Consider the following 72,089-nt stretch of genomic DNA (forward strand, 5'->3'; position numbering starts at 1 on the left):
GACCCCCTGACAGTGCGACGCTCAGAGACCCCCTGACAGTGCGACGCTCAGAGACCCCCTGACAGTGCGACGCTCAGAGACCCCCTGATAGTGCCAGACTGGAGTACCTGAGTTCCACCAAAGGAAAATTCTTTCTTGGGCCAGAGCTTCATCATCACACATGTACACAGCTGATGTTCAACCGATTTAATGGCTGCACAAACGATTTATTGCATATTATCGATTTCACACATCACTATCATGTACACTGACGGTCCGGTCACACATCACTATCATGTACACTGACGGTCCGGTCACACATCACTATCATGTACACTAGTGACATCTCACCACTATCATCTCTTACACACAGGTTTCTGCCTTATAAGAAGACATCTGTATTATGAATGGGAGGTTGCTGATTTGTGGCCCTTCTGTGGCCCCTTTGGTCGGCCCTCTCCTCCAGCTGACACCTCTTGTTCTGTTAATTATGGCACATGAATTCAGCAACAAACAGCTTTGTATGGAAGAACAATGGCTGATCCCTGGGACAATGTGGAGGTCAGCAGAAAAGCAGCGGCTGAGTGACCAGCGACGTCCAGGGGCTTCTCCTCACTGTCAGCAATGTCATTGTCTATATAAAGGAGAACCCTCCACTCCCCTGTGTAACACAACCCACGTATTTCACTCCACAGCCGACCGGTGATGGCTGCAGGACAGTGAGGTGAGTCCTGGGATACATGGTGACATAGGGTACAGGTGTGCGGTCAGTATAGGGTTACTACATGGTCAGTGTGGGGTTACTATATGGTCAGTATAGGGTTACTATATGGTCAGTATAGGGTTACTATATGGTCAGTATAGGGTTACTACATGGTCAGTATAGGGGTTACTATATGGTCAGTATAGGGTTACTACATGGTCAGTATAGGGGTTACTATATGGTCAGTATAGGGTTACTACATGGTCAGTGTGGGGTTACTGTATGGTCAGTGTGGGGTTACTGTATGGTCAGTGTGGGGTTACTATATGGTCAGTGTGGGGTTACTATATGGTCAGTGTGGGGTTACTATATGGTCAGTGTGGGGTTACTATATGGTCAGTGTGGGGTTACTGTATGGTCAGTGTGGGGTTACTATATGGTCAGTATAGGGTTACTATATGGTCAGTATAGGGTTACTATATGGTCAGTATAGGGTTACTACATGGTCAGTGTGGGGGTTACTATATGGTCAGTATAGGGTTACTATATGGTCAGTATAGGGTTACTATATGGTCAGTATAGGGTTACTACATGGTCAGTGTGGGGTTACTATATGGTCAGTATAGGGTTACTGTATGGTCAGTGTGGGGGTTACTATATGGTCAGTATAGGGTTACTATATGGTCAGTATAGGGTTACTATATGGTCAGTATAGGGTTACTACATGGTCAGTGTGGGGTTACTATATGGTCAGTATAGGGTTACTACATGGTCAGTGTGGGGTTACTATATGGTCAGTGTGGGGTTACTACATGGTCAGTATAGGGTTACTATATGGTCAGTGTGGGGGTTACTATATGGTCAGTATAGGGTTACTATATGGTCAGTATAGGGTTACTATATGGTCAGTATAGGGTTACTATACAGTTAGTATGGGCTTAGTATATGGATAGTATAGGGTTAGTGTATAGATAGTATAGGGTTAGTATGGGGTTAGTATATGGATAGCATAGGGTTAGTATATGGATAGTATAGGGTTAGTATATGGATAGTATATAGATAGTATAGGGTTAGTATATGGATAGTATATAGATAGTATAGGGTTAGTATATGGATAGCATAGGGTTAGTATGGGGTTAGTATATGGATAGTATAGGGTTAGTATATGGATAGTATAGGGTTAGTACGGGGTTAGTATAGGGTTAGTATCGGGTTAGTATATCGATAGTATGGGGTTAGTATAGGGTTAGTATGGGGTTTGTATGGGGTTAGTATATGGATAGTATAGGGTTAGTATAGGGTTAGTATATGGATAGTATAGGGTTAGTATATGGATAGTATAGGGTTAGTATAGGGTTAGTATGGGGTTAGTATATCGATAGTATGGGGTTAGTATAGGGTTTGTATAGGGTTAGTATATGGATAGTATAGGGTTAGTATATGGATAGTATAGGGTTAGTATATGGATAGTATAGGGTTAGTATGGGGTTAGTTTATGGATAGTATATGGATAGTATAGGGTTAGTATATAGATAGTATGGGGTTAGTATATGGATAGTATAGGGTTAGTATGGGGTTAGTATATGGATAGTATAGGGTTAGTATGGGGTTAGTATATGGATAGTATAGGGTTAGTATATGGATAGTATAGGGTTAGTATATGGTTAGTATATGGATAGTATAGGGTTAGTATATGGATAGTATATGGATAGTATGGGGTTAGTATATGGATAGTATAGGGATAGTATAGGGTTAGTATATGGATAGTATAGGGTTAGTACGGGGTTAGTATATGGATAGTATAGGGATAGTATAGGGTTAGTATATGGATAGTATAGGGTTAGTACGGGGTTAGTATATGGATAGTATAGGGTTAGTATAGGGTTAGTATATGGATAGTATAGGGTTAGTATATGGATAGTATAGGGTTAGTATATGGATAGTATAGGGTTAGTATATGGATAGTATAGGGTTAGTACGGGGTTAGTATATGGATAGTATAGGGATAGTATAGGGTTAGTATATGGATAGTATAGGGTTAGTACGGGGTTAGTATATGGATAGTATAGGGTTAGTATATGGTTAGTATATGGATAGTATAGGGTTAGTATATGGATAGTATAGGGTTAGTATATGGATAGTATAGGGTTAGTGTATGGATAGTATATGGATAGTATAGGGTTAGTATGGGGTTAGTATATGGATAGTATATGGATAGTATAGGGTTAGTATGGGGTTAGTGTATGGATAGTATATGGATAGTATAGGGTTAGTTTATAGATAGTATGGGGTTAGTATATGGATAGTATGGGGTTAGTATATGGATAGTATAGGGTTAGTATGGGGTTAGTATATGGATAGTATAGGGTTAGTATATGGTTAGTATATGGATAGTATAGGGTTAGTATATGGTTAGTATAGGGTTAGTATGGGGTTAGTATATGGATAGTATAGGGTTAGTATATGGATAGTATAGGGTTAGTATATGGATAGTATAGGGTTAGTATATGGATAGTATAGGGTTAGTATGGGGTTAGTATATGGATAGTATAGGGTTAGTATAGGGATAGTATAGGGTTAGTATAGGGATAGTATAGGGATAGTATAGGGTTAGTATAGGGATAGTATAGGGATAGTATATGGATAGTATAGGTTTAGTATTGGTTTAGTATATGGATAGTTTATGGTTAGTACGGGGTTAGTATAGGGTTAGTATATAGATAGTATAGGGTTAGTATATGGATAGTATAGGGTTAGTATAGGGTTAGTATATGGATAGTATAGGGATAGTATATGGGTAGTATGGGGTTAGTATATGGATAGTATAGGGTTAGTATATGGATAGTATAGGGTTAGTATATGGGTAGTATAGGGTTAGTATGGGGTTAGTATATGGATAGTATAGGGTTAGTATATGGATAGTACAGGGTTAGTATATGGATAGTATAGGGTTAGTATATGGATAGTATAGGGTTAGTATGGGGTTAGTATATGAATAGTATATGGATAGTATGGGATTAGTATATGGATAGTATAGGGTTTGTATGGGGATAGTATAGGGTTAGTATGGGGTTAGTATATGGATAGTATGGGGTTAGTATATGGATAGTATAGGGTTAGTATGGGGATAGTATAGGGTTAGTATGGGGATAGTATAGGGTTAGTATGGGGATAGTATAGGGTTAGTATGGGGATAGTATAGGGTTAGTATGGGGATAGTATAGGGTTAGTATGGGGATAGTATATGGATAGTATAGGGTTAGTATATGGATAGTATAGGGTTAGTATAGGGATAGTATAGGGTTATTATATGGATAGTATAGGGTTAGTATGGGGATAGTATAGGGTTAGTATAGGGATAGTATAGGGTTATTATATGGATAGTATAGGGTTAGTATATGGATAGTACAGGGTTAGTATATGGATAGTATAGGGTTAGTATATGGATAGTATAGGGTTAGTATGGGGTTAGTATATGAATAGTATATGGATAGTATGGGATTAGTATATGGATAGTATGGGGTTAGTATATGGATAGTATGGGGTTAGTATGGGGATAGTATAGGGTTAGTATGGGGATAGTATAGGGTTAGTATGGGGATAGTATATGGATAGTATAGGGTTAGTATATGGATAGTATAGGGTTAGTATATGGATAGTATATGGATATTATAGGGTTAGTATATGGATAGTATAGGGATAGTATAGGGTTATTATATGGATAGTATAGGGTTAGTATGGGGATAGTATATGGATAGTATAGGGTTAGTATATGGATAGTATAGGGTTAGTATATGGATAGTATAGGGTTAGTATATGGATAGTATATGGATAGTATAGGGATAGTATAGGGTTAGTATATGGATAGTATAGGGTTAGTATGGGGATAGTATATGGATAGTATAGGGTTAGTATATGGATAGTATAGGGTTAGTATATGGATAGTATATGGATAGTATAGGGTTAGTATATGGATAGTATAGGGTTAGTGTATGGATAGTATATGGATATTATAGGGTTAGTATATGGATAGTATAGGGATAGTATAGGGTTATTATATGGATAGTATAGGGTTAGTATGGGGTTAGGGTGCGGATAGGTTATTGTCAGTAGTTACTCTTAGCAGGTGTGTAACGTTATTCCTCTCTCCTCATGAAGGACGGACGCTCAGACACCCCCATCTTCCGGAGATGTACACCTTAATGGGTGGCGGTCTGCTCTGTGCAGTCTCTGGCTTGGTTCTTCTCATCGTGGCAACAGCGACCGACTTCTGGATGCAGTATCGCTACTCTGGGAATCTCAGTAACCAGGGGTTGTGGAGGTTCTGCGTGGCAGGGAAATGTCATGCCCACACCATCACTGTCGGTAAGAGCGAGCGCCTAACCTAGACAAGAGGGGAGGCCATGCCGGAAGGAGGGAGGTGGTCGGGTAACTGGTATGATGGTCAACTGGTTATTAGGGTGAAGATGGTAATATCTAGGCATAGTAGAGTTACAGTATAGGGATTAGGGGTAAGGGTTAATAGTATGGGATTAGGTCAGTATAAAGGGTAATTTTTTACTTACCGTAAATTATCTTTCCTATAGTCCTAAGCAGCAGCACGGACTATTCGTGCTGCTGCTTAGGACGTAAGGGAAATGATATTAGGGTTACAGTATAGGGATTAGGGGTAATAGTATGGGATTATGTGTAGTGATGACGGACCTGTGGATAGGGATTAGGGGTATTAGTATGGGATTATGTGTAGTGATGACAGACCTGTGGATAGGGATTAGGGGTATTAGTATGTGATTAGGTGTAGTAATGGACGGACCTGTGGATAGGGATTAGGGGTATTAGTATGGGATTAGGTGTAGTAATGGACGGACCTGTGGATAGGGATTAGGGGCATTAGTTTGGGATAAGGTGTAGTGATGACGGACCTGTGGATAGGGATTAGGGGTATTAGTATGGGATTAGGTGTAGTGATGACGGACCTGTGGATAGGGATTAGGGGTATTAGTATGGGATTAGGTGTAGTGATGACGGACCTGTGGATAGGGATTAGGGGTATTAGTATAGGATTAGGTGTAGTAATGGACGGACCTGTGGATAGGGATTAGGGGTATTAGTATGGGATTAGGTGTAGTGATGACGGACCTGTGGATAGGGATTAGGGGTATTAGTATGGGATTAGGTGTAGTGATGGACGGACCTGTGGACAGGGATTAGGGGTATTAGTATAGGATTAGGTGTAGTAATGGACGGACCTGTGGATAGGGATTAGGGGTATTAGTATGGGATTAGGTGTAGTAATGGACGGACCTGTGGATAGGGATTAGGGGCATTAGTTTGGGATAAGGTGTAGTGATGACGGGCCTGTGGATAGGGATTAGGGGTATTAGTATGGGATTAGGTGTAGTGATGACGGACCTGTGGATAGGGATTAGGGGTATTAGTATGGGATTAGGTGAAGTAATGGAAGGACCTGTGGATAGGGATTAGGGGTAATAGTATGGGATTAGGTGTAGTGATGAAGGACCTGTGGATAGGGATTAGGGGTATTAGTATGGGATTAGGTGTAGTGATGGACGGACCTGTGGATAGGGATTAGGGGTATTAGTATGGGATTAGGTGTAGTGATGATGGACCTGTGGATAGGGATTGGGGTATTAGTATGGGATTAGGTGTAGTGATGAAGGACCTGTGGATAGGGATTAGGGGTATTAGTATGTGATTAGGTGTAGTAATGGACGGACCTGTGGATAGGGATTAGGGGTATTAGTATGGGATTAGGTGTAGTGATGACGGACCTGTGGATAGGGATTAGGGGTATTAGTATGGGATTAGGTGTAGTAATGGACGGACCTGTGGATAGGGATTAGGGGCATTAGTTTGGGATAAGGTCTAGTGATGGACGGACCTGTGGATAAGGATTAGGGGTATTAGTATGGGATTAGGTGTAGTAATGGACGGACCTGTGGATAGGGATTAGGGGTATTAGTATGGGATTAGGTGTAGTAATGGACGGACCTGTGGATAGGGATTAGGGGTATTAGTATGGGATTAGGTCTAGTGATGGACGGACCTGTGGATAGGGATTAGGGGTATTAGTATGGGATTAGGTGTAGTAATGGACGGACCTGTGGATAGGGATTAGGGGCATTAGTTTGGGATAAGGTCTAGTGATGGACGGACCTGTGGATAAGGATTAGGGGTATTAGTATGGGATTAGGTGTAGTAATGGACGGACCTGTGGATAGGGATTAGGGGTATTAGTATGGGATTAGGTGTAGTAATGGACGGACCTGTGGATAGGGATTAGGGGTATTAGTATGGGATTAGGTCTAGTGATGGACGGACCTGTGGATATTCAGGTCTTAACTGTTCATTTAAACCTGACTTTTAACAGAAATTTTGCTGGAAGCCAAACCCCATTGAAGTAAATAGGGACCGGCACTTCGGGTTGCCCCATTGTGTTACGACTCAAGTCACAGAGGGATGCAGGAGAGACACAGACAGTGTATGTACCCTAAGATCAGCCCCGCCCACTGTGCCCCCTTAGGCTATGTTCACACTACGTAAAACAACGGTCGTAGTCTTCGCCGTAAAACTACGGCCGTTGTGTTGAGGTTCCCCTTTATGACTGCTATACTATGCAAATGACCTGTTTCAGCCCACTTAGAAACATGCTGGGAAGCAAAATTAAACAACGGCCGTAGTTTCACGACTAGCCCGTATGCTCTTATTTCTATGACCGTAGTTTCAGGCGTATGTGTCCGGCCGGGGGAAAACAACGGCCGTTATTTTACACTGTGTGAACATGGCCTTATAGTAATAATGTCCTCTGCTGTGCCTCAATGTCGTTATAATGTCCCCTGCTGTGCCCCCATATAGGAATAATGTCCCCTGCTGTGCCCTACATATAGTAATAATGTCTCCTGCTGTGCCCCCATATAGCAATAATGTCCCCTGCTGTGCCCTCCATATAGTAATAATGTCCCCTGCTGTGCCCCCATATAGGAATAATGTCCCCTGCTGTGCCCTACATATAGTAATAATGTCTCCTGCTGTGCCCCCATATAGGAATAATGTCCCCTGCTGTGCCCTACATATAGTAATAATGCCCCCTGCTGTGCCCCCATATAGGAATAATGTCCCCTGCTGTGCCCTCCATATAGTAATAATGTCCCCTGCTGTGCCCCCATATGGTAATAATGTTGGCCGCTGTGCCCTCGCAGAGGTATAATGTTTTCTGCTGTTCCTCCATATAGTAATAATGTCCCCTGCTGTGCCCCATATAGTAATGTCTCTTGCTGTGCCTCCATATATAATGTCTCTTGCTGTGCCCTCCATATAGGAATAATGTCCCATGCTGTGCTCTATGTAGTAAAAATGTCTCCTGCTGTGCCTCCATATAGTAATAATGCTTTCTGCCAAGCCTTCATATAGTAATAATCTCCCTGCTGTGCCTCCAAAAAGTAATAATGTCTTTCTGTGCCTCCATATAATAATAATGTCCCCTGCTGTGCCTCCATATAGTAATAATGTCCTCTGCTTTGCTCCCACATTTTAATAATATCTCCTGCTGTTCCTCTATATAATAATAATGTCCTCTGCTGTGCCCCCATATAGTGATAATGTCCCCTGCTGTGCCTCCATTATAGTAGTAATGTCTCCTGCTGTGCCTCCATATGTCAGGGAGTCCTGGGGTCCGGGAAGCTGGCAGTCCCTTCTCTCGACCCGCAACCCCTGTCCCTACCTGCTTGCCCCCCTAGGCTACACCCTAGGGCAGCAACTGGGCGACAGTTCCTAACTTACCTAGGGATACAGGAGGTAGACAGTACACACAGACAGGTATATACAGACAGGTCAGGCAGTCCGAGTCGGCAACAGGAGGTAACATCAAAGTCCAAATCAGCAAGCAATGGGTTAACAGAGTCCAGTCCAAGGTCGAGCACAGGAGGTAACGCAGTACAGAGGATGAGGCAGAGGCGAAGTCTAAGTCCGAGTCCAAATCACAATACAGGTAATACAGGAGACACGCTGGTGTAGCTGGAGACCAAACATACACTGGCAACTACGGGGTGTAAATCACCAGCTAAAATGCTACCAGAGCTCCCGCCCCGGCCCCTGATAGGAGGAAGGAGTCTGACAGCAGTGATGGAGACCAATAGCAGCCAGGGAGCCGCCCCTGATAGGAGCAAGGAGTCTGACAGCAGTGATGGAGACCAATAGCAGCCAGGGAGCCGCCCCTGATAGGAGCAAGGAGTCTGACAGCAGTGATGGAGACCAATAGCAGCCAGGGAGCCGCCCCTGATAGGAGCAAGGAGTCTGACAGCAGTGATGGAGACCAATAGCAGCCAGGGAGCCGCCCCTGATAGGAGCAAGGAGTCTGACAGCAGCATGGAGACCAATAGCAGCCAGGGAGCCGCCCCTGATAGGAGCAAGGAGTCTGACAGCATGGAGACCGATAGCAGCCAGGGAGCCGCCCCTGATAGGAGCAAGGAGTCTGACAGCATGAAGACCAATAGCAGCCAGGGAGCCGCCCCTGATAGGAGCAAGGAGTCTGACAGCATGGAGACCAATAGCAGCCAGGGAGCCGCCCCTGATAGGAGCAAGGAGTCTGACAGCATGGAGACCAATAGCAGCCAGGGAGCCGCCCCTGATAGGAGCAGGAGTCTGACAGCAGCATGGAGACCAATAGCAGCCAGGGAGCCGCCCTGATAGGAGCAAGGAGTCTGACAGCAGTGATGGAGACCAATAGCAGCCAGGGAGCCGCCCCTGATAGGAGCAAGGAGTCTGACAGCAGTGATGGAGACCAATAGCAGCCAGGGAGCCGCCCCTGATAGGAATAAGGAGTCTGACAGCAGTGATGGAGACCAATAGCAGCCGGGGAGCCGCCCCTGATAGGAGCAAGGAGTCTGACAGCAGCATGGAGACCAATAGCAGCCAGGGAGCCGCCCCTGATAGGAGCAAGGAGTCTGACAGCAGTGATGGAGACCAATAGCAGCCAGGGAGCCGCCCCTGATAGGAGCAAGGAGTCTGACAGCAGCATGGAGACCAATAGCAGCCGGGGAGCCGCCCCTGATAGGAGCAAGGAGTCTGACAGCAGAATGGAGACCAATAGCAGCCAGGGAGCCGCCCCTGATAGGAGCAAGGAGTCTGACAGCAGTGATGGAGACCAATAGCAGCCAGGGAGCCGCCCCTGATAGGAGCAAGGAGTCTGACAGCATGGAGACCAATAGCAGCCAGGGAGCCGCCCCTGATAGGAGCAAGGAGTCTGACAGCAGTGATGGAGACCAATAGCAGCCAGGGAGCCGCCCCTGATAGGAGCAAGGAGTCTGACAGCAGCATGGAGACCAATAGCAGCCGGGAGCCGCCCCTGATAGGAGCAAGGAGTCTGACAGCAGCATGGAGACCAATAGCAGCCAGGGAGCCGCCCCTGATAGGAGCAAGGAGTCTGACAGCATGGAGACCAATAGCAGCCAGGGAGCCGCCCCTGATAGGAGCAAGGAGTCTGACAGCAGTGATGGAGACCAATAGCAGCCAGGGAGCCGCCCTGATAGGAGGAGGGAGTCTGACAGCATGGAGGACCAATAGCAGCCAGGGAGCCGCCCCTGATAGGAGCAAGGAGTCTGACAGCAGTGATGGAGACCAATAGCAGCCAGGGAGCCGCCCCTGATAGGAGCAAGGAGTCTGACAGCAGTGATGGAGACCAATAGCAGCCAGGGAGCCGCCCCTGATAGGAGCAAGGAGTCTGACAGCAGTGATGGAGACCAATAGCAGCCAGGGAGCCGCCCCTGATAGGAGCAAGGAGTCTGACAGCAGTGATGGAGACCAATAGCAGCCAGGGAGCCGCCCCTGATAGGAGCAAGGAGTCTGACAGCAGTGATGGAGACCAATAGCAGCCAGGGAGCCGCCCCTGATAGGAGCAAGGAGTCTGACAGCATGGAGACCAATAGCAGCCAGGGAGCCGCCCCTGATAGGAGCAAGGAGTCTGACAGCATGGAGACCAATAGCAGCCAGGGAGCCGCCCCTGATAGGAGCAAGGAGTCTGACAGCAGTGATGGAGACCAATAGCAGCCAGGGAGCCGCCCCTGATAGGAGCAAGGAGTCTGACAGCATGGAGACCAATAGCAGCCAGGGAGCCGCCCCTGATAGGAGCAAGGAGTCTGACAGCAGCATGAGACACCAATAGCAGCCAGGGAGCCGCCCCTGATAGGAGCAAGGAGTCTGACAGCATGGAGACCAATAGCAGCCGGGGAGCCGCCCCTGATAGGAGCAAGGAGTCTGACAGCAGTGATGGAGACCAATAGCAGCCAGGGAGCCGCCCCTGATAGGAGCAGGAGTCTGACAGCAGCATGGAGACCAATAGCCAGCCAGGGAGCCGCCCCTGATAGGAGCAAGGAGTCTGACAGCAGCATGGAGACCAAATAGCAGCCAGGGAGCCGCCCCTGAATAGGAGCAAGGAGTCTGATAGCATGGAGACCAATAGCAGCCAGGGAGCCGCCCCTGATAGGAGCAAGGAAGTCTGACAGCAGTGATGGAGACCAATAGCAGCCAGGGGAGCCGCCCTGATAGGAGCAAGGAGTCTGACAGCAGTGATGGAGACCAATAGCAGCCAGGGAGCCGCCCCTGATAGGAGCAAGGAGTCTGACAGCAGTGATGGAGACCAATAGCAGCCAGGGAGCCGCCCCTGATAGGAGCAAGGAGTCTGACAGCAGCATGGAGACCAATAGCAGCCAGGGAGCCGCCCCTGATAGGAGCAAGGAGTCTGACAGCAGTGATGGAGACCAATAGCAGCCAGGGAGCCGCCCCTGATAGGAGCAAGGAGTCTGACAGCATGGAGACTAATAGCAGCCAGGGAGCCGCCCCTGATAGGAGCAAGGAGTCTGACAGCATGGAGACCAATAGCAGCCAGGGAGCCGCCCCTGATAGGAGCAAGGAGTCTGACAGCAGCATGGAGACCAATAGCAGCCAGGGAGCCGCCCCTGATAGGAATAAGGAGTCTGACAGCAGTGATGGAGACCAATAGCAGCCAGGGAGCCGCCCCTGATAGGAGCAAGGAGTCTGACAGCAGCATGGAGACCAATAGCAGCCAGGGAGCCGCCCCTGATAGGAGCAAGGAGTCTGACAGCAGCATGGAGACCAATAGCAGCCAGGGAGCCGCCCCTGATAGGAGCAAGGAGTCTGACAGCAGTGATGGAGACCAATAGCAGCCAGGGAGCCGCCCCTGATAGGAGCAAGGAGTCTGACAGCAGCATGGAGACCAATAGCAGCCAGGGAGCCGCCCCTGATAGGAGCAAGGAGTCTGACAGCATGGAGACCAATAGCAGCCAGGGAGCCGCCCCTGATAGGAGCAAGGAGTCTAACAGCAGCATGGAGACCAATAGCAGCCAGGGAGCCGCCCCTAAGAGGAGCAAGGAGTCTGACAGCAGCATGGAGACCAATAGCAGCCGGGGAGCCGCCCCTGATAGGAGCAAGGAGTCTGACAGCAGCATGGAGACCAATAGCAGCCAGGGAGCCGCCCCTGATAGGAGCAAGGAGTCTGACAGCAGCATGGAGACCAATAGCAGCCGGGGAGCCGCCCCTGATAGGAGCAAGGAGTCTGACAGCAGCATGGAGACCAATAGCAGCCAGGGAGCCGCCCCTGATAGGAGCAAGGAGTCTGACAGCAGTGATGGAGACCAATAGCAGCCAGGGAGCCGCCCCTGATAGGAGCAAGGAGTCTGACAGCAGTGATGGAGACCAATAGCAGCCAGGGAGCCGCCCCTGATAGGAGCAAGGAGTCTGACAGCAGTGATGGAGACCAATAGCAGCCAGGGAGCCGCCCCTGATAGGAGCAAGGAGTCTGACAGCAGTGATGGAGACCAATAGCAGCCAGGGAGCCGCCCCTGATAGGAGCAAGGAGTCTGACAGCATGGAGACCAATAGCAGCCAGGGAGCCGCCCCTGATAGGAGCAAGGAGTCTGACAGCAGTGATGGAGACCAATAGCAGCCAGGGAGCCGCCCCTGATAGGAGCAAGGAGTCTGACAACATGGAGACCAATAGCAGCCAGGGAGCCGCCCCTGATAGGAGCAAGGGAGTCTGACAGCAGTGATGGAGACCAATAGCAGCCAGGGAGCCGCCCCTGATAGGAGCAAGGAGTCTGACAGCAGTGATGGAGACCAATAGCAGCCAGGGAGCCGCCCCTGATAGGAGCAAGGAGTCTGACAGCAGTGATGGAGACCAATAGCAGCCAGGGAGCCGCCCCTGATAGGAGCAAGGAGTCTGACAGCAGTGATGGAGACCAATAGCAGCCAGGGAGCCGCCCCTGATAGGAGCAAGGAGTCTGACAGCAGTGATGGAGACCAATAGCAGCCAGGGAGCCGCCCCTGATAGGAGCAAGGAGTCTGACAGCAGCATGGAGACCAATAGCAGCCAGGGAGCCGCCCCTGATAGGAGCAAGGAGTCTGACAGCATGGAGACCAATAGCAGCCAGGGAGCCGCCCCTGATAGGAGCAAGGAGTCTGACAGCAGCATGGAGACCAATAGCAGCCAGGGAGCCGCCCCTAAGAGGAGCAAGGAGTCTGACAGCATGGAGACCAATAGCAGCCAGGGAGCCGCCCCTGATAGGAGCAAGAAGTCTGATAGCATGGAGACCAATAGCAGCCAGGGAGCCGCCCCTGATAGGAGCAAGGAGTCTGACAGCAGTGATGGAGACCAATAGCAGCCAGGGAGCCGCCCCTGATAGGAGCAAGGAGTCTGACAGCAGTGATGGAGACCAATAGCAGCCAGGGAGCCGCCCCTGATAGGAGCAAGGAGTCTGACAACATGGAGACCAATAGCAGCCAGGGAGCCGCCCCTGATAGGAGCAAGAAGTCTGATAGCATGGAGACCAATAGCAGCCAGGGAGCCGCCCCTGATAGGAGCAAGGAGTCTGACAGCAGTGATGGAGACCAATAGCAGCCAGGGAGCCGCCCCTGATAGGAGCAAGGAGTCTGACAGCAGTGATGGAGACCAATAGCAGCCAGGGAGCCGCCCCTGATAGGAGCAAGGAGTCTGACAGCATGGAGACCAATAGCAGCCAGGGAGCCGCCCCTGATAGGAGCAAGCCTCAAGAGCAATTACAACACCTGAAGGCTTAACCCCACGAGCACCAGAGAGGGGTCAGGAGAAGCATGAAGCCGGGTGTCCCTGGCAGCATAGTATGAAGTGTGTGAATCAGGTCAGAGAGAAAGGGCGTCAGCTGATTCTTCCAGCCGAATTAACACACAGGGAACAAACTCTAACACCATATAATAATAATGCTCCCTGCTGTGCCCCTATAAAGAAGTAATGTCTCCTGCTTTGCCTCCATGTAGTTATATCTCCTGCTGTGCCTCCATATAGTAATAACGTCCTTGCTGAGTCCCTATATAGTTATGTTTCCTGCTGTGCCCCCATTCAGTAGTAATATCCCTTGCTGTGCCTCCATATCGTAATAATGTCCCTTGCTGTGCCCCCATATATTAATAATGTCTCCTGCTGTGCCATCATATAGTAATAATGCTCCCTGCTGTGCCCTCAAAGTAATGTCTTCTACTGTGCCCCATAAAGTAATAATGCCTCCTGCTGTGCCCCATATAGTAATGCCCCTGCTGTGCCTCCATATAGTATTAATGTCCCCTGCTGTGCCTCCACAGTGGCTCAGTGGTTAGCCCTGTAGCCTTGTAGCGCTGGATTGTGGGGTACAAATTCCACCAAGGGTAACATGTGCAAAGACTTTGTATGTTCTCTCCATGTTTGCATGGGTTTCCTCTGGGTACTCCGGTATCCCCCCCACACCCAAAATAAACATACAGATAGCTGAAGTGCTACGGAATCTGTGTGTGCTATACAAATAAAAGCATTATAATGTTCCCTGCTGTGCCCCTATATAGTAATAATCTCCCTGCTGTGCCCCCATAAAGTATAGTGTCTCTTGCTGTGCCCACATATAGTAATGTCCCTGTTGTGACTTAATATGGTAATAATGTCTCCTGCTGTACTCTGATATAGTAATAGTGTCTCCTGCTGTGCCCTCCATATAGTAATAATGTCTCTGTTGTGCCTTCATATAGTAATAATGCCGCCTGCTGTGCCCCCATATAGAAATAATGCCTCCTACTGTGTCCCCATATACTAATAATGCCTCCTGCTGTGCCCTCATGTAGTAATTATGCTTCCTGCTGTGCCCTCATGTAGTAATAATGCCTCCTGCTGTGCCCTCATATGGAAATAATGCCTCCTACTGTGTCCCCATATACTAATAATGCCTCCTGCTGTGTCCCCATATACTAATAATGCCTCCTGCTGTGCCCTCATGTAGTAATAATGCCTCCTGCTGTTCCCTCATATAGTAATAATGCCTCCTGCTGTGCCCTCATATAGTAATAATGCCTCCTGCTGTGCCCTCCATAGAAAACTTAACCCATTACCTTCCGCTGTGCTTGAGAAATGCTTATAAAGAACAGTGACACCTAGTGGGGAATCTGCATACTTCATCCATCACTTAAAGGGGTTATCCAGTGCTACAAAAACATGGCCACTTTCTTCCAGAGACAGCCCTAATCTTGTCTCCAGCTTGGGCGGGGTTTTGCTGCTCAGTTCCGTTGATGTGAATGGAGCTTAATTGCAAACTGCACCTGAACTGGATACAAGAGTCATGTTGTCTCTGAAAGAAAGTGGCCATGTTTTTGTAGCGCTGGATAACCCCTTTAACAGTGTGAACTTTTGGACAGGTGCATAAAAGAACACTAGTAGTGGGACACCACATAAGGCTCCTTTCACCAGTATAAGGCTCCTTTCACCAGTATAAGGCTCTTTTCACCAGTATAAGGCTCTTTTCACCAGTATAGGGCTCTTTTCACCAGTATAAGGCTCTTTTCACCAGTATAGGGCTCCTTTCACCAGTATAAGGCTCCTTTCACCAGTATAAGGCTCCTTTCACCAGTATAAGGCTCCTTTCACCAGTATAAGGCTCTTTTCACCAGTATAAGGCTCCTTTCACCAGTATAAGGCTCCTTTCACCAGTATAAGGCTCCTTTCACCAGTATAAGGCTCTTTTCACCAGTATAAGGCTCTTTTCACCAGTATAAGGCTCTTTTCACCAGTATAAGGCTCTTTTCACCAGTATAAGGCTCTTTTCACCAGTATAGGGCTCCTTTCACCAGTATAGGGCTCCTTTCACCAGTATAGGGCTGCCTCCCCCGGTATAAGGCTCCTTTCCCTGAAGGCTCCCCCCTCCCCCATTGTAAGGCTCCTTTCACCAGTATAAGGGTATAAACCCACACACCGTATAAGCAGCGTATTTACTACTGCGATATGCAGCAAATACGCAGCAAATACGCAGCAAATACGCAACAAATAGATCTAAATAACTGAACACACCATCAAATCTGCTGCGTATTTGTTGCGTATCTGCTGCGTATATGGTGTGTGGGTTTGTACCCTAAGGCTCCTTTCACCAGTATATGGCTCTTTTCACCAGTATAAAGCTCCATTCACTAGTACTAGGCTGCCTCCCCCGGTATAAAGCTGCTTTCACTGAAGGCTCCCCCCTCCCCCGTTGTAAGGCTCCTTTCACCAGTAGGGGGCAATGCACCTAGGACTTCACTGCATTGAGCGCTTTCATTAGCAGCCGGCGGTGTTGTCATTTGGCTGGTCTCCCTGAGTTCAGCAATCTGTTTCTCTTATGGCTCTACTAGGCATTGCTCCCACCTAGCCAGAATCCTGCTCCACACTGATGAGGGGCAACACCCCGAAACAGCTGTATGTGGATGGTTACTTAGCCTTGGTTTATCCCTTGTCATTACATTGACTTATAGGGCCACTTAATATGGTGGATTTGGTAGTTTCCTAACAGGAGCTGCCCCTTGGTTGGGTCCTTCCCGGAGGGATATCTGGCTAGTCCTGTGTTTTGAGACTCTTCAATGAGGCTCCATGGACTCCTCTTTTGCATATTCACCAGTATAAGGCTCCTTTCACCAGTATAAGGCTCCTTTCACCAGTATAAGGCTCCTTTCACCAGTATAAGGCTCCTTTCACCAGTATATGGCTCCTTTCACCAGTATAAGGCTCCTTTCACCAGTATAAGGCTCCTTTCACCAGTATAAGGCTCCTTTCACCAGTATAAGGCTCCAATCACTAGTACTAGGCTGCCTCCCCCGGTATAAGGCTCCTTTCCCTGATGGCTCCCCCCTCCCCCGATATAAAGAGCACATCACAAAGATTTGTTAATTTTGTAGAGAATTTGGTGGCAGAAACAATTCTTATCAAGCACCCCCGACCCTATGGAAACCTCGAGGCCATTTCCGTGGGATCCATCATTCGATTTGGTAGTTATGGCTCCGTTCCTAACACGAGGCATTAGTGTAGCTAAGGCGGCCGCACAGGTAGCAGTGGTAGCAGGGCCCGTCTGCTCTTTGAGTCTTTCTGCATGGCACATAACAGGGTGTGGCCCTTGTTACACAGCTTACATTAGGGCCCAGTGTCTTGGCATCAGCTCTGAGCAGGGGGCCCCTGTGTGTATTGCCACCCTTCTGCGCATACACATAGATGAATGACAGCCCGGGTATCTGGGACATGTGTCCTGGATTCCCTGGAGGTCCCTACAGCACAGTCATCAGGGGGCACTGGGGAGTCTCTGGGGGTCCTGATGTCTGTGCTGCAGTCTGAGGGGGTCCCAGTGTGGAACTGATACTGAAGACACACAAAGAACCAGGGACCCCATCTGTATCTGTCACCACAACTTCACCAGCTCTCAGGGAATGCTGGGACTTGTAGTACAAAAGGACAGACAATTCAATGGGTTGTCCCTTCAGGAACTACAACTCCCAGCATATCTTAAAGGGTTCTGGGTATCAGTAAATGCTGAGAGTTGTAGTATTTGTGTGGTGGTTGGTCAGTGGTATAGTACAGCTCAGCCAATGATGCCAGTGCGTGGGGTGGTAGATTGTGGCTGTACACCCCTAAAATGGTCAGCGACCTTAGTGTGTGAAGAACAGGGACAGGTAAGAGAAGAGAGAGACCAGGTGTTACCGAAACAGTAACCCCTTAGTAACTACAGCTGTGCAACGTATAACGGTACATAAAAGGAACACTGACAGCCAGAGGTGAAACTAGAGAATGCTATCTGAAGGGGTAACTGCGACAGGTGCCACATAAGGAACACGTGTGGTGGGACACCACATGTGCAGGAGCTGCCCCCCCCACACACACACACACACACACACACACATATCCGGCCCTGACACTGCAGTCTGCCGCAGCCCCACAGTGACCCCCCCCCCCCCCCCTACACACATATCCGGCCCTGACACTGCAGTCTGCCGCAGCCCCACAGTGACCCCCCCCCCCCCCTACACACACACATATCCGGCCCTGACACTGCAGTCTGCCGCAGCCCCACAGTGCCCCCCCCCACACACACACACACACATATCCGGCCCTGATACTGCAGTCTGCCGCAGCCCCACAGTGCCCCCCCCCCTACACACACACCGGCCCTGACACTGCAGTCTGCCGCAGCCCCACAGTGACCCCCCCCCCCCCCTACACACATATCCGGCCCTGACACTGCAGTCTGCCGCAGCCCCACAGTGCCCCCCCCACACACACACACACACATATCCGGCCCTGATACTGCAGTCTGCCGCAGCCCCACAGTGACCCCCCCCCCCCCCTACACACATATCCGGCCCTGACACTGCAGTCTGCCGCAGCCCCACAGTGACCCCCCCCCCCCCCCTACACACACCCCGGCCCTGACACTGCAGTCTGCCGCAGCTCCACAGTGACCCCCCCCCCCCCCCTACACACATATCCGGCCCTGACACTGCAGTCTGCCGCAGCCCCACAGTGACCCCCCCCCCCTACACACATATCCCGGCCCTGACACTGCAGTCTGCCGCAGCTCCACAGTGACCCCCCCCCCCCCCCCCCCTACACACATATCCGGCCCTGACACTGCAGTCTGCCGCAGCCCCACAGTGACCCCCCCCCCCCTACACACATATCCGGCCCTGACACTGCAGTCTGCCGCAGCCCCACAGTGACCCCCCCCCCCCCCTACACACATATCCGGCCCTGACACAGCAGTCTGCCGCAGCCCCACAGTGACCCCCCCCCCTACACACATATCCGGCCCTGACACTGCAGTCTGCCGCAGCCCCACAGTGACCCCCCCCCCCCCCTACACACACACCGGCACTGACACTGCAGTCTGCCGCAGCCCCACAGTGACCCCCCCCCCCTACACACATATCCGGCCCTGACACTGCAGTCTGCCGCAGCCCCACAGTGACCCCCCCCCCCTACACACACATATCCGGCCCTGACACTGCAGTCTGCCGCAGCCCCACAGTGACCCCCCCCCCCCCCTACACACATATCCCGGCCCTGACACTGCAGTCTGCCGCAGCCCCACAGTGACCCCCCCCCCCCCCCCCTACACACACCCCGGCCCTGACACTGCAGTCTGCCGCAGCCCCACAGTGACCCCCCCCCCCCCTACACACATATCCGGCCCTGACACTGCAGTCTGCCGCAGCCCCACAGTGACCCCCCCCCCCCCCCCCCCTACACACACCCCGGCCCTGACACTGCAGTCTGCCGCAGCTCCACAGTGACCCCCCCCCCCCCCTACACACACACCGGCCCTGACACTGCAGTCTACCGCAGCCCCACAGTGACCCCCCCCCCCCTACACACACACCGGCCCTGACACTGCAGTCTGCCGCAGCCCCACAGTGACCCCCCCCTACAACACATATCCGGCCCTGACACTGCAGTCTGCCGCAGCCCCACAGTGACCCCCCCCCCCCCTACACACATATCCGGCCCTGACACTGCAGTCTGCCGCAGCCCCACAGTGACCCCCCCCCCCCTACACACACATATCCGGCCCTGACACTGCAGTCTGCCGCAGCCCCACAGTGACCCCCCCCCCTACACACATATCCGGCCCTGACACTGCAGTCTGCCGCAGCCCACAGTGACCCCCCCCCCTACACACATACATATCCGGCCCTGACACTGCAGTCTGCCGCAGCCCCACAGTGACCCCCCCCCCCCTACACACACATATCCGGCCCTGACACTGCAGTCTGCTGCAGCCCCACAGTGACCCCCCCCCCCCCCTACACACATATCCGGCCCTGACACTGCAGTCTGCCGCAGCTCCACAGTGACCCCCCCCCTACACACATATCCGGCCCTGATACTGCAGTCTGCCGCAGCCCCACAGTGACCCCCCCCCCCCTACACACATACATATCCGGCCCTGACACTGCAGTCTGCCGCAGCCCCACAGTGACCCCCCCCCCCTACACACATACATATCCGGCCCTGACACTGCAGTCTGCCGCAGCCCCACAGTGACCCCCCCCCCCCCCCTACACACATATCCGGCCCTGACACTGCAGTCTGCCGCAGCTCCACAGTGACCCCCCCCCCCCCCCCTACACACATACCCGGCCCTTACACTGCAGTCTGCCGCAGCCCCACAGTGACCCCCCCCCCCTACACACATATCCCGGCCCTGACACTGCAGTCTGCCGCAGCCCCACAGTGACCCCCCCCTACACACACATATCCGGCCCTGACACCGCAGTCTGCCGCAGCCCCACAGTGACCCCCCCCCCCCCCTACACACACCCCGGCCCTGACACTGCAGTCTGCCGCAGCCCCACAGTGACCCCCCCCCCCCTACACACACCCCGGCCCTGACACTGCAGTCTGCCGCAGCCCCACAGTGACCCCCCCCCCCCCCCCCTACACACATATCCGGCCCTGACACTGCAGTCTGCCGCAGCCCCACAGTGACCCCCCCCCCCCCCCTACACACATATCCGGCCCTGACACTGCAGTCTGCCGCAGCCCCACAGTGACCCCCCCCCCCCTACACACACACCGGCCCTGACACTGCAGTCTGCCGCAGCCCCACAGTGACCCCCCCCCCTCCCTACACACATATCCGGCCCTGACACTGCAGTCTGCTGCAGCCCCACAGTGACCCCCCCCCCCCCCTACACACATATCCGGCCCTGACACTGCAGTCTGCCGCAGCCCCACAGTGACCCCCCCCCCCTACACACATATCCGGCCCTGACACTGCAGTCTGCCGCAGCCCCACAGTGACACCCCCCCCCCCTACACACATATCCGGCCCTGACACTGCAGTCTGCCGCAGCCCCACAGTGACCCCCCCCACACACACATATCCGGCCCTGACACTGCAGTCTGCCGCAGCCCCACAGTGACCCCCCCCCCCCCTACACACATATCCGGCCCTGACACTACAGTCTGCCGCAGCTCCACAGTGAACCCCCCCCCCTACACACATATCCGGCCCTGACACTGCAGTCTGCTGCAGCCCCACAGTGACCTCCCCCCCCTACACACACATATCCGGCCCTGACACTGCAGTCTGCCGCAGCCCCACAGTGACCCCCCCCCCCCTACACACATATCCGGCCCTGACACTGCAGTCTGCCGCAGCCCCACAGTGACCCCCCCCCTACACACATATCCGGCCCTGACACTGCAGTCTGCCGCAGCCCCACAGTGACCCCCCCCCCCCCCCCCCCTACACACATATCCGGCCCTGACACTGCAGTCTGCCGCAGCCCCACAGTGACCCCCCCCTACACACATATCCGGCCCTGACACTGCAGTCTGCCGCAAGCCCCACAGTGACCCCCCCCCCCCCCCCCCTACACACATATCTGGCCCTGACACTGCAGTCTGCCGCAGCCCCACAGTGACCCCCCCCCCCTACACACACACCGGCCCTGACACTGCAGTCTGCCGCAGCCCCACAATGACCCCCCCCCTACACACATATCCGGCCCTGACACTGCAGTCTGCCGCAGCCCCACAGTGACCCCCCCCCCCCCCCCTACACACATATCCGGCCCTGACACTGCAGTCTGCCGCAGCCCCACAGTGACCCCCCCCCCCCCTACACACACATATCCGGCCCTGACACTGCAGTCTGCCGCAGCCCCACAGTGACCCCCCCCCCCCCCCCTACACACATATCCGGCCCTGACACTGCAGTCTGCCGCAGCCCCACAGTGACCCCCCCCCACATACATATATCCGGCCCTGACACTGCAGTCTGCCGCAGCCCCACAGTGACCCCCCCCCCCCCCCCCCCCTACACACACACACCGGCACTGACACTGCAGTCTGCCGCAGCCCCACAGTGACCCCCCCCCCACATACATATATCCGGCCCTGACACTGCAGTCTGCCGCAGCCCCACAGTGACCCCCCCCCCCCTACACACATATCCGGCCCTGACACTGCAGTCTGCCGCAGCCCCACAGTGACCCCCCCCCCCCTACACACATATCCGGCCCTGACACTGCAGTCTGCCGCAGCCCCACAGTGACCCCCCCCCCCCTACACACACACCGGCCCTGACACTGCAGTCTGCCGCAGCCCCACAGTGACCCCCCCCCCCCCCCCTACACACATATCCGGCCCTGACACTGCAGTCTGCCGCAGCCCCACAGTGACCCCCCCCCCCCTACACACATATCCGGCCCTGACACTGCAGTCTGCCGCAGCCCCACAGTGACCCCCCCCCCCACATACATATCCGGCGCTGACACTGCAGTCTGCCGCAGCCCCACAGTGACCCCCCCCCCCCCTACACACATATCCGGCCCTGACACTGCAGTCTGCCGCAGCCCCACAGTGACCCCCCCCCCCCCCCCTACACACATATCCGGCCCTGACACTGCAGTCTGCCGCAGCCCCACAGTGACTCCCCCCCCAACACACATATCCGGCCCTGACACTGCAGTCTGCCGCAGCCCCACAGTGACCCCCCCCCCCCCCTACACACATATCCGGCCCTGACACTGCAGTCTGCCGCAGCCCCACAGTGACCCCCCCCCCCCCCCCCCCATACATATCCGGCCCTGACACTGCAGTCTGCCGCAGCTCCACAGTGACCCCCCCCCCCCTACACACATATCCAGCCCTGACACTGCAGTCTGCCGCAGCCCCACAGTGACCCCCCCCCCCCCCCCCCCTACACACATATCCGGCCCTGACACTGCAGTCTGCCGCAGCCCCACAGTGACCCCCCCCCCCCTACACACATATCCGGCCCTGACACTGCAGTCTGCCGCAGCCCCACAGTGACCCCCCCCCCCTACACACATATCCGGCCCTGACACTGCAGTCTGCCGCAGCCCCACAGTGACCCCCCCCCCCCCCCTACACACGTATCCGGCCCTGACACTGCAGTCTGCCGCAGCCCCACAGTGACCCCCCCCCCCCTACACACATATCCGGCCCTGACACTGCAGTCTGCCGCAGCCCCACAGTGACCCCCCCCACACACACATATCCGGCCCTGACACTGCAGTCTGCCGCAGCCCCACAGTGACCCCCCCCCCCCCTACACACATATCCGGCCCTGACACTGCAGTCTGCCGCAGCCCCACAGTGACCCCCCCCCCCCTACACACATATCCGGCCCTGACACTGCAGTCTGCCGCAGCCCCACCGTGACCCCCCCCCCCCCTACACACATATCCGGCCCTGACACTGCAGTCTGCCGCCGCCCCACAGTGACCCCCCCCCCCCCTACACACATATCCGGCCCTGACACTGCAGTCTGCCGCAGCCCCACAGTGACCTTCCCCCCCCCCCCCCTACACACACATATCCGGCCCTGACACTGCAGTCTGCCGCAGCCCCACAGTGACCTCCCCCCCCCCCCTACACACATATCCGGCCCTGACACTGCAGTCTGCCGCAGCCCCACAGTGACCCCCCCCCCCCCCTACACACATATCCCGGCCCTGACACAGCAGTCTGCCGCAGCCCCACAGTGACCTTCCCCCCCCCCCTACACACATATCCGGCCCTGACACTGCAGTCTGCCGCAGCCCCACAGTGACCCCCCCCCCCCCTACACACATATCCCGGCCCTGACACAGCAGTCTGCCGCAGCTCCACAGTGACCCCCCCCCCCTACACACACCCCGGCCCTGACACTGCAGTCTGCCGCAGCCCCACAGTGACCTTCCCCCCCCCCCTACACACATATCCGGCCCTGACACTGCAGTCTGCCGCAGCCCCACAGTGACCCCCCCCCCCCCTACACACATATCCCGGCCCTGACACAGCAGTCTGCCGCAGCCCCACAGTGACCCCCCCCCCCCCTACACACATATCCGGCCCTGACACTGCAGTCTGCCGCAGCCCCCCAGTGACCCCCCCCCCCCCCTACACACATATCCGGCCCTGACACTGCAGTCTGCCGCAGCCCCACAGTGACCCCCCCCCACATACATACCGGCTGTACAAGCGATACGTCCGCCACTGGCTGTGAGATGTTCCTGGTGGGGATGTATGTAGGGTGGGCTCCCTCCTGGGGTATCTCAGGACTGAACCCTTCCTCCTCTTCTTTCAGCTTTCTGGGATGCTACTCGAGCCTTCATGCTGCTTTCCATCCTCTCCTCCTTTGCTGGAATTATTTTGGGTCTCACAGCCTTTTCCAGCGGAGCTAAATCAGCTAGAACTCGCTCTGCCGGGGTGACCCTGCTGGTGGCAGGTAAGTCCTGGAATAAGGGGGTGACCAGGAATAAGGGGGTGACCAGGAATAAGGGGGTGACCAGGAATAAGGGGGTGACCCTGCTGGTGGCAGGTAAGTCCTGGAATAAGGGGGTGACCAGGAATAAGGGGGTGACCAGGAATAAGGGGGTGACCAGGAATAAGGGGGTGACCCTGCTGGTGGCAGGTAAGTCCTGGAATAAGGGGGTGACCAGGAATAAGGGGGTGACCAGGAATAAGGGGGTGACCCTGCTGGTGGCAGGTAAGTCCTGGAATAAGGGGGTGACCAGGAATAAGGGGGTGACCAGGAATAAGGGGGTGACCAGGAATAAGGGGGTGACCCTGCTGGTGGCAGGTAAGTCCTGGAATAAGGGGGTGACCAGGAATAAGGGGGTGACCAGGAATAAGGGGGTGACCAGGAATAAGGGGGTGACCCTGCTGGTGGCAGGTAAGTCCTGGAATAAGGGGGTGACCTGGAATAAGGAGGTGACCAGGAATAAGGGGGTGACCCTGCTGGTGGCAGGTAAGTCCTGGAATAAGGGGGTGACCAGGAATAAGGGGGTGACCTGGAATAAGGGGCGACGCTGCTGGTGGCAGGTAAGTCCTGGAATAAGGGGGTGACCTGTAATAAGGGGGTGACCTGTAATAAGGGGTGACCCTGCTGGTGGCAGGTAAGTCCTGGAATAAGGGGGTGACCAGGAATAAGGGGGTGACCAGGAATAAGGGGGTGACCAGGAATAAGGGGGTGACCCTGCTGGTGGCAGGTAAGTCCTGGAATAAGGGGGTGACCTGGAATAAGGGGGTGACCTGGAATAAGGGGGTGACCTGGAATAAGGGGGTGACCTGGAATAAGGGGGTGACTAGGAATAAGGGGGTGACCCTGCTGGTGGCAGGTAAGTCCTGGAATAAGGGGGTGACCTGGAATAAGGAGGTGACCAGGAATAAGGGGGTGACCCTGCTGGTGGCAGGTAAGTCCTGGAATAAGGGGGTGACCAGGAATAAGGGGGTGACCTGTAATAAGGGGTGACGCTGCTGGTGGCAGGTAAGTCCTGGAATAAGGGGGTGACCTGTAATAAGGGGGTGACCTGTAATAAGGGGTGACCTGTAATAAGGGGTGACCCTGCTGGTGGCAGGTAAGTCCTGGAATAAGGGGGTGACCAGGAATAAGGGGGTGACCAGGAATAAGGGGGTGACCAGGAATAAGGGGGTGACCCTGCTGGTGGCAGGTAAGTCCTGGAATAAGGGGGTGACCTGGAATAAGGGGGTGACCTGGAATAAGGGGGTGACTAGGAATAAGGGGGTGACCAGGAATAAGGGGGTGACCAGGAATAAGGGGGTGACGCTGCTGGTGGCAGGTAAGTCCTGGAATAAGGGGGTGACCAGGAATAAGGGGGTGACCTGTAATAAGGGGTGACCTGTAATAAGGGGTGACCCTGCTGGTGGCAGGTAAGTCCTGGAATAAGGGGGTGACTAGGAATAAGGGGGTGACTAGGAATAAGGGGGTGACTAGGAATAAGGGGGTGACTAGGAATAAGGGGGTGACTAGGAATAAGGGGGTGACTAGGAATAAGGGGGTGACTAGGAATAAGGGGGTGACCAGGAATAAGGGGGTGACCAGGAATAAGGGGGTGACCCTGCTGGTGGCAGGTAAGTCCTGGAATAAGGGGGTGACTAGGAATAAGGGGGTGACTAGGAATAAGGGGGTGACTAGGAATAAGGGGGTGACCAGGAATAAGGGGGTGACCAGGAATAAGGGGGTGACCCTGCTGGTGGCAGGTAAGTCCTGGAATAAGGGGGTGACCTGGAATAAGGAGGTGACCAGGAATAAGGGGGTGACCCTGCTGGTGGCAGGTAAGTCCTGGAATAAGGGGGTGACCTGTAATAAGGGGGTGACCTGTAATAAGGGGTGACCTGTAATAAGGGGTGACCCTGCTGGTGGCAGGTAAGTCCTGGAATAAGGGGGTGACCAGGAATAAGGGGGTGACGCTGCTGGTGGCAGGTAAGTCCTGGAATAAGGGGGTGACCAGGAATAAGGGGGTGACCAGGAATAAGGGGGTGACCAGGAATAAGGGGGTGACCCTGCTGGTGGCAGGTAAGTCCTGGAATAAGGGGGTGACTAGGAATAAGGGGGTGACTAGGAATAAGGGGGTGACCAGGAATTAGGGGGTGACCCTGCTGGTGGCAGGTAAGTCCTGGAATAAGGGGATGACCAGGAATAAGGGGGTGACCTGGAATAAGGGGGTGACCTGGAATAAGGGGGTGACCCTGCTGGTGGCAGGTAAGTCCTGTAATAAGGGGGTGACCAGGAATAAGGGGGGGCACTGCTGGTGGCAGGTAAGTCCTGGAATAAGGGGGTGACCAGGAATAAGGGGGGGGCACTGCTGGTGGCAGGTAAGTCCTGGAATAAGGGGGTGACCTGGAATAAGGGGGTGACCTGGAATAAGGGGGTGACCAGGAATAAGGGGGTGACCAGGAATAAGGGGGTGACCCTGCTGGTGGCAGGTAAGTCCTGGAATAAGGGGGTGACCAGGAATAAGGGGGTGACCTGGAATAAGGGGGTGACCTGGAATAAGGGGGTGACCTGGAATAAGGGGGTGACCCTGCTGGTGGCAGGTAAGTCCTGGAATAAGGGGGTGACCTGGAATAAGGGGGTGACCTGTAATAAGGGGGTGACGCTGCTGGTGGCAGGTAAGTCCTGGAATAAGGGGGTGACCAGGAATAAGGGGGTGACCAGGAATAAGGGGGTGACCAGGAATAAGGGGGTGACCAGGAATAAGGGGGTGACGCTGCTGGTGGCAGGTAAGCCTTATACCCCGCTGCTAATGGGGGTGTCCAGGTATAAGGGGGACCTATAATAAGGGGGGACGCTGCTGGTGGCAGGTAAGTCCTGGAATAAGGGGGTGACCAGGAATAATGGGGTGACCTGTAATAAGGGGGGACGCTGCTGGTGCCGGTAAGCCTTATACCCCGCTGTTAATAAGGGGGTGACCTGTAATAAGGGGGTGACCTGGAATAAAGGGGTGACCAGGAATAAGGGGGTGACCAGGAATAAGGGGGTGACTCTGCTGGTGGCAGGTAAGTCCTGGAATAAGGGGGTGACCTGGAATAAGGGGGTGACCAGGAATAAGGGGGTGACGCTGCTGGTGGCAGGTAAGTCCTGGAATAAGGGGGTGACCTGTAATAAGGGGGTGACCAGGAATAAGGGGTGACTCTGCTGGTGGCAGGTAAGTCCTGGAATAAGGGGGTGACCTGGTAAGTCCTGGAATAAGGGGGTGACCTGGAATAAGGGGGTGACCAGGAATAAGGGGGTGACGCTGCTGGTGGCAGGTAAGTCCTGGAATAAGGGGGTGACCTGGTAAGTCCTGGAATAAGGGGGTGACCTGGAATAAGGGGGACCTATAATAAGGGGGTGACGCTGCTGGTGGCAGGTAAGCCTTATACCCCGCTGCTAATAAGTGGGTGTCCAGGAATAAGGGGGACCTATAATAAGGGGGGGACACTGCTGGTGGCAGGTAAGTCTTGGAATAAGGGGGTGACCAGGAATAAGGGGGTGACGCTGCTGGTGGCAGGTAAGTCCTGTAATAAGGGGGTGACCTGGAATAAGAGGGGGGTGCTGCTGGTGGCAGGTAACTAGTGATGAGCGAGCATACTGGTCCGAGCTTGGTACTCGATGGAGTATTGGGGTACTGGATGGTTCTCGTTACTCGGACCAGCATCTCGCGATACTCGAGGAAATCTCATCATCCGTTTCCTGTAAGTTTGGGCGCTATTTCTCAGCCAATAAACATGCAGGAGACTCTTTGGTGCATCCTGGGATGACGTGGGACCCATACATGTCGATAGCAGCGATTGGTTGGCCAGATCAGATGACCCTGCCATATAAAACTGGGCGGGGGCAGTGCTGGCTTCAGACGCATGCTGTGAGAGATCAGGGAGAGAGCTGCTGCTGGTCAGGGAGAGTGTCAGTGTAGGATATAGCGTTCCAGTAGGCAGGGTATATACCAGCAATACAAACACACAGACCTTGTAAGGGCTTAAAAGTGTTTTTTTAATACTATTACTACTAGAGATGAGCGAACCGGTTTGGCCGGTATAGGATCTGGTTCAGATTTTTGGAAATCAGCTCCGATTATTTTTTTTCTTGCTTTTTAAAATGGCAGCCGCCATTCTAGAAAGCAGGAAGTGTTCCGGGCGGGAAAAGCGCTTTCCCATGATGCCCGGAACACATCCAGTCAGCAGGGATCTGTGTGACGACGGCATTGCTTTAAGAGGTGTGGTCACATGACCGCAGCACGCAGTGTGTGTAGACAGAGAGAGAGGAAGCATACTGTTTTGTTTTGTTTTTTTAGGGTTTTTTTTATGATTAAGAATTGTTAGATTACTAAGTAATTAAGCTTTTTTTTAAAAAAAAAATATTTTGTTTTCCAAATACAAATCAGCGTACACATATTAAAAGAGGATATAGAGTTAGTTTTCCTTACCACCCCAACCAATGCCCCCCACCCCCCACCCAGGCGAAGGGGATAATGAAGAGAAGAAAAAAAAAAGGCATAAAGAATGGAGGCGTAGAGGGATAGAGAATGATATTCAGATGTTCCTATATATCTTACATGTCGGACTACTAGGTATCACTGTACCCCTGGGGACCATATATTTTGGTATGTCTTATTACCATGGCATTTCCCCCGACAGCTCGCCTCCTCATACCTATGGACTTCTCCTACCAGGTGTGATCCCTGAAGCCTGCTATTAATCCATTCCAATCCATCGCGCTATTAGTCTTAACGTGTAAAGTAGAACCCAGAATTGGGGTCGGTGCATTGTAGGGGACCGTTAGGCCTTTTTCATTTCCCACATAGTCCACCACCTCTCTCCAAAAACGCTGTATCTCATTGCACCTCCAGAGCATATGAACAGAATCTGCATGTTGTACTTTACACCTTGGACATAAGTCACTCGCATCTCTCCTCATTTTTGGGACCACACTGGGGAAGCATACTGTTAGCGGTGCACAGAGCTCGTCATTGACAAAACGCTGCTGCTGTTGTTGTGTACTACAGACTACTGAGAAGATATTGTAGGAAAGAAAAGATTAGGAAAGCGGAAAGGAGAACCATCTAGTGATTGAGAGAGAAATATAGAGAGGGCAAAAGATAGATAGATTAGGCATAGGACAGCAAAGGGTGCACAGAACCAAAACGTGCAGTACAGATATACAAATCCTATACTTCTGATAGTGTGTATATCACATCCGTCTTATCCTGACATACTAAAATACCTGGTGCAGGTATATAGCATAAGTCTTTAAAAAAGTGCTATATATATATAGACAATTTCTATACTTGGACCCTTCTGATAGTGTGTGTATATCACATCCGTCTTATCGTGACAGACAGGGCCTTAACTGGTATCCATGTTGACTACTGCTGTGTCTGCCCTTGCGTCCTTGTTTACTACTGCTGCTCCTGTACTGGCCTCCAATGACTACTGCTGCTCCTGCCTGGCCTCCATATTGGCTACTGCTGCTCCTGTACTGGCCTCCAATGACTACTGTTGCTCCTTCACGGCATTTGTGACCTTTTTCCCGCATAGACCCTGTAATGGTGAGTTTCCTGCATAGACCCTGTAATGGTGAGTTTCCTGCATAGACCCTGTAATGGGGAGTTTCCCCCATAGACCCTGTAATGGTGAGTTTCCTGCATAGACCCTGTAATGGTGAGTTTCCTGCATAGACCCTGTAATGGGGAGTTTCCCCCATAGACCCTGTAATGGTAAGTTTCCTGCATAGACCCTGTAATGGTGAGTTTCCCCCATAGACCCTGTAATGGTGAGTTTCCACCATAGACCCTGTAATGGTGAGTTTCCTGCATAGACCCTGTAATGGTGAGTTTCCTGCATAGACCCTGTAATGGGGAGTTTCCCCCATAGATCCTGTAATGGCGAGTTTCCTGCATAGACCCTGTAATGGTGAGTTTCCTGCATAGACCCTGTAATGGTGAGTTTCCCGCATAGACCCTGTAATGGTGAGTTTCCCGCATAGACCCTGTAATGGTGAGTTTCCCGCATAGACCCTGTAATGGTGAGTTTCCCCCATAGACCCTGTAATGGTGAATATTGAAGACTAAAAAAAAATGTACTTTGAGATATCGAAAAGATAACGATGTTACTGACATGTAAAGCCCTAAATTCAACCAAATACACTACCCCGTATCATATAGATGCTTTATACTATGAAATCCTAAATTCGGTCGAATCGAACTTTCTGAAAAAAATCCGGAAGTCCGGTCGGACTGAACTTTTAAAAAGTTGTCTCATCTCTAATTACTACAGACTGCTGGCTGGGAGTTGTAGTGCTGCTACCACGATTTCACCAGCACCCTGTGGTGAGCGGCTGCTGGCAGAAAGGGGGCATTAGGTGTTGCATACACCCCCCTAAGAAGTGCTCAGTACTATTATATGATTTTGTGGCTGGTGGTCCTGGTGTACTACATTGTATTGCTGAGATTTGTAGTACACCTGCATAGAACTTGACTGCTCATTGGAAGGGGGTATCACAGCGTGTATCTAGGTCCAGCCGCCACTACTGATTGTACCGTACAGCCCCCCTAAACTAGTGGGACCACAAGTATTTTTCCTGATTTCTGTCTTTCTTACTCAAGCCATATCTAAGTTCACAACTACTTGCACAGAGTACATGGGGTGTCACAGAGTGTGTATAGGTGCAACCACTACTGGATTGTATCCCACAGGCCCCAGGCACGAGCGCCTCCCAACTTACACCCACCCCTTCACCTCCACTATGCTGAAAGTCAGACTCCAGACTGCTGGCTGGGAGTTGTAGTGCTGCTACCACGATTTCACCAGCACACTGTGGTGAGCGGCTGCTGGCAGAAAGGGGGCATTAGGTGTTGCCTACACCCCCCTAAGAAGTGCTCAGTATTATATTATTACTATTATATAGTATATACCACCATCTGTCACAGGACAGTTAGTCAGCTTGGATGTCACTGATTGGAGTTGGAGGTGCTGGGCGGCCACTGGCGTGTTGTCAGAGCGGGGTCATCAGTGCAGCTGGTGGCATCATCAGTCACTAATAAGCGCACCTGCCTGACAGCCTGCAGACTCTCCTTCATCCTGCAGACGTGGCTGGGAGCAGCGGGAGGAAGCGGCTAAGGAGCTGATGAGCGGGGCCGCGTGCAGAACAGCAGATGCGTGCGGCTGCGGGGGGGGGGGGGGGCGCATACAGGAAGAGCTCCGTGCTGGCGGGGTGGACGTGCAGTGTCAGGTCAGTGCAGTGTGGCTTCAGGGCGTCCCCGCAGTGAGAGGCAGGAGCGGGCGGCTATTTAAACTTGCCGCCGCGCTCCTGCTCCTCTCAGCTGCCGGGGACACCCTGTAAAGAAGTGGGGAATCCCATCATAATGAGGGGAATCCCGGCTTCTTTACAGGGTGTCCCCCGCAGCTGAGAGGAGCAGGAGCAGGAGCAGAACAGCAAGTTTACCTAGCCTCCCGCTCCTGCCTCTCACTGCTCCCAAGCTCCTCTTACTGATGATCAGCTGACACTTACCCCCCTGGTTTTGTTCGGAGACCGAGCAAAACTTCAGGGGAAAATTTAGTTTGAAAACCGACTTGTTCGAGTACCGAGGTTCTACTGTATTTATTTATTTCTTATTGCAGCCATATCCAAGCTTACTGCTAATTACCTGTGTAGTGTATCGCCCTGTGTAGTGTATCGCCCTGTGTAGTGTATCGCCCTGTGTAGTGTATCGCCCTGTGTAGTGTATCGCCCTGTGTAATTAGCAGTGAGCTTGGTGCGTGTGACAAGGGGCGGAACCTGGCGGCGGCGGCTCTGCAACTCAGCAGCCTCACTCATGTACCATGCCTGGCCCACATCTTCAACCTAGTGTTGGTGCGGTTCCTTAAAACCTACCCCAATGTGGCTGACTTGCTCACCCAGGTGCAGCACATCTGAGCGCATTTCCACAAGTCAACCAGGGAAAGTTGCCCCAACTGCTACAGTCAAATTCAAAGTCAAATTTAAACTCAAAACAGCGGTGGGGGGAGAAGTGGGGAGTCACATGATGCAGGGAATGTTACCCCAACTGCTACAGTCAAATTCAAAATCTAATTCAATTTACCTTCCTTGTATTGTCCAATTTAAACCATATAATCTGTGGATGTCATCTTATCTTAAGGGTGTCCTCTGCCGTCCTTTCACCAGCACCTTCTACCTTCCTTGGATGTTTTAGCCGTTTTGAAGGCAGGATTGACCAGGTCTTTTTAATACACAGGCTACCGCACTTGCCGTCTCTTAGAGACTGTTTAAAGGATTGAAAGTGTATTTGATCAAATTCTGGGGCCTCTTAAGCAGACTGTATTGTTCTCTGTGTCCTCACTGCCATGCTCTGACATCACACTACGTCTGCAGAGGAGCGGGACTGGTTGCTGGGGGCCCGCCGATCGCGTCCCCGCCAACCAGCCCGCTGTTATATATTTTTTTTTTACTCTTACTCTACTGTGTCAGGTCTAATTTTTGTGAGGTTCCACGCCTGCCTCATCTAAAGGCCGGTAATGGCCACTTTATGTTTTGATTTTAAAATTTAAATGGAAGGTTAGGAAAAAAAAATCGACTTCAATTCAGGTGCAATTTTGCCGGTCTGTCTGGTCATCTATTGTATCTCCAAGATACACGCCAAGAGAACACGTATTGTTCTCTGTGTCCTCACTGCCATGCTCTGACGTCACACTACGTCGAGAGGCATCAGGTGTACCCTTGATGGTGACTGACAGCTGGCATAGCCAGTTAGCTGTCAGCACCCGGGTTCGTGTCCACTAAATATCCCAGGCCCTGGACTCACTCCAATTTTTGGGAGGCTCACTTGCTTCCTCACTCACTTTTAATGGTTCTGTGTGTTCTCACTGACATGCTAGGTCTGGTATAATTTTTGGAAGGCTGACTGGCTACCGCTTCTACCTTGTTTACTCTGTCCTCACCGCCATGCTGTGTCAGGCTAAATTTTTGGCTGGTTCATGACCTGTCAACCTCAGAAATTGATGGAAACACAACAGAAATGGACAGGAAACAGCAGGGGCAGCATGTATGCATGCCTCTGAGGCTGCTCAATGGCACCATTATGCCAAATTCTGTGCAAGAGCCTGGTTAAAACAGAGGTAGGCATATGGACCACCCAAAAACTCAGCCTGACACAGCATGGCAGTGAAAACATAAGCTACCTCTGTTTTAATGGTTCCCTATGTTTTCACTGCCATGCTGTGTCAGGCTTAATTTTTGGCTGGTTCATGATAAGCTACCTCTGTTTTAATGGTTCCCTATCATGAACCAGCCAAAAATTCAGCCTGACACAGCATGGCGGTGAGGACAGAGTGAACAAGGTAGAAGCGGTAGCCAGTCAGCCTTCCAAAAATTATACCAGACCTAGCATGGCAGTGAGCTCACAGAGAACCATTAAAAGTGAGTGAGGAAGCAAGTGAGCCTCCCAAAAATTAGGCCAGACCCTGCATGGCGGAAGAAGACTTGACAGTTGGCTGAGAATTGAAGGAAGAGGAGGAACAGGAGGAGGAGGAGGGCAGGAAATACCAAGAATCTTCATGTTGAGCTGCTTTCCCCGGGTGAACAGTTGAATTTAGGTGAAATCCAGGCTTTGTTCATTTTTATAAATGTCAGCCTGTCAGCGCTGTCAGTTGACAGGCAGGTGCGCTTATCAGTGATGATGGCACCGGCTGCACTGAAGACCCGCTCTGCCAACACGCTAGCGGCAGGGCAGGCCAGCACCTCCAAGGCATAAAGCGCCAGTTGGGGCCACGTATCCAGCTTTGAAACCCAGTAGTTGTAGGAAGCAGAGTGATCAGGAAGGACGTTGGTATGGTCAGCAAGGTATTCCCTCACCATCTTCCTAAGGGCTTCCCCCCTACTCTGTCTAGACTGGGGACGGTTGACATAGTCTTGCTGGGATGCCATGAAACTGTCAAAGGCCTTGGAGAGTGTTCCCCTGCCCCTTGACAAGCTGCCGGCTCCACCGCTCCTCTCCCCCGCTCTTTGGCCCACAGAACAACGTCCTCTGGCGCTAGTGGTGTCAGATGGGAAGTACATTTTCAGCTTCTGCACCAGGGCCTGTTGATATTGATTCCCTCTCATACTGCGTTCCTCGGCAGGAATGAGAGTGGGAAAGTTCTGTTTGTACCGAGGGTCCAGGAGGGGGAACACCCAGTAATCTGTGTTGTCAAAATTTTTTTTACCCCGAAGGTCACAGGAAAGACAGCCTAACAAAGTCAGCCATGTGCGCCAGGGTCCCAACATGCAAGAACTCTCTCTCCTCACTAGCCTCAATTTCCTCCTCCTCCTCCACCAATTCCTCCTCTTCAGGCCATACACGCTGAACAACTAAGGATTGAGCATGGGTATTCTCCTTCAGTGGTGGCAGCAGTCTGCTCCTCTTCTTCTTCATCCTCCTCATCCTCTACTCCGTGGTGAGAAACTGACATCAGGGACAGGGCAGGGATATCTAGCGGCGGCTGTTCCTCACCCGTCTCCTGAGACGAAGGCAAAGTCTCAGACTTCAGGCTGAGCAGGGAGGTTTGGAGCAGACACAGCAGCGGGATGGTGAGGCTAATGATGGCGGCATCTCCGCTGACCCTCTGTATTGACTCCTCAAAGGGGCCCAGTACCTGACAGATAGCAGACATCCACGTCCACTCCTCATTGTGGATTTGAGGTAGCTGACTGACCTGACTACCGCTTCTTACCGAGGTTGATATCTGGCATTCCACAATGGCTCTGCGTTGCTGGTAAACCCTATATACCAAACCAAAAAGAAGGTGGAATAAATCCACCAAAAAACAAATGCAGGACCAGATGTAAAGAAATATATGTTTTTTCTTTTATTCACATATATGTAGAAAAATTATATACAAAACACTTTAAAAACAGTATAGGAGCTGATACATAAACAGATCCCCAAAGGAATTGGTGGTAGTAGATAGAAAAACACGATATATATTCACAATACAAAGTATATAAAGTATATAGTGTTGTTAATCTATATAGACAAAGCACTGGGCATATATCTAAACAATGTTATATGAAATGGTGAGCAAAACAAATACAAAACCAATATCCTTATCCATATATACTACCCATAGAGACAGTCCTTAGTGCAGTGACAACCATACCACTCACCCTGGCTACCATCTGGAAGGTGGAACTCCACCTCGTGGGCACGTCGCACAGCAGTCTGTGACCCGGCAGTTGCAAGCGCCCTTGCACTGCCCTAAGGGTGGCAGCATCCGTGGTTGACTTGCGGAAATGCGCACAGATGCGCCGCACCAAATTGGGGTAGGTCTTAAGGAACCGCTGCACCACTAGGTTGAACATGTGGGCCAGGCATGGTACATGTGTAAGGCTGCCGAGTTACCAAGCCGCCACCAGGTTTTGCCCGTTGTCACACACAACCATGCCTGGTTTGAGGCACGAGCCAAAGATCTGACTGCACCGTGATGTCCTGCAACAGCTCCTGGGCGGTGTGCCTCTTGTCGCCTAAGCTCAGCAGTTTCAACACCGCCTGTTGGCGCTTACCCACTGCACTGCTGATGCTACGAGATGGAGGAGACGTGCTTATGAAGGGTAATAGAGAGGAGGAGGAAGAAGAGGAGGAGAAAGAGTAGTACAACTCATGAGAGACCGAGGTAGGCCCCGCAATCCTCGGTGTGGGCAGCACATGAGCTGAACCAGGGTCCAAGTTGACCCAATGTGCCGTCAGGGAGATATAGTGTTCCTGCCCGCCAGCACTTGTCCACGTGTCCTTGGTTAGGTGGACCTTGTCGCTGACCGCGTTGGTCATGGCATGGATGATGTTATCCGACACGTGCTGGTGTAGGGCTGGGACGGCACACCGTGAAAAGTAGTGGCGGATGGGGACAGAGTACCGAGGGACAGCCACCGCCATGAGGTTCCTAAAAGCCTATGTCTCTACCAGCCGATAGGGCAGCATCTCCAGGCTCAGCAGTTTGCCTATGTGCACATTTAGGGTTTGTGCATGCGGGTGAGTGGCCGTGTATTTGCGCTTATGTGCTTATGTCTGCTGCAGGGACAGGTGAACGCTGCGCTTGGACACCTTGCTGGAGCGTGTGGGGCATAGTGGAGGTAAAGGGGTGCGTGTAGGGCGGGAGGCCCTCGTGCCTGGGGCCTGGGGGGGGGACTGACAGAGCAGCACGTGACACAGGGGAAGGAGCAGGGGTGCGACTGGCAGTCACTGAACGGCCTTGGTTCCACTGAGTGGGGTGTTTAGCCCTCATATGCCTGCGCATGCTGGTAGTGGTTAGGCTGGTAGTGGTGGCTCCCCTGCTGATCCTGGCGGGGCACACGTTGCACACTACAGTCCGTCGGTCATCCGCACTTTCTTCCTCCAGACTTGGGAACATCTAGCCCTGGCCACGGGAGTTTGACTCCATGAAACAGTTGCTGATCTACTCGCTCTGCCCCTGCCTCTCCCTCTGCCCCTGCCTCTCCCTCTGCCCCTGCCTCTCCCTCTGCCCCTGCCTCTCCCTCTGCCCCTGCCTCTGCCCCTGCCTCTCCCTCTGCCCCTGCCTCTCCCTCTGCCCCTGCCTCTCCCTCTGCCCCTGCCTCGGCCCCTGCCTCTCCCTCTGCCCACCCCTCTTCCTCTTCCAACCGGTCCTGCGGGTGAACTTGCCTCCCCTCAGAAGCACGGTCTTCACTAGGCTTATCCACCCAGCTCGGGTCAGTCACCTCGTCCTCATCCACCGTCTCCTCACTCTCCTCCTCACTCTGACTTACATCCATGACAACAACCTCACTGTCTGACAACCGGGTCTCATCGTCATCATCAGACGCCTCTTCCAACCCCGCTTACAAGTCCCTACTCATCACCCACTGACTGCCTGAGCTGCATAGTTTGGGCATCAGGACAGATCGACTGCACCGGTTGCTCAGACTCAGGGAAGGGTCCAGAAAAGAGTTCCTGGTGGTGGTGGTGGATGGAGGGGCCAGGCTGTGGGGAGGAGGCTGAGCTAATGGAGCAAGGGTTCCTCTCCCTTTGGTAGCGTGGGTGGACTGCGTGGAAGACTGGGTGGTGGAGAAGTTACTGGACACATTATCCGCTATCCACGTCAGCACCTGTTCACACTGCTGCGGTTTCAATATCGGTCTACCATGAGACCCCGTAAGTTGGGTGAAGAAGCTATGGAGTGGATGTCTGCGGTGTGACCTCCTCAACAGGTGCTGCTGTGTCACCCTGACCTGAACCACGGCCTCCGGCAACGGCGTCACTTGGAACCCCTCACCCTTGACCCTTCCCCCTGGGGGTCACCATTTTATGGACACTGCACAGTATGGAGCTTAGATAGGCCTTGTGTATGAAATACAGAAATCTGGAAATATACTGGTGGTCCAACTGGGTTTGGGGGGGCTGTACGGTGCAATCTGGTAGTGGCGGCTGGACCTAGATACATGCTGGGACACCCCCTTTACAATGAGCAGTGAAGTTTTATGCAGGTGTACTACAAATCCCAGCAATCCCAACAATGTAGTGTAGTACACCAGGACCACCAGCCACAAAATCATAAAACATTACACTGAGCCCTTCTTAGGGGTCTGTATACAACACCTAATGCCCCCTTTCTGCCAGCAGCCGCTCACCACAGTGTGCTGGTTACATCGCGGCAGCAGCACTACAACTCCCAGCCAGCAGTCTATAGTAATAGTAATAATAAAAGGTCTGTGTGTTTGTATTGCTGGTATATACCCTGCCTACTGGAAGGCTATATCCTACACTGACACTCTCCCTGACCAGCAGCAGCTCTCTCCCTGATCTCTCACAGCATGCGTCTGAAGCCAGCACTGCCGGCACCGAGTTTTATATGGCAGGGTCATGTGATCTGGCCAACCAATCACTGCTATCCACATGGATGGGTCCCACGTGATCACAGGATGCACCAAAGAGTCTCCTGCATGTTTATTGGCTGAGAAATAGCGCCCAAACTTACAGGAAACGGATGATGAGATTTCCTCGAGTATTGTGAGATGTTCCTCCGAGTAATGAGAACCATGGAGTACCCTAATACTAGATCAAGTACCCCAATACTCCATCCAGTACCCCAATACTCCATCCAGTACCCCAATACTCCATCCAGTACCCTAATACTCCATCCAGTACCCCAATACTCCATCCAGTACCCCAATACTCCATCCAGTACCCCAATACTCCATCCAGTACCCCAATACTCCATCCAGTACCCTAATACTCCATCCAGCACCCTAATACTCCATCCAGTAACCTAATACTCCATCCAGTACCCCAATACTCCATCCAGTACCCCAATACTCCATCCAGTACCAAGCTCAGACCAGCATACTCGCTCATCACTAATCAGGATATATAATAGTGATCAGTATATACCCCTATAGCTCTATATGTATCAGGATATATAATAGTGATCAGTATATACCCCTATAGCCCTATATGTATCAGGATATATAATAGTGATCAGTATATACCCCTATAGCTCTATATGTATCAGGATATATAATAGTGATCAGTATATACCCCTATAGCTCTATATGTATCAGGATATATAATAGTGATCAGTATATACCCCTATAGATCTATATGTATCAGGATATATAATAGTGATCAGTATATACCCCTATAGCTCTATATATATATATATATATATATATATATATTAGTGATCAGTATATACCCCTATAGCTCTATATGTATCAGGATATATAATAGTGATCAGTATATACCCCTATAGATCTATATGTATCAGGATATATAATAGAGATCAGTATATACCCCTATAGATCTATATGTATCAGGATATATAATAGTGATCAGTATATACCCCTATAGCTCTATATGTATCAGGATATATAATAGTGACCAGTATATACTCCTATAGCTCTATATGTATATCAGGATATATAATAGTGATCAGTATATACCCCTATAGCTCTATATGTATATCAGGATATATAATAGTGATCAGTATATACCCCTATAGCTCCATATGTATAATAGTGATCAGTATATACCCCTATAGCTCCATATGTATAATAGTGATCAGTATATACCCCTATAGCTCTATATATATATAATAGTGATCAGTATATACCCCTATAGCTCCATATGTATAATAGTGATCAGTATATACCCCTATAGCTCTATATATATATATATAATAGTGATCAGTATATACCCCTATAGATCTATATATATCAGGATATATAATAGTGATCAGTATATACCCCTATATGTATCAGGGTATATAATAGTGATCAGTATATACCCCTATAGCTCTATATGTATATCAGGATATATAATAGTGATCAGTATATACCACTATAGCTCTATATGTATCAGGGTATATAATAGTGATCAGTATATACCCCTATAGATCTATATGTATCAGGATATATAATAGTGATCAGTATATACCCCTATAGCTCTATATGTATCAGGATATATAATAGTGATCAGTATATACCCCTATAGCTCTATATGTATCAGGATATATAATAGTGATCAGTATATACCCCTATAGATCTATATGTATCAGGATATATAATAGTGATCAGTATATACCCCTATAGATCTATATGTATATCAGGATATATAATAGTGATCAGTATATACCCCTATAGCTCTATATGTATATCAGGATGTATAATAGTGATCAGTATATACCCCTATAGCTCTATATGTATCAGGATATAATATAGTGATCAGTATATACCTCTATAGCTCTATATATATATATATATATATATATATATATATATATATTAGTGATCAGTATATACCCCTATAGCTCTATATGTATCAGGATATATAATAGTGATCATTATATACCCCTATAGATCTATATGTATCAGGATATATAATAGTGATCAGTATATACCCCTATAGCTCTATATGTATCAGGATATATAATAGTGATCAGTATATACCCCTATAGCTCTATATGTATCAGGATATATAATAGTGATCAGTATATACCCCTATAGATCTATATGTGTCAGGATATATAATAGTGATCAGTATATACCCCTATAGCTCTATATGTATCAGGATATAATATAGTGATCAGTATATACCTCTATAGCTCTATATATATATATATATATATATATATATATATATATTAGTGATCAGTATATACCCCTATAGCTCTATATGTATCAGGATATATAATAGTGATCAGTATATACCCCTATAGATCTATATGTATCAGGATATATAATAGTGATCAGTATATACCCCTATAGATCTATATGTATCAGGATATATAATAGTGATCAGTATATACCCCTATAGATCTATATGTATCAGGATATATAATAGTGATCAGTATATACCCCTATAGCTCTATATGTATCAGGATATATAATAGTGATCAGTATATACCCCTATAGCTCTATATGTATCAGGATATATAATAGTGATCAGTATATACCCCTATAGATCTATATGTATCAGGATATATAATAGTGATCAGTATATACCCCTATAGCTCTATATGTATCAGGATATATAATAGTGATCAGTATATACCCCTATAGATCTATATGTATCAGGATATATAATAGTGATCAGTATATACCCCTATAGATCTATATGTATCAGGATATATAATAGTGATCAGTATATACCCCTATAGATCTATATGTATCAGGATATATAATAGTGATCAGTATATACCCCTATAGCTCTATATGTATCAGGATATATAATAGTGATCAGTATATACCCCTATAGCTCTATATGTATCAGGATATATAATAGTGATCAGTATATACCCCTATAGATCTATATGTATCAGGATATATAATAGTGATCAGTATATACTCCTATAGCTCTATATGTATATCAGGATATATAATAGTGATCAGTATATACCCCTATAGCTCTATATGTATATCAGGATATATAATAGTGATCAGTATATACCCCTATAGCTCTATATGTATCAGGATATATAATAGTGATCAGTATATACCCCTATAGATCTATATGTATCAGGATATATAATAGTGATCAGTATATACCCCTATATGTATCAGGATATATAATAGTGATCAGTATATACCCCTATAGATCTATATGTATCAGGATATATAATAGTGATCAGTATATACCCCTATAGCTCTATATGTATATCAGGATATATAATAGTGATCAGTATATACCCCTATAGCTCTATATGTATCAGGATATAATATAGTGATCAATATATACCCCTATAGCTCCATATGTATAATAGTGATCAGTATATACCCCTATAGCTCTATATATATATAATAGTGATCAGTATATACCCCTATAGCTCTATATATATATAATAGTGATCAGTATATACCCCTATAGATCTATATATATCAGGATATATAATAGTGATCAGTATATACCACTATAGCTCTATATGTATCAGGATATATAATAGTGATTAGTATATACCCCTATAGCTCTATATGTATCAGGATATATAATAGTGATCAGTATATACCCCTATAGCTCTATATGTATCAGGATATATAATAGTGATCAGTATATACCCCTATAGCTCTATATGTATCAGGATATATAATAGTGATCAGTATATACCCCTATAGCTCTATATGTATCAGGATATATAATAGTGATCAGTATATACCCCTATATGTATCAGGGTATATAATAGTGATCAGTATATACCCCTATAGCTCCATATGTATCAGGATATATAATAGTGATCAGTATATACCTCTATAGCTCTATATGTATCAGGATATATAATAGTGATCAGTATATACCCCTATAGCTCTATATGTATCAGGATATATAATAGTGATGAGTATATACCCCTATAGCTCTATATGTATCAGGATATATAATAGTGATCAGTATATACCCCTATATGTATCAGGGTATATAATAGTGATCAGTATATACCCCTATAGCTCTATATGTATCAGGATATATAATAGTGATCAGTATATACCCCTATAGCACTATATGTATCAGGATATAATATAGTGATCAGTATATACCCCTATAGCTCCATATGTATCAGGATATATAATAGTGATCAGTATATACCTCTATAGCTCTATATGTATATCAGGATATATAATAGTGATCAGTATATACCCCTATAGCTCCATATGTATAATAGTGATCAGTATATACCCCTATAGCTCTATATGTATCAGGATATATAATAGTGATCAGTATATACCCCTATAGCTCTATATATACCAGGATATAATATAGTGATCAGTATATACCCCTATATGTATCAGGATATATAATAGTGATCAGTATACACCCCTATAGATCTATATGTATCAGGATATATAATAGTGATCAGTATATACCCCTATAGCTCTATATGTATCAGGATATATAATAGTGATCAGTATATACCCCTATAGATCTATATGTATATTAGGATATATAATAGTGATCAGTATATACCCCTATAGCTCTATATATATATAATAGTGATCAGTATATACCCCTATAGCTCTATATGTATCAGGATATATAATAGTGATCAGTATATACCCCTATAGCTCTATATGTATCAGGATATATAATAGTGATTAGTATATACCCCTATAGATCTATATGTATCAGGATATATAATAGTGATCAGTATATACCCCTATAGCTCTATATGTATCAGGATATATAATAGTGATCAGTATATACCCCTATAGATCTATATGTATCAGGATATATAATAGTGATCAGTATATACCCCTATAGCTCTATATGTATCAGGATATATAATAGTGATCAGTATATACCCCTATAGATCTATATGTATCAGGATATATAATAGTGATCAGTATATACCCCTATAGCTCTATATGTATCAGGATATATAATAGTGATCAGTATATACCCCTATAGATCTATATGTGTCAGGATATATAATAGTGATCAGTATATACCCCTATAGCTCTATATGTATCAGGATATATAATAGTGATCAGTATATACCCCTATAGCTCTATATGTATCAGGATATATAATAGTGATCAGTATATACCCCTATAGCTCTATATGTATCAGGATATATAATAGTGATCAGTATATACCCCTATAGCTCCATATGTATAATAGTGATCAGTATATACCCCTATAGCTCTATATGTATCAGGATATATAATAGTGATCAGTATATACCCCTATAGCTCTATATATATATATATATATATATAATAGTGATCAGTATATACCCCTATAGCTCTATATGTATCAGGATATATAATAGTGATCAGTATATACCCCTATAGCTCCATATGTATCAGGATATATAATAGTGATCAGTATATACCTCTATAGCTCTATATGTATATCAGGATATATAATAGTGATCAGTATATACCCCTATAGCTCCATATGTATAATAGTGATCAGTATATACCCCTATAGCTCTCTCTCTATATATAATAGTGATCAGTATATACCCCTATAGCTCTATATGTATCAGGATATATAATAGTGATCAGTATATACCCCTATAGCTCTATATGTATCAGGATATATAATAGTGATCAGTATATACCCCTATAGCTCTATATATACCAGGATATAATATAGTGATCAGTATATACCCCTATATGTATCAGGATATATAATAGTGATCAGTATATACCCCTATATGTATCAGGATATATAATAGTGATCAGTATATACCCCTATAGCTCTATATGTATCAGGATATATAATAGTGATCAGTATATACCCCTATAGATCTATATGTATATTAGGATATATAATAGTGATCAGTATATACCCCTATAGCTCTATATATATATATATAATAGTGATCAGTATATACCCCTATAGCTCTATATGTATCAGGATGTATAATAGTGATCAGTATATACCCCTATAGCTCTATATGTATCAGGATATATAATAGTGATTAGTATATACCCCTATAGCTCTATATGTATCAGGATATATAACAGTGATCAGTATATACCCCTATAGCTCTATATGTATCAGGATATATAATAGTGATCAGTATATACCCCTATAGCTCTATATGTATCAGGATATATAATAGTGATCAGTATATACCCCTATAGCTCTATATGTATCAGGATATATAATAGTGATCAGTATATACCCCTATAGATCTATATGTGTCAGGATATATAATAGTGATCAGTATATACCCCTATAGCTCTATATGTATATCAGGATATATAATAGTGATCAGTATATACCCCTATAGCTCTATATATATAATAGTGATCAGTATATACCCCTATAGCTCTATATGTATCAGGATATATAATAGTGATCAGTATATACCCCTATAGCTCCATATGTATAATAGTGATCAGTATATACCCCTATAGCTCTATATATATATATATATATAATAGTGATCAGTATATACCCCTATAGCTCTATATGTATCAGGATATATAATAGTGATCAGTATATACCCCTATAGCTCCATATGTATAATAGTGATCAGTATATACCCCTATAGCTCTATATGTATCAGGATATATAACAGTGATCAGTATATACCCCTATAGCTCTATATGTATCAGGATATATAATAGTGATCAGTATATACCCCTATAGCTCTATATGTATCAGGATATATAATAGTGATCAGTATATACCCCTATAGATCTATATGTATCAGGATATATAATAGTGATCAGTATATACCCCTATAGCTCTATATGTATCAGGATATAATATAGTGATCAGTATATACCCCTATAGCTCTATAAGTATCAGGATATATAATAGTGATCAGTATATACCCCTATAGCTCTATATATATATATATATATATATATATATATATTAGTGATCAGTATATACCCCTATAGATCTATATGTATCAGGATATATAATAGTGATCAGTATATACCCCTATAGCTCTATATGTATCAGGATATATAATAGTGATCAGTATATACCCCTATAGCTCTATATGTATATCAGGATATATAATAGTGATCAGTATATACCCCTATAGATCTATATGTATCAGGATATATAATAGTGATCAGTATATACCCCTATAGCTCTATATGTATCAGGATGTATAATAGTGATCAGTATATACCCCTATAGCTCCATATGTATATCAGGATATATAATAGTGATCAGTATATACCCCTATAGCTCTATATGTATCAGGATATATAATAGTGATCAGTATATACCCCTATAGCTCTATATGTATCAGGATATATAATAGTGATCAGTATATACCCCTATAGCTCTATATGTATCAGGATATATAATAGTGATCAGTATATACCCCTATAGCTCCATATGTATCAGGATATATAATAGTGATGAGTATATACCCCTATAGATCTATATGTATCAGGATATATAATAGTGATCAGTATATACCCCTATAGCTCTATATATATATAATAGTGATCAGTATATACCCCTATAGCTCTATATATATATATATATATATATATATATATATATATATATAATAGTGATCAGTATATACCCCTATAGCTCTATATGTATCAGGATATATAATAGTGATCAGTATATACCCCTATAGATCTATATGTATCAGGATATATAATAGTGATCAGTATATACCCCTATAGCTCTATATGTATCAGGATATATAATAGTGATCAGTATATACCCCTATAGATCTATATGTATCAGGATATATAATAGTGATCAGTATATACCCCTATAGCTCTATATGTATCAGGATATATAATAGTGATCAGTATATACCCCTATAGCTCTATATGTATCAGGATATATAATAGTGATCAGTATATACCCCTATAGATCTATATGTATCAGGATATATAATAGTGATCAGTATATACCCCTATAGCTCTATATATATATAATAGTGATCAGTATATACCCCTATAGCTCCATATGTATCAGGGTATATAATAGTGATCAGTATATACCCCTATAGCTCTATATGTATCAGGATATATAATAGTGATCAGTATATACCCCTATAGCCCTATATGTATCAGGATATATAATAGTGATCAGTATATACCCCTATAGCTCTATATGTATCAGGATATATAATAGTGATCAGTATATACCACTATAGCTCTATATGTATCAGGATATATAATAGTGATCAGTATATACCCCTATAGCCCTATATGTATCAGGATATATAATAGTGATCAGTATATACCCCTATAGCTCTATATGTATCAGGATATATAATAGTGATCAGTATATACCCCTATAGCTCTATATGTATATCAGGATATATAATAGTGATCAGTATATACCACTATAGCTCTATATATATAATAGTGATCAGTATATACCCCTATAGCTCTATATGTATCAGGATATATAGCAGTGACGGATGTCTTGCAGGCTTCTTTGCGCTCCTGGCGCTCTCCGTATACACCGGGGTGACTGTGAACTTTTTTGGAAAACGTTATACAGACTGGAGGTTCTCCTGGTCCTACATCCTGGGCTGGCTAGGAATCATCCTCACCGTGTCTGCAGGTAAAGTATCACCCCCATCATCCCAGCCACATAAGGAACCATTCTGCCCCATCCCCACACACTGCTCCATTGTTCTGCTATCAGTTTATAGGATGATGGGAGTGATGATACACTGTGTGTAATAGGAGATTAGAGTGTCAGCTCCTGGGGTCAGGGAGGAGGATGATGGGAGTGATGATACACTGTGTGTAATAGGAGATTAGAGTGTCAGCTCCTGGGGTCAGGGAGGAGGATGGGAGTGATGATACACTGTGTATGATAGGAGATTAGAGTGTCAGCTCCTGGGGTCAGGGAGGAGGATGGGAGTGATGATACACTGTGTGTGATAGGAGATTAGAGCGTCAGCTCCTGGGGTCAGGGAGGATGATGGGAGTGATGGTACACTGTGTGTAATAGGAGATTAGAGTGTCAGCTCCTGGGGTCAGAGAGGATGATGGGAGTGATGATACACTGTGTGTGATAGGAGATTAGAGTGTCAGCTCTTGGGGTCAGGGAGGATGATGGGAGTGATGATACACTGTGTGATAGGAGATTAGAGTGTCAGCTCCTGGGGTCAGGGAGGAGGATGGGAGTGATGATACACTGTGTAATAGGAGATTAGAGTGTCAGCTCCTGGGGTCAGGGAGGAGGATGGGAGTGATGGTACACTGTGTGTGATAGGAGATTAGAGTGTCAGCTCCTGGGGTCAGGGAGGATGATGGGAGTGATGATACACTGTGTGTGATAGGAGATTAGAGTGTCAGCTCCTGGGGTCAGGGAGGATGATGGGAGTGATGGTACATTGTGTGATAGGAGATTAGAGTGTCAGCTCCTGGGGTCAGGGAGGAGGATGGGAGTGATGGTACACTGTGTGTGATAGGAGATTACAGTGTCAGCTCCTGGGGTCAGGGATGATGGGAGTGATGATACACTGTGTGTGATAGGAGATTAGAGTGTCAGCTCCTGGGGTCAGGGAGGATGATGGGAGTGATGATACACTGTGTGTGATAGGAGATTAGAGTGTCAGCTCCTGGGGTCAGGGAGGAGGATGGGAGTGATGGTACACTGTGTGTGATAGGAGATTAGAGTGTCAGCTCCTGGGGTCAGGGAGGATGATGATGGGAGTGATGATACACTGTGTGTGATAGGAGATTAGAGTGTCAGCTCCTGGGGTCAGGGATGATGGGAGTGATGGTACACTGTGTGTGATAGGAGATTAGAGTGTCAGCTCCTGGGGTCAGGGAGGATGATGGGAGTGATGATACACTGTGTGTGATAGGAGATTAGAGTGTCAGCTCCTGGGGTCAGGGATGATGATGGGAGTGATGATACACTGTGTGTGATAGGAGATTAGAGTGTCAGCTCCTGGGGTCAGGGAGGAGGATGGGAGTGATGATACACTGTGTGTGATAGGAGATTAGAGTGTCAGCTCCTGGGGTCAGGGATGATGGGAGTGATGATACACTGTGTGTGATAGGAGATTAGAGTGTCAGCTCCTGGGGTCAGGGATGATGGGAGTGATGATACACTGTGTGTGATAGGAGATTAGAGTGTCAGCTCCTGGGGTCAGGGATGATGGGAGTGATGATACACTGTGTGTGATAGGAGATTAGAGTGTCAGCTCCTGGGGTCAGGGATGATGGGAGTGATGATACACTGTGTGTGATAGGAGATTAGAGTGTCAGCTCCTGGGGTCAGGGAGGAGGATGGGAGTGATGATACACTGTGTGTGATAGGAGATTAGAGTGTCAGCTCCTGGGGTCAGGGAGGATGATGGGAGTGATGATACACTGTGTGTGATAGGAGATTAGAGTGTCAGCTCCTGGGGTCAGGGATGATGGGAGTGATGATACACTGTGTGTGATAGGAGATTAGTGTGTCAGCTCCTGGGGTCAGGGAGGAGGATGATGGGAGTGATGGTACACTGTGTGTGATAGGAGATTAGAGTGTCAGCTCCTGGGGTCAGGGAGGAGGATGGGAGTGATGGTACACTGTGTGTGATAGGAGATTAGAGTGTCAGCTCCTGGGGTCAGGGATGATGGGAGTGATGATACACTGTGTGATAGGAGATTAGAGTGTCAGCTCCTGGGGTCAGGGAGGATGGGAGTGATGGTACACTGTGTGTGATAGGAGATTAGAGTGTCAGCTCCTGGGGTCAGGGAGGATGATGGGAGTGATGGTACACTGTGTGTGATAGGAGATTAGAGTGTCAGCTCCTGGGGTCAGGGAGGAGGATGGGAGTGATGATACACTGTGTGTGATAGGAGATTAGAGTGTCAGCTCCTGGGGTCAGGGATGATGGGAGTGATGATACACTGTGTGTGATAGGAGATTAGAGTGTCAGCTCCTGGGGTTAGGGAGGATGATGGGAGTGATGGTACACTGTGTGTGATAGGAGATTAGAGTGTCAGCTCCTGGGGTCAGGGAGGAGGATGGGAGTGATGATACACTGTGTGTGATAGGAGATTAGAGTGTCAGCTCCTGGGGTCAGGGAGGAGGATGATGGGAGTGATGGTACACTGTGTGTGATAGGAGATTACAGTGTCAGCTCCTGGGGTCAGGGATGATGGGAGTGATGATGCACTGTGTGTGATAGGAGATTAGAGTGTCAGCTCCTGGGGTCAGGGAGGATGATGGGAGTGATGATACACTGTGTGTGATAGGAGATTAGAGTGTCAGCTCCTGGGGTCAGGGAGGAGGATGGGAGTGATGATACACTGTGTGATAGGAGATTAGAGTGTCAGCTCCTGGGGTCAGGGATGATGGGAGTGATGGTACACTGTGTGTGATAGGAGATTACAGTGTCAGCTCCTGGGGTCAGGGATGATGGGAGTGATGATACACTGTGTGTGATAGGAGATTAGAGTGTCAGCTCCTGGGGTCAGGGAGGAGGATGGGAGTGATGGTACACTGTGTGTGATAGGAGATTAGAGTGTCAGCTCCTGGGGTCAGGGAGGAGGATGGGAGTGATGATACACTGTGTGTGATAGGAGATTAGAGTGTCAGCTCCTGGGGTCAGGGAGGATGATGGGAGTGATGATACACTGTGTGTGATAGGAGATTAGAGTGTCAGCTCCTGGGGTCAGGGAGGAGGATGGGAGTGATGATACACTGTGTGTGATAGGAGATTAGAGTGTCAGCTCCTGGGGTCAGGGAGGAGGATGATGGGAGTGATGGTACACTGTGTGTGATAGGAGATTAGAGTGTCAGCTCCTGGGGTCAGGGAGGAGAATGGGAGTGATGATACACTGTGTGTGATAGGAGATTACAGTGTCAGCTCCTGGGGTCAGGGATGATGGGAGTGATGATACACTGTGTGTGATAGGAGATTAGAGTGTCAGCTCCTGGGGTCAGGGAGGAGGATGGGAGTGATGATACACTGTGTGTGATAGGAGATTAGAGTGTCAGCTCCTGGGGTCAGGGATGATGGGAGTGATGATACTGTGTGTGATAGGAGATTAGAGTGTCAGCTCCTGGGGTCAGGGATGATGGGAGTGATGATACACTGTGTGTGATAGGAGATTAGAGTGTCAGCTCCTGGGGTCAGGGATGATGGGAGTGATGATACACTGTGTGTGATAGGAGATTAGAGTGTCAGCTCCTGGGGTCAGGGAGGAGGATGGGAGTGATGATACAGTGTGTGTGATAGGAGATTGGAGTGTCAGCTCCTGGGGTCAGGGAGGAGAATGGGAGTGATGATACACTGTGTGTGATAGGAGATTAGAGTGTCAGCTCCTGGGGTCAGGGAGGATGATGATGGGAGTGATGATACACTGTGTGTGATAGGAGATTAGAGTGTCAGCTCCTGGGGTCAGGGATGATGGGAGTGATGATACACTGTGTGTGATAGGAGATTAGAGTGTCAGCTCCTGGGGTCAGGGAGGATGATGGGAGTGATGATACACTGTGTGTGATAGGAGATTAGAGCGTCAGCTCCTGGGGTCAGGGAGGATGATGGGAGTGATGGTACACTGTGTGTGATAGGAGATTAGAGTGTCAGCTCCTGGGGTCAGGGAGGAGGATGATGGGAGTGATGGTACACTGTGTGTGATAGGAGATTAGAGTGTCAGCTCCTGGGGTCAGGGATGATGGGAGTGATGATACACTGTGTGTGATAGGAGATTAGAGTGTCAGCTCCTGGGGTCAGGGATGATGGGAGTGATGATACACTGTGTGATAGGAGATTAGAGTGTCAGCTCCTGGGGTCAGGGAGGATGATGATGGGAGTGATGATACACTGTGTGTGATAGGAGATTACAGTGTCAGCTCCTGGGGTCAGGGATGATGGGAGTGATGATACACTGTGTGTGATAGGAGATTAGAGTGTCAGCTTCTGGGGTCAGGGAGGAGAATGGGAGTGATGATACACTGTGTGTGATAGGAGATTAGAGTGTCAGCTCCTGGGGTCAGGGATGATGGGAGTGATGGTACACTGTGTGTGATAGGAGATTAGAGTGTCAGCTCCTGGGGTCAGGGAGGAGAATGGGAGTGATGATACACTGTGTGTGATAGGAGATTACAGTGTCAGCTCCTGGGGTCAGGGAGGAGGATGGGAGTGATGATACACTGTGTGTGATAGGAGATTACAGTGTCAGCTCCTGGGGTCAGGGAGGAGGATGGGAGTGATGATACACTGTGTGTGATAGGAGATTAGAGTGTCAGCTCCTGGGGTCAGGGATGATGGGAGTGATGGTACACTGTGTGTGATAGGAGATTAGAGTGTCAGCTCCTGGGGTCAGGGAGGAGGATGGGAGTGATGATACAGTGTGTGTGATAGGAGATTGGAGTGTCAGCTCCTGGGGTCAGGGAGGAGGATGGGAGTGATGATACACTGTGTGTGATAGGAGATTAGAGTGTCAGCTCCTGGGGTCAGGGATGATGGGAGTGATGATACACTGTGTGTGATAGGAGATTAGAGTGTCAGCTCCTGGGGTCAGGGAGGATGATGGGAGTGATGATACACTGTGTGTGATAGGAGATTAGAGCGTCAGCTCCTGGGGTCAGGGAGGATGATGGGAGTGATGGTACACTGTGTGTGATAGGAGATTAGAGTGTCAGCTCCTGGGGTCAGGGAGGATGATGGGAGTGATGATACACTGTGTGTGATAGGAGATTAGAGTGTCAGCTCCTGGGGTCAGGGAGGATGATGGGAGTGATGATACACTGTGTGTGATAGGAGATTAGAGTGTCAGCTCCTGGGGTCAGGGAGGATGATGGGAGTGATGATACACTGTGTGTGATAGGAGATTAGAGTGTCAGCTCCTGGGGTCAGGGAGGATGATGGGAGTGATGGTACATTGTGTGATAGGAGATTAGAGTGTCAGCTCCTGGGGTCAGGGAGGAGGATGGGAGTGATGGTACACTGTGTGTGATAGGAGATTACAGTGTCAGCTCCTGGGGTCAGGGATGATGGGAGTGATGATACACTGTGTGTGATAGGAGATTAGAGTGTCAGCTCCTGGGGTCAGGGAGGATGATGGGAGTGATGATACACTGTGTGTGATAGGAGATTAGAGTGTCAGCTCCTGGGGTCAGGGAGGAGGATGGGAGTGATGGTACACTGTGTGTGATAGGAGATTAGAGTGTCAGCTCCTGGGGTCAGGGAGGATGATGATGGGAGTGATGATACACTGTGTGTGATAGGAGATTAGAGTGTCAGCTCCTGGGGTCAGGGATGATGGGAGTGATGGTACACTGTGTGTGATAGGAGATTAGAGTGTCAGCTCCTGGGGTCAGGGAGGATGATGGGAGTGATGATACACTGTGTGTGATAGGAGATTAGAGCGTCAGCTCCTGGGGTCAGGGATGATGATGGGAGTGATGATACACTGTGTGTGATAGGAGATTAGAGTGTCAGCTCCTGGGGTCAGGGAGGAGGATGGGAGTGATGATACACTGTGTGTGATAGGAGATTAGAGTGTCAGCTCCTGGGGTCAGGGATGATGGGAGTGATGATACACTGTGTGTGATAGGAGATTAGAGTGTCAGCTCCTGGGGTCAGGGATGATGGGAGTGATGATACACTGTGTGTGATAGGAGATTAGAGTGTCAGCTCCTGGGGTCAGGGATGATGGGAGTGATGATACACTGTGTGTGATAGGAGATTAGAGTGTCAGCTCCTGGGGTCAGGGAGGATGATGGGAGTGATGATACACTGTGTGTGATAGGAGATTAGAGTGTCAGCTCCTGGGGTCAGGGAGGATGATGGGAGTGATGATACACTGTGTGTGATAGGAGATTAGAGTGTCAGCTCCTGGGGTCAGGGATGATGGGAGTGATGATACACTGTGTGTGATAGGAGATTAGTGTGTCAGCTCCTGGGGTCAGGGAGGAGGATGATGGGAGTGATGGTACACTGTGTGTGATAGGAGATTAGAGTGTCAGCTCCTGGGGTCAGGGAGGAGGATGGGAGTGATGGTACACTGTGTGTGATAGGAGATTAGAGTGTCAGCTCCTGGGGTCAGGGATGATGGGAGTGATGATACACTGTGTGATAGGAGATTAGAGTGTCAGCTCCTGGGGTCAGGGAGGATGGGAGTGATGGTACACTGTGTGTGATAGGAGATTAGAGTGTCAGCTCCTGGGGTCAGGGAGGATGATGGGAGTGATGGTACACTGTGTGTGATAGGAGATTAGAGTGTCAGCTCCTGGGGTCAGGGATGATGATGGGAGTGATGATACACTGTGTGTGATAGGAGATTAGAGTGTCAGCTCCTGGGGTCAGGGAGGAGGATGGGAGTGATGATACACTGTGTGTGATAGGAGATTAGAGTGTCAGCTCCTGGGGTCAGGGATGATGGGAGTGATGATACACTGTGTGTGATAGGAGATTAGAGTGTCAGCTCCTGGGGTTAGGGAGGATGATGGGAGTGATGGTACACTGTGTGTGATAGGAGATTAGAGTGTCAGCTCCTGGGGTCAGGGAGGAGGATGGGAGTGATGATACACTGTGTGTGATAGGAGATTAGAGTGTCAGCTCCTGGGGTCAGGGAGGAGGATGATGGGAGTGATGGTACACTGTGTGTGATAGGAGATTACAGTGTCAGCTCCTGGGGTCAGGGATGATGGGAGTGATGATGCACTGTGTGTGATAGGAGATTAGAGTGTCAGCTCCTGGGGTCAGGGAGGATGATGGGAGTGATGATACACTGTGTGTGATAGGAGATTAGAGTGTCAGCTCCTGGGGTCAGGGAGGAGGATGGGAGTGATGATACACTGTGTGATAGGAGATTAGAGTGTCAGCTCCTGGGGTCAGGGATGATGGGAGTGATGGTACACTGTGTGTGATAGGAGATTACAGTGTCAGCTCCTGGGGTCAGGGATGATGGGAGTGATGATACACTGTGTGTGATAGGAGATTAGAGTGTCAGCTCCTGGGGTCAGGGAGGAGGATGGGAGTGATGGTACACTGTGTGTGATAGGAGATTAGAGTGTCAGCTCCTGGGGTCAGGGAGGAGGATGGGAGTGATGATACACTGTGTGTGATAGGAGATTAGAGTGTCAGCTCCTGGGGTCAGGGAGGATGATGGGAGTGATGGTACACTGTGTGTGATAGGAGATTAGAGTGTCAGCTCCTGGGGTCAGGGAGGATGATGGGAGTGATGATACACTGTGTGTGATAGGAGATTAGAGTGTCAGCTCCTGGGGTCAGGGAGGAGGATGGGAGTGATGATACACTGTGTGTGATAGGAGATTAGAGTGTCAGCTCCTGGGGTCAGGGAGGAGGATGATGGGAGTGATGGTACACTGTGTGTGATAGGAGATTAGAGTGTCAGCTCCTGGGGTCAGGGAGGAGAATGGGAGTGATGATACACTGTGTGTGATAGGAGATTAGAGTGTCAGCTCCTGGGGTCAGGGAGGATGGGAGTGATGGTACACTGTGTGTGATAGGAGATTAGAGTGTCAGCTCCTGGGGTCAGGGATGATGGGAGTGATGGTACACTGTGTGTGATAGGAGATTAGAGTGTCAGCTCCTGGGGTCAGGGATGATGGGAGTGATGGTACACTGTGTGTGATAGGAGATTAGAGTGTCAGCTCCTGGGGTCAGGGATGATGGGAGTGATGATACACTGTGTGTGATAGGAGATTAGAGTGTCAGCTCCTGGGGTCAGGGAGGATGGGAGTGATGATACACTGTGTGTGATAGGAGATTAGAGTGTCAGCTCCTGGGGTCAGGGAGGATGATGGGAGTGATGATACACTGTGTGTGATAGGAGATTAGAGCGTCAGCTCCTGGGGTCAGGGAGGATGATGGGAGTGATGATACACTGTGTGATAGGAGATTAGAGTGTCAGCTCCTGGGGTCAGGGAGGAGGATGGGAGTGATGATACACTGTGTGTGATAGGAGATTACAGTGTCAGCTCCTGGGGTCAGGGATGATGGGAGTGATGATACACTGTGTGTGATAGGAGATTAGAGTGTCAGCTCCTGGGGTCAGGGAGGAGGATGGGAGTGATGATACACTGTGTGTGATAGGAGATTAGAGTGTCAGCTCCTGGGGTCAGGGATGATGGGAGTGATGATACTGTGTGTGATAGGAGATTAGAGTGTCAGCTCCTGGGGTCAGGGATGATGGGAGTGATGATACACTGTGTGTGATAGGAGATTAGAGTGTCAGCTCCTGGGGTCAGGGATGATGGGAGTGATGATACACTGTGTGTGATAGGAGATTAGAGTGTCAGCTCCTGGGGTCAGGGAGGAGGATGGGAGTGATGATACAGTGTGTGTGATAGGAGATTGGAGTGTCAGCTCCTGGGGTCAGGGAGGAGAATGGGAGTGATGATACACTGTGTGTGATAGGAGATTAGAGTGTCAGCTCCTGGGGTCAGGGAGGATGATGATGGGAGTGATGATACACTGTGTGTGATAGGAGATTAGAGTGTCAGCTCCTGGGGTCAGGGATGATGGGAGTGATGATACACTGTGTGTGATAGGAGATTAGAGTGTCAGCTCCTGGGGTCAGGGAGGATGATGGGAGTGATGATACACTGTGTGTGATAGGAGATTAGAGCGTCAGCTCCTGGGGTCAGGGAGGATGATGGGAGTGATGATACACTGTGTGTGATAGGAGATTAGAGTGTCAGCTCCTGGGGTCAGGGAGGATGATGGGAGTGATGATACACTGTGTGTGATAGGAGATTAGAGCGTCAGCTCCTGGGGTCAGGGAGGAGGATGGGAGTGATGGTACACTGTGTGTGATAGGAGATTAGAGTGTCAGCTCCTGGGGTCAGGGAGGAGGATGATGGGAGTGATGGTACACTGTGTGTGATAGGAGATTAGAGTGTCAGCTCCTGGGGTCAGGGATGATGGGAGTGATGATACACTGTGTGTGATAGGAGATTAGAGTGTCAGCTCCTGGGGTCAGGGATGATGGGAGTGATGATACACTGTGTGATAGGAGATTAGAGTGTCAGCTCCTGGGGTCAGGGAGGATGATGATGGGAGTGATGATACACTGTGTGTGATAGGAGATTACAGTGTCAGCTCCTGGGGTCAGGGATGATGGGAGTGATGATACACTGTGTGTGATAGGAGATTAGAGTGTCAGCTTCTGGGGTCAGGGAGGAGAATGGGAGTGATGATACACTGTGTGTGATAGGAGATTAGAGTGTCAGCTCCTGGGGTCAGGGATGATGGGAGTGATGGTACACTGTGTGTGATAGGAGATTAGAGTGTCAGCTCCTGGGGTCAGGGAGGAGAATGGGAGTGATGATACACTGTGTGTGATAGGAGATTAGAGTGTCAGCTCCTGGGGTCAGGGAGGATGATGGGAGTGATGATACACTGTGTGTGATAGGAGATTACAGTGTCAGCTCCTGGGGTCAGGGAGGAGGATGGGAGTGATGATACACTGTGTGTGATAGGAGATTAGAGTGTCAGCTCCTGGGGTCAGGGATGATGGGAGTGATGGTACACTGTGTGTGATAGGAGATTAGAGTGTCAGCTCCTGGGGTCAGGGAGGAGGATGGGAGTGATGATACAGTGTGTGTGATAGGAGATTGGAGTGTCAGCTCCTGGGGTCAGGGAGGAGGATGGGAGTGATGATACACTGTGTGTGATAGGAGATTAGAGTGTCAGCTCCTGGGGTGAGGGATGATGGGAGTGATGATACACTGTGTGTGATAGGAGATTAGAGTGTCAGCTCCTGGGGTCAGGGAGGATGATGGGAGTGATGATACACTGTGTGTGATAGGAGATTAGAGCGTCAGCTCCTGGGGTCAGGGAGGATGATGGGAGTGATGGTACACTGTGTGTGATAGGAGATTAGAGTGTCAGCTCCTGGGGTCAGGGAGGAGGATGGGAGTGATGATACACTGTGTGTGATAGGAGATTAGAGTGTCAGCTCCTGGGGTCAGGGAGGATGATGGGAGTGATGATACACTGTGTGTGATAGGAGATTAGAGTGTCAGCTCCTGGGGTCAGGGAGGATGATGGGAGTGATGATACACTGTGTGTGATAGGAGATTAGAGTGTCAGCTCCTGGGGTCAGGGAGGATGATGGGAGTGATGATACACTGTGTGTGATAGGAGATTAGAGTGTCAGCTCCTGGGGTCAGGGAGGAGGATGATGGGAGTGATGGTACACTGTGTGTGATAGGAGATTAGAGTGTCAGCTCCTGGGGTCAGGGAGGATGGGAGTGATGATACACTGTGTGTGATAGGAGATTAGAGTGTCAGCTCCTGGGGTCAGGGAGGATGATGGGAGTGATGGTACACTGTGTGTGATAGGAGATTAGAGTGTCAGCTCCTGGGGTCAGGGAGGATGATGGGAGTGATGATACACTGTGTGTGATAGGAGATTAGAGTGTCAGCTCCTGGGGTCAGGGAGGATGATGGGAGTGATGGTACACTGTGTGTGATAGGAGCTCCCTTTCCCAGAGCCGCAGAATCCTCCCCCCTATAGCAGCTTACCTGCTGACACCTCTTACGCTCTCGTTCACACTTTTGCCCTTTCAGGTATTTTCCACATTTGTGCCTATGCCAGGAACAGTTCTCAGGATGTCGCCAACGTCTCCAGCGGATGAGAAGATGCAGCGCTTCCCGTCCTGTCCACATCTCTCCCCATTTCTCTGTTACTTGTGCCCCTGACCCTCAGATCGCCAGGATATAGGCCACGCCTCTGGTCACGTGACACCTGGCTACTCCAACATAGTCTTCCAGAACTTTTCTACTGACAGAACAGTCCTAGATGGACTTTTTAGGGTATCAGCTTTTGTATTGCTTTATTTCTGGACTGTAGTGTAAGTATGACAATATTAAACCAATTTCTCTGTGGTAATAAAAGGTCAATCACTGATTCTGAGTCATCAACGGTGAGATCAATGACAAAACGGAGGGAATGAGAGAGGAGCCAAAAATAGGAAGAGAAGGAGACAAAGAGGAAAGGGAAGGAGGAGGAAAAGAGGGTAGGAGGAAGGAGACAGAAGAGAGGAAGAGGAGGAGGAAAAGAGGGGAGGAGGAAGGAGACAGAAGAGAGGAGGAGGAGGAAAAGAGGGGAGGAGGAGGAAGAGGAAGGGGAAGGAGACAGAGGAGGAAAAGAGGGGAGGAGAAGGAAGAGAGGAGGAGGAAAAGAAGGGAAGAGGAGGAAGGGGAAGGAGACAGAGGAGCAAAAGAGGGGAGGAGGAAGGAGACAGAGGAGAGGAAGAGGAGGAGGAAAAGAGGGGAGGAGGAAGGAGACGAAGGAGACAGAGGAGGAGGAGGAGGAGGAAAAGAGGGGAGGAGGAAGGAGACAGAGGAGAGGAGGAGGAGGAAAAGAGGGGAGGAGGAAGGAGACAGAGGAGAGGAGGAAGAGGAGGAAAAGAGGGGAGGAGGAAGGAGACAGAGGAGAGGAGGAAGAGGAGGAAAAGAGGGGAGGAGGAAGGAGACAGAGGAGAGGAGGAGGAGGAGGAAAAGAGGGGAGGAGGAAGGAGACAGAGGAGAGGAGGAGGAAGGAGGCAGAGGAGAGGAAGAGGAAGGGGAAGGAGACAGAGGAGGAAAAGAGGGGAGGAGAAGGAAGAGAGGAGGAGGAAAAGAAGGGAAGAGGAGGAAGGGGAAGGAGACAGAGGAGCAAAAGAGGGGAGGAGGAAGGAGACAGAGGAGAGGAAGAGGAGGAGGAAAAGAGGGGAGGAGGAAGGAGACGAAGGAGACAGAGGAGAGGAGGAGGAGGAAAAGAGGGGAGGAGGAAGGAGACAGAGGAGAGGAGGAAGAGGAGGAAAAGAGGGGAGGAGGAAGGAGACAGAGGAGAGGAGGAAGAGGAGGAAAAGAGGGGAGGAGGAAGGAGACAGAGGAGAGGAGGAAGAGGAGGAAAAGAGGGGAGGAGGAAGGAGACAGAGGAGAGGAGGAAGAGGAGGAAAAGAGGGGAGGAGGAAGGAGACAGAGGAGAGGAGGAAGAGGAGGAAAAGAGGGGAGGAGGAAGGAGACAGAGGAGAGGAGGAAAAGAGGGGAGGAGGAAGGAGACAGAGGAGAGGAGGAAGAGGAGGAAAAGAGGGGAGGAGGAAGGAGACAGAGGAGAGGAGGAAGAGGAGGAAAAGAGGGGAGGAGGAAGGAGACAGAGGAGAGGAGGAGGAGGAGGAAAAGAGGGGAGGAGGAAGGAGACAGAGGAGAGGAGGAAGAGGAGGAAAAGAGGGGAGGAGGAAGGAGACAGAGGAGAGGAGGAAGAGGAGGAAAAGAGGGGAGGAGGAAGGAGACAGAGGAGAGGAGGAAGGGGAAGGAGACAGAGGAGGAAAAGAGGGGAGGAGAAGGAAGAGAGGAGGAGGAAAAGAAGGGAAGAGGAGGAAGGGGAAGGAAGCAGAGGAGAGGGGGAGGAGGAAAAGAAGGGAGGAGGAGGAAAGGGAAGGAGACAGAGGAGAGTGGGAGGAGGAAAGGAGAGGAGGAAAAGAAGGGAGAGGAGGAAGTGGGGGGAAACAGAGGAGAGGGGGAGGAGGAGGAGGAGGAGGAGGAGGAAGTGGGAGGAAACAGAGGAGAGGGGGAGGAGGAAAAGAGGTCAGGAAGAGGAGGAAGGGGAAGGAGACAGAGGAGATGGGGAGGAGACAGGAGAGGGAGAGGAGGAAAAGAAGGGAGGAGGAGGAGGGGGAAGGATACAGAGGAGAGGAGGAGGAGGAAAAGAAGGGGAAGGAGGAAGTGGGAGGAGACAGGAGAGGGGAAGGAGGAAAAGGGAAGAGGAGGAATTAGAAGACAAAAGAAAGGGAAAGGAGAAAAAGAATCGAAGAGGAGGAAGTGGGAAGAAACAGGAGAGGGGGAGGAGGAAAAGAAGGGAGGAGGAGGGGGGAGGATACAGAGGAGAGGAGGAGGAGATAAAGAATCGAAGAGGAGGATGAGGGAAGAAACAGAGGAGAGGGGGAGGAGGAAAAGAAGGGAAAAGGAGGATGTGGCAGAATACAGAGGAATATAGAAGAAAAAGAAGGGAGGAGGAGACAGAGGAGAGGGATGAGGAAAAGAAGGGGGAGGAGGAAAATAAGGGAAGAGGAGGACATGGGAGAAGACAGAGAAGAGAGTTAGAAGAGGAAAAGAAGGGAGGAGGAAGAAGTGGGAGGAGACAGAGAGGAGAGAGGGGAGGCAGATGAAATGAAGGGAGAAGGAGGAAGGGGGAGGAGAAAGGAGAGGAGGAGGAGGAAGTAGAAGGAGACGGAAGGGAGGAGGAAAAGAATGGAAGAGGAGGCAGAGGGAGGAGACAGAGGAGAGGGGGGAAAAAGGGAAGAGGAGAACGTGGGAGAAGACAGGGAGGACAAGGGGAGGAGACAGAGAGGAGAGGGGGTGGAGGAAAAGATGGGAAGGGAGCCAAAAAGAGGAGGAGACAGAGAGGAGAGGGGGGAGGAAGAAAATAAGGGAGGAGGAAGTGGAAGAAGACAGAGAGAACAGGGGAGCAGGAAAACAATGGAAGAGGAGGAAGTGGGAGAAGACACGGGGGAAGAAGGAGAAGGAAGAAGGAGGAAGTGGAAGTGCGCCGGGCCACTCCGCTGAGGGTAGTAGTAGGTTGTAGTACTGGGTAGGAACCCGGGTAGCCGCTTGCCTGATGTTATGTCATGGTTTTGGCACGAGGGTTAGCAGCTAACCTGCGGGGACCTGACCAAGCGGAGGACGAGCAATTCTTCGTTGTCCTTAGTCAGGGCACCAATAATCACACCAATGCCAAGGTTCAGAAACAGCGGTACTTGTGTATTTATTGTAACGGTGGTAACTAGTAGTAACAGTCTCTCCGGATGCAACTGGGTATAAGGCAGAGTAATGGGTGATGCTGCAATAGGCTGTGAGAGTAGCGTTACTTGGAATAAGGAAACTGAATGATGAGAGTAGTAGTACTGGTGTTATGATACTGGTGGAATGGAGTTAAGACGAATACTTGCTATTGATGATGAGAGTAGTGATTGAAGACGGCACCCAGATCTTTAGTGGAGATGAGGATCTTGAAGGACTTGAGGATAGGAAACCAGGTCCCGACTGGACCGGAACACCTCTGCTAACGCTGGAGCAGCAAAGCACACGTGCCTCTCTCCTGACAGTGGAGAGAGGACACACACACACCCTGTCCACTTGAAGGTAGGAGACAGGACTGAGGTAGGACAGGAAGTCACATGGTATCCCCAGCCAAAGCTCGACGGCTATTGGAGTTACCATGGCAGCAGGGGCAGTCACGTGACTCACCAAGCCATTGCATCACCACACCATTAGGCACTGAGAAATGAATATGCATGAGAAATAAATGGAATAGCAGACCTGAATACTGAGAGGAAGGTGACATAATATACACAGTTTGCAGCGGGACTATGTTTCCAGAACAGAACTGACTATAATAAAGGTGCACACATAAAGTTATGGAGAAATACTCTGTTCTGGGACACTGCAGAAGGAAACAGAGGAGAGGAGGGAGATGAAAAGAAGGGAAGAGGAAGCGAAAATGGGAGGATAGTGGGAAGAGCAAAAGAGAGGAGGAGGAGGAAAAGGGAGGAGACAGAAGAGGTGGAGGAGGAAAAGAAGGGAAGAGGAGGAAGTGGGAGTAGACAGATAGGACAAGGGGAGGAGGAGGGGAAGAGGAGAGGAGGAGGAGGCAGAAAGGGTAGGAGATAGAGAGGAGATGAGGAGACAAAAAGGAGCGGGGGAGGAGGAAAAGAAGAAGGAAGGGAGGGAAGACAGAGAGGAGAAGGAAAGGAGAAGAAGGAGTAAGTGAAGAGGGAGCTGGGGAGGAGGAGGAGAAACGGAAGAGACAGAGAGGGGAGGAAGAGACAGAGAGGGGAGGAGGTGCATATATGTTAACTTACCCCAAATCAAGGCAACCTCTAACCCCAAATAGCCCTGAAAGAGATGGACACCGGCCATTTATTATATGAATACAAAGAAAGATAAAACATCTCTTATAACTGAACATCATAAACATTTCCTTTAGACCCGGCGGCATTCTCCAGCCGTAACGCCAGCTCAGAGGCAGCAAGACGTAACACCGCACCAAGTCCCCCCAAATCAATGGGAAGATCAGGAACATCATGAAATACCCACAATGCATCTCCCTTCCAAAACCAAGACTAATTCTCCTGGCAGCAGCCAAGATGAGCCCGGCCTACGAAGAAAAAGTAGGCCCAACCTCAGGGGAGACCTCCGACTGTAGATCAGGAGGGGCGGCCTCCCACCACTGCCACCCTACTGGCTGCTCAGCTCCCTCATACCACCGTGACCTCAACCTCAGACCCTGCCACCTTAAGAAAAGAATCACATGACTTATAACACGAAAAAAACTCAGGTGATAAAACCAGGGCATGACTGGCAGTACAGGTGTATGGGGTCCGGCCTATAGGGGGGCCCGGCCTATAGGGGGGCCCGGGCCTCCCACACACTTCACTTTGTGAGAAGCCTGGTATACAGACAGGGAGAGGGGAGAGCTCCCACAGATGCAAGGGGCCCCTTCTACTTAAAGGGGTATTCCAGGGAAAATCAATAATTTAGCAAACGAAAGGGTTAACCTTCCCTAATATACTTACCTGTCCTTTATTGGCCCCCCCCAAGGAGATCTCTGGTCCGGTCACGTGATCTTCCAGCTTGCAGCGGATCCTCTTCTCCTTCCGGTCCGGTGACGTCACTATACCCGGCCAGCGTCCGCTCTCTTTCTCATTAGCAGCAGAGCACTGAACCCTGACTGGCTTGGTAGCGTGTAGCCAATCAGGGTTGAGTGCTCTGCATCCCCACCACGCTCCAGAGTGGGGGTCCCCTCAGGCTGCTGTAAATTATCAGGGGTTTTGGGTGCTCAGTGCTGGTCGCCAGTTACATGGGCCGGCACTGCACTACAGCAGGTGAATGTTAGGGGTACCTGCGGGGTCTGCCGTCCATCATCACTCCCCCCCGTGTCAGCGATCCCGACCCTGAGTCCCTGGGGGGAGGGGATGCGGCGGGCGGCATTACTTCATTCATAGCTACCAGACACCCGGCTGCCCGCCGCATCCCCTCCCCCCAGGGACTCAGGGTCGGCATCGGTAGGGAAGTAATGTGTATCGGCTGCTGATCCCCCCCCACCCCCCCTCCCTGTGTCCCTGTCAGAGATCGCTCACCCCCACCCCCGAAGCGTACTCAGCTGACAGGCGCTGTGTAGGGAGCAAGAAATCTCTCCTGCCTCACTCACACAGCAATGTAAGCTAATAGGACAGCGCCACCTACTGTCAGTGTAATGTAACCTGATGGGACAGCGCCACCTACTGTCAGTATAATGTAAGCTGATGGGACAGCGCCACCTACTGTCAGTATAATGTAAGCTAATAGGACAGCGCCACCTACTGTCAGTATAATGTAAACTGATGGGACAGCGCCACCTACTGTCAGTATAATGTAAGCTGATGGGACAGCGCCACCTACTGTCAGTGTAATGTAACCTGATGGGACAGCGCCACCTACTGTCAGTACAATGTAAGCTGATGGGACAGCGCCACCTACTGTCAGTATAATGTAAGCTGATGGGACAGCGCCACCTACTGTCAGTGTAATGTAACCTGATGGGACAGCACCACCTACTGTCAGTACAATGTAACCTGATGGGACAGCGCCACCTACTGTCAGTATAATGTAAGCTGATGGGACAGCGCCACCTACTGTCAGTACAATGTAACCTGATGGGACAGCGCCACCTACTGTCAGTATAATGTAACCTGATGGGACAGCGCCACCTACTGTCAGTACAATGTAAGCTAATAGGACAGCGCCACCTACTGTCAGTACAATGTAATCTGATGGGACAGCGCCACCTACTGTCAGTACAATGTAAGCTGATGGGACAGCGCCACCTACTGTCAGTATAATGTAAGCTGATGGGACAGCGCCACCTACTGTCAGTACAATGTAAGCTGATGGGACAGCGCCACCTACTGTCAGTATAATGTAAGCTGATGGGACAGCGCCACCTACTGTCAGTATAATGTAAGCTGATGGGACAGCGCCACCTACTGTCAGTATAATGTAACCTGATGGGACAGCGCCACCTACTGTCAGTGCAATGTAACCTGATGGGACAGCGCCACCTACTGTCAGTATAATGTAACCTGATGGGACAGCGCCACCTACTGTCAGTATAATGTATCCTGATGGGACAGCGCCACCTACTGTCAGTATAATATAAGCTGATGGGACAGCGCCACCTACTGTCAGTACAATGTAAGCTGATGGGACAGCGCCACCTACTGTCAGTATAATGTAAGCTGATGGGACAGCGCCACCTACTGTCAGTATAATGTAACCTGATGGGACAGCGCCACCTACTGTCAGTATAATGTAAGCTGATGGGACAGCGCCACCTACTGTCAGTACAATGTAAGCTGATGGGACAGCGCCACCTACTGTCAGTACAATGTAGGCTGATGGGACAGCGCCACCTACTGTCAGTACAATGTAACCTGATGGGACAGCGCCACCTACTGTCAGTATAATGTAAGCTGATGGAACAGCGCCATCTACTGTCAGTATAATGTAAGCTGATGGGACAGCGCCACCTACTGTCAGTACAATGTAAGCTGATGGGACAGCGCCACCTACTGTCAGTATAATGTAAGGTGATGGGACAGCGCCACCTACTGTCAGTATAATGTAAGGTGATGGGACAGCGCCACCTACTGTCAGTACAATGTAACCTGATGGGACAGCGCCACCTACTGTCAGTACAATGTAACCTGATGGGACAGCGCCACCTACTGTCAGTATAATGTAAGCTGATGGGACAGCGCCACCTACTGTCAGTATAATGTAAGCTGATGGGACAGCGCCACCTACTGTCAGTACAATGTAATCTGATGGGACAGCGCCACCTACTGTCAGTATAATGTAATCTGATGGGACAGCGCCACCTACTGTCAGTATAATGTAAGCTGATGGGACAGCGCCACCTACTGTCAGTATAATGTAAGCTGACGGGACAGCGCCACCTACTGTCAGTATAATGTAAGCTGATGGGACAGCGCCACCTACTGTCAGTACAATGTAACCTGATGGGACAGCGCCACCTACTGACAGTATAATGTAATCTGATGGGACAGCGCCACCTACTGTCAGTACAATGTAATGTGATGGGACAGCGCCACCTACTGTCAGTACAATGTAACCTGATGGGACAGCGCCACCTACTGTCAGTATAATGTAACCTGATGGGACAGCGCCACCTACTGTCAGTACAATGTAAGCTGATGGGACAGCGCCACCTACTGTCAGTACAATGTAAGCTGATGGGACAGCGCCACCTACTGTCAGTATAATGTAAGCTGATGGGACAGCGCCACCTACTGTCAGTACAATGTAAGCTGATGGGACAGCGCCACCTACTGTCAGTATAATGTAACCTGATGGGACAGCGCCACCTACTGTCAGTATAATGTAAGCTGATGGGACAGCGCCACCTACTGTCAGTACAATGTAAGCTGATGGGACAGCGCCACCTACTGTCAGTATAATGTAACCTGATGGGACAGCGCCACCTACTGTCAGTATAATGTAACCTGATGGGACAGCGTCACCTACTGTCAGTATAATGTAATCTGATGGGACAGCGCCACCTACTGTCAGTATAATGTAACCTGATGGGACAGCGCCACCCACTGTCAGTACAATGTAAGCTGATGGGACAGCGCCACCTACTGTCAGTATAATGTAAGCTGATGGGACAGCGCCACCTACTGTCAGTACAATGTAAGCTGATGGGACAGCGCCACCTACTGTCAGTACAATGTAAGCTGATGGGACAGCGCCACCTACTGTCAGTGTAATGTAAGCTGATGGGACAGCGCCACCTACTGTCAGTACAATGTAACCTGATGGGACAGCGCCACCTACTGTCAGTATAATGTAAGCTGATGGGACAGCGCCACCTACTGTCAGTACAATGTAACCTGATGGGACAGCGCCACCTACTGTCAGTATAATGTAACCTGATGGGACAGCGCCACCTACTGTCAGTATAATGTAACCTGATGGGACAGCGCCACCTACTGTCAGTATAATGTAAGCTGATGGGACAGCGCCACCTACTGACAGTATAATGTAATCTGATGGGACAGCGCCACCTACTGTCAGTACAATGTAATGTGATGGGACAGCGCCACCTACTGTCAGTATAATGTAAGCTGATGGGACAGCGCCACCTACTGTCAGTACAATGTAAGCTGATGGGACAGCGCCACCTACTGTCAGTACAATGTAAGCTGATGGGACAGCGCCATCTACTGTCAGTATAATGTAAGCTGATGGGACAGCGCCACCTACTGTCAGTATAATGTAAGCTGATGGGACAGCGCCACCTACTGTCAGTATAATGTAAGCTGTTGGGACAGCTCCACCTGCTGTCAGTACAATGTAAGCTGATGGGACAGCGCCACCTACTGTCAGTACAATGTAACCTGATGGGACAGCGCCACCTACTGTCAGTACAATGTAACCTGATGGGACAGCGCCACCTACTGTCAGTACAATGTAAGCTGATGGGACAGCGCCACCTACTGTCAGTTTAATGTAAGCTGATGGGACAGCGCCACCTACTGTCAGTACAATGTAAGCTGATGGGACAGCGCCACCTACTGTCAGTATAATGTAAGCTGATGGGACAGCGCCACCTACTGTCAGTATAATGTAAGCTGATAGGACAGCGCCACCTACTGACAGTATAATGTAATCTGACGGGACAGCGCCACCTACTGTCAGTATAATGTAACCTGATGGGACAGCGCCACCTACTGTCAGTACAATGTAACCTGATGGGACAGCGCCACCTACTGTCAGTACAATGTAAGCTGATGGGACAGCGCCACCTACTGTCAGTACAATGTAAGCTGATGGGACAGCGCCACCTACTGTCAGTATAATGTAAGCTGATGGGACAGCGCCACCTACTGTCAGTACAATGTAAGCTGATGGGACAGCGCCACCTACTGTCAGTACAATGTAAGCTGATGGGACAGCGCCACCTACTGTCCGTATAATGTAAGCTGATGGGACAGCGCCACCTACTGTCAGTATAATGTAACCTGATGGGACAGCGCCACCTACTGTCAGTATAATGTAAGCTGATGGGACAGCGCCACCTACTGTCAGTACAATGTAATGTGATGGGACAGCGCCACCTACTGTCAGTACAATGTAAGCTGATGGCACAGCGCCACATACTGTCAGTACAATGTAAGCTGATGGGACAGCGCCACCTACTGTCAGTATAATGTAACCTGATGGGACAGCGCCACCTACTGTCAGTATAATGTAACCTGATGGGACAGCGTCACCTACTGTCCGTATAATGTAAGCTGATGGGACAGCGCCACCTACTGTCAGTACAATGTAACCTGATGGGACAGCGCCACCTACTGTCAGTACAATGTAATGTGATGGGACAGCGCCACCTACTGTCAGTACAATGTAAGCTGATGGGACAGCGCCATCTACTGTCAGTATAATGTAAGCTGATGGGACAGCGCCACCTACTGTCAGTATAATGTAAGCTGATGGGACAGCGCCACCTACTGTCAGTATAATGTAAGCTGTTGGGACAGCTCCACCTGCTGTCAGTACAATGTAAGCTGATGGGACAGCGCCACCTACTGTCAGTACAATGTAAGCTGATGGGACAGCGCCACCTACTGTCAGTGTAATGTAAGCTGATGGGACAGCGCCACCTACTGTCAGTGTAATGTAACCTGATGGGACAGCGCCACCTACTGTCAGTATAATGTAACCTGATGGGACAGCGCCACCTACTGTCAGTGTAATGTAACCTGATGGGACAGCGCCACCTACTGTCAGTATAATGTAAGCTGATGGGACAGCGCCACCTACTGTCAGTACAATGTAACCTGATGGGACAGCGCCACCTACTGTCAGTACAATGTAAGCTGATGGGACAGCGCCACCCACTGTCAGTACAATGTAAGCTGATGGGACAGCGCCACCTACTGTCAGTACAATGTAAGCTGATGGGACAGCGCCACCTACTGTCAGTATAATGTAACCTGATGGGACAGCGCCACATACTGTCAGTATAATGTAAGGTGATGGGACAGCGCCACCTACTGTCAGTACAATGTAAGCTGATGGGACAGCGCCACCCACTGTCAGTACAATGTAACCTGATGGGACAGCGCCACCTACTGTCAGTACAATGTAAGCTGATGGGACAGCGCCACCCACTGTCAGTACAATGTAACCTGATGGGACAGCGCCACCTACTGTCAGTACAATGTAAGCTGATGGGACAGCGCCACCTACTGTCAGTATAATGTAAGCTGATGGGACAGCGCCACCTACTGTCCGTATAATGTAACCTGATGGGACAGCGCCACCTACTGTCAGTACAATGTAAGCTGATGGGACAGCGCCACCTACTGTCAGTATAATGTAAGCTGACGGGACAGCGCCACCTACTGTCAGTGCAATGTAACCTGATGGGACACCGCCACCTACTGTCAGTATAATGTAAGCTCTCTACGGTATACTCTGGTCTAGGCTATGTTACACCCCGGGGTATGGTCTGGCCTAGGCTATGTTACACCCCGGGGTATGGTCTGGCCTAGGCTATGTTACACTCCGGGGTATACTCTGGCCTAGGCTATGTTACACCCCGGAGTATAGTCTGGCCTAGGCTATGTTACACCCCGGGGTATACTCTGGCCTAGGCTATGTTACACCCCGGGGTATAGTTTGGCTTAGGTTATGTTACACCCCGGGGTATAGTCTGGCCTAGGCTATGTTACACCCCGGAGTATAGTCTGGCCTAGGCTATGTTACACCCCGGGGTATGGTCTGGCCTAGGCTATGTTACACTCCGGGGTATACTCTGGCCTAGGCTATGTTACACCCCGGAGTATAGTCTGGCCTAGGCTATGTTACACCCCGGGGTATACTCTGGCCTAGGCTATGTTACACCATGGGGTATACTCTGGCCTAGGCTATGTTACACCCTGGGGTATACTCTGGCCTAGGCTATGTTACACCCCGGGGTATACTCTGGCCTAGGCTATGTTACACCCCGGGGTATAGTCTGGCCTAGGCTATTTTATACAGCGGGGTATACTCTGGCCTAGGCTATGTTACACCCCGGGGTATAGTCTGGCCTAGGCTATGTTACACCTCGGGGTATAGTGTGGCCTAGGCTGTGTTACACCCCGGGGTATACTCTGGCCTAGGCTATGTTACACCCCGGGGTATAGTCTGGCCTAGGCTATGTTACACCCCGGGGTATACTCTGTCCTAGGCTATGTTACACCCCGGGGTATAGTCTGGCCTAGGCTATGTTACACCCCGGAGTATAGTCTGGCCTAGGTTATGTTACACCCTGGGGTATACTCTGGCCTAGGTTATGTTACACCCCGGAGTATAGTTTGGCCTAGGCTATGTTACACCCCGGGGTATACTCTGGCCTAGGCTATGTTACACCCTGGGGTATAGTCTGGCCTAGGTTATGTTACACCCCGGGGTATAGTTTGGCCTAGGCTATGTTACACCCCGGAGTATAGTCTGGCCTAGGCTATGTTACACCCCGGGGTATACTCTGGCCTAGGCTATGTTACACCCCGGAGTATAGTTTGGCCTAGGCTATGTTACACCCCGGGGTATAGTTTGGCCTAGGTTATGTTACACCCCGGGGTATACTCTGGCCTAGGCTATGTTACACCCCGGGGTATAGTTTGGCCTAGGTTATGTTACACCCCGGAGTATAGTCTGGCCTAGGTTATGTTACACCCCGGGGTATACTCTGGCCTAGGCTATGTTACACCCCGGAGTATAGTCTGGCCTAGGTTATGTTACACCCCGGAGTATAGTCTGGCCTAGGCTATGTTACACCCCGGGGTATAGTCTGGCCTAGGCTATGTTACACCCCGGGGTATAGTTTGGCCTAGGTTATGTTACACCCCGGGGTATACTCTGGCCTAGGCTATGTTACACCAAGCGGTATAGTCTGGCCTAGGCTATGTTACACCCCGGGGTATAGTCTGGCCTAGGCTATGTTACAGCCCGGGGTATAGTTTGGCCTAGGCTATGTTACAGCCCGGGGTATACTCTGGCCTAGGCTATGTTACAGCCCGGGGTATACTCTGGCCTAGGCTATTTTATACAGCGGGGTATACTCTGGCCTAGGCTATTTTATACAGCGGGGTATACTCTGGCCTAGGCTATGTTACACCCCGGGGTATACTCTGGCCTAGGCTATGTTACACCCCGGGGTATACTCTGGCCTAGGCTATTTTATACAGCGGGGTATACTCTGGCCTAGGCTATGTTATACAGCGATGTATACTCTGGCCTAGGTTATGTTACACCCCGGGGTATACTCTGGCCTAGGCTATGTTACATCCCGGGGTATACTCTGGCCTAGGCTATTTTATACAGCGGGGTATACTCTGGCCTAGGCTATGTTACATCCCGGGGTATACTCTGGCCTAGGCTATGTTACACCCCGGGGTATACTCTGGCCTAGGCTATGTTACACCCCGGGGTATACTCTGGCCTAGGCTATGTTACACCCCGGGGTATACTCTGGCCTAGGCTATGTTACATCCCGGGGTATACTCTGGCCTAGGCTATGTTACACCCCGGGGTATAGTCTGGCCTAGGCTATGTTACACCCCGGGGTATACTCTGGCCTAGGCTATGTTACACCAAGCGGTATAGTCTGGCCAGGGGCGTAACTAGAAATGGCCGGGCCCCATAGCACAGATTGGGGCCCCCCTTACCTGTATGTAAGGAGCAAAAATCATTACCAAAATGATCATACATTATTACCATATATATCACCGTCACATAAATCATATCCTGTATACCGAGACCAATATAACTAATAATACCAGTATACAAGGAGCAACTATTACCACCACACCATGACCACTAACATCACCACCAAACCCAGTACAGTAAGATGAATAGTACCAGCTTACAAGGGCCAAATATTACCGCCATATACTGACTGACACCACCACTCTACTACTGAATAAGATCCACTGTACAAAGACCAATATTACCTGATACAGAGACCATATAGAGAAGTACCAGCTGTACCCAGGCTCCGCCCACCAGAAGTGACTACAGTGCAGTTACAGCCAATCACTCACAGGAGACGTCTTCTTTGAGAGAATCACAGGGGCTTCTACTCCGATCGGCAATGCCCACTTTTCCTCTTCTTCTCCATCATGAGGACTTCTCTCAATCACGAGTCCTCCATGTAGGATCTGCCAGACAAACATTTTAGGCTCCTCACTCTTGCACCATCATCATCCTCCATATCTATAATGCCTTGACTGTGCCCTCATATAGTGGTTAGTCCCCTCTGTATCCATATAGTAGTTAGACCCCTCTATGCCCCCAATATACCCCTCTATGCCCCTATATACCCCTCTATGCCCCTATATAGTGGTCAGGCCCCTCTCTGTGCGTCTGTATAGTAGTTAGACCCCTCTATGCCCCTATATACCCCTCTATGCCCCTATATAGTGGTCAGGCCGCTCTCTGTGCATCTGTATAGTAGTTAGACCCCTCTATGCCCCTATATAGTGGTCAGGCCCCTCTCTGTGCGTCTGTATAGTAGTTAGACCCCTCTATGCCCCTATATAGTGGTCAGGCCCCTCTCTGTGTGTCTGTATAGTAGTTAGGCCCCTCTATGCCCCCAATATACCTCTCTATGCCCCTATATAGTGGTAAGGCCCCTCTCTGTGCTTCTGTTTAGTAGTTAGACCCCTCTATGCCCCTATATAGTGGTCAGGCCGCTCTCTGTGCATCTGTATAGTAGTTAGACCCCTCTATGCCCCTATATAGTGGTCAGGCCGCTCTCTGTGCATCTGTATAGTAGTTAGGCCTCTCTATGCCCCCAATATACCCCTCTATGCCCCTATATAGTGGTCAGGCCCCTCTCTGTGC

At 49.5% G+C, this 72,089-nt stretch overlaps 1 protein-coding gene across 1 annotated transcript; it reads left to right on the plus strand.

Moving 5' to 3' along the window:
* The first annotated feature begins 4,872 nt into the window (after positions 1-4,872).
* LOC138771096 (lens fiber membrane intrinsic protein-like) lies at positions 4,873-57,929 on the plus strand. The gene is made up of 4 exons (XM_069950548.1): positions 4,873-5,047; positions 24,103-24,243; positions 46,646-46,780; positions 57,717-57,929. Exons 1-4 carry the CDS (start codon positions 4,873-4,875, stop codon positions 57,782-57,784), a joined length of 519 nt encoding a protein of 172 aa, XP_069806649.1. The 3' UTR covers positions 57,785-57,929.
* The last annotated feature ends 14,160 nt before the right edge of the window (positions 57,930-72,089 follow it).

Source organism: Dendropsophus ebraccatus, chromosome 13 (genome assembly GCF_027789765.1).
Source record: "Dendropsophus ebraccatus isolate aDenEbr1 chromosome 13, aDenEbr1.pat, whole genome shotgun sequence".
In the NCBI taxonomy this organism is placed as follows: domain Eukaryota; kingdom Metazoa; phylum Chordata; class Amphibia; order Anura; family Hylidae; genus Dendropsophus; species Dendropsophus ebraccatus.

What these genes read in the sequence shown, in the direction of transcription:
- LOC138771096 (XM_069950548.1), top strand. Translation starts at nt 4,873, where the DNA reads ATGTACACCTTAATGGGTGGCGGTCTGCTCTGTGCAGTCTCTGGCTTG. An exon ending in TGCCCACACCATCACTGTCG is followed by an intron (nt 5,048 to 24,102) that starts GTAAGAGCGAGC and finishes CTCTTCTTTCAG; the next exon opens with CTTTCTGGGATGCTACTCGA. An exon ending in CATCCTCACCGTGTCTGCAG is followed by an intron (nt 46,781 to 57,716) that starts GTAAAGTATCAC and finishes TTGCCCTTTCAG; the next exon opens with GTATTTTCCACATTTGTGCC.